The sequence below is a fragment of the Lathamus discolor genome, chromosome Z (genome assembly GCF_037157495.1).
Source record: "Lathamus discolor isolate bLatDis1 chromosome Z, bLatDis1.hap1, whole genome shotgun sequence".
In the NCBI taxonomy this organism is placed as follows: domain Eukaryota; kingdom Metazoa; phylum Chordata; class Aves; order Psittaciformes; family Psittacidae; genus Lathamus; species Lathamus discolor.
Window position 1 is genome coordinate 57,984,196 of NC_088909.1, and position 72,089 is coordinate 58,056,284.

Consider the following 72,089-nt stretch of genomic DNA (forward strand, 5'->3'; position numbering starts at 1 on the left):
CTGCATCCAGCCCAAAGTACCGCAGGCTGGATGTGACGAGGCTCTGCACCGCTGCCACTTCTTGGGCATTCCCCAAGAGCTGCCCCAGCTCCTGCTGCAGCCAGGGCAGAAGGGCATGGAGGACAGTGGAGCAGACATGGAAGAGGGATACCCAGACATAGGTATGGAAGCTGCCCACTGGAGCCCAGGGCAGCGGCCCTTCCCCTACTGATCAGGGTGATGCAGGGTGCTGGAGGTGTTGGCTGGCTGGGTGCTCTTCAGCTCCTCCTGCCAGCTGGACCATGACTGGTAGTACCGCAGGTGGTGGGATGATGTGCTTCTCAAAGTCATCATCCCCCCTCACTGAGTGCACAATGGAGCTCACCCTCCACTTGCAGAGGGGGCACTCGGGCTTGCTCTCAGCCCACCGCAGGATGCAGGTGTAGCAGAACTGGTGGAGGCATGGCATCACACAGCTGGCGTCCTCCAAGCTGTCCAAGCAGATTGGGCAGGGGTCTCCAGTCCATGGCCATGCTTTCCATGGGCTGCGGTGAACTGGAGAGAGCAGGGGATGACAAAGCCGCTCCCTCTCGTGGCCTCTGCATCAGTGAGTGTTGCACTAGAAAAGGAAGAGAGAGCGCAGCTGTTGTCTGGCCTGACAAGAGGTGGAAGACATGCCCAGTTCCCTCAAGAAGGAAGCCCTCCCAGCTGCCCAGGGAGAGGTTTCCCCATGCAGCTCACCTCTGCTGCTGCAAGCGTGCCTCCTGGCTGCCCCAGCTGCCTGAACCTGGCAGGGCTGGGTGGGGAAAATCCTCCAACAGCTCTGGGGTCGGGCACTGAGAGCTGCACTCGAGAACTCCCCAGGCACAGCACCAGCACCAACAGCCTTGCACAACACTCCAGACCACGCGGACTCGCTCAGCTGGACAGTGGGCACAAGCCACTGCGTGAGATTTGGCACCTGGATTGAAGCAGTGAGGAACGAGATTCCATCACTTGGAGATGTCGCGTTCCATCCCTCGAGGACCTCTGAACCCGTTGTGCAGTGACGTAACCGTCCATCAGGCGGGCACATCCCGATGGCTTCTCCCAGTGTGTGTTGCTCTGCCAGCAGCACTCTGGCCCCAGCGCATGCATCTGGCCTTACTGCAATGCCGCTGCACCTTCAATCCCCCATAGCTTGCCTTGTGCTGGGCGCTGGTGTTGCATGCCTGCCACTGAAGTCTCAGCCACATCTTCCTCAGGCACAGTCAGGTTGCACTGGCCGTGGCAGAGATCTCCTTGCATGTGCTGATGGGAAGTATCAAATGGCTTTCCTGTTGTGCTGTGCTTGCATGCGTGGCTTTTGCCTTACCTATGAAACTGTCTTCATCTCAACCCCAAGTTTTCTCACGTTTACTCTTCTGATTCTCTCCCCATCCCACCATGGCGGGAGTGAGTGAGTGGCTGCATGGTGCTCAGTTGCCTGAGGGCCCCCAAGGGCCGTGTGGCCTTGCAGCTGAGCCCTCATTCCAGTGCCGGGGGGGGGGGCCCTGGAGCACCCCTTGGAATGCCATGGGGCCTGGCTCACTGCTCATGCAGAGCCTCTGTGCCCCAACTCAGACACAATGGCTGCACAGGGCTCCTGTGCCATGTGCAGGCTGCCATGGGGTCTGGCCCAGTGCTCCTGCTGGCTGCCTTTGCCATGGAGATGAGCCCTCTGGCCCTGCTGGCCTCTTCCATGGGACCTAGCCCTCTACTCAGGCAGCTCCTGTTTGCCCTGCTCTGGCTGCCGCGGGGCCTGGCAAGGCATTCAGACAGACAAAGAGGCCCTGAGCAAGCCAGGCCAGACCCATGGCGCTCAGGTCAGAGCAAAGGGGCCCTGCACGAGCCCAGCAGGATGACTGTGCTGTTGCTCACACACACAGGTTTGCTTTCTGCTCCTCCAGTTCCAGCCTTGCAACTGCCATTGCTTCTCCCCTGCTTTTTTAGCATGTCTCCTGTGTGGGACTGCAGTCAGGACAGAGGACCAAGATGAAGCCTGATGGATGCTGAGCAGAGGGGATCACCTCTGTCTCCCTTGCTTAGGGGAGAATGATGGGAGAAATTCCTGAGAATGAGTCAGACTCTGCCTTTGACCTTCCATGGGAGGTCATAGCAATGGACAGATCAGAACAGAATAGAATCAAACAGGACAGAGCAGAACAAACCAGATCAGAATAGAATAGTTCTGTTTGAAGGGACCTACAACAATTGTCTAACAACTAACCTCAGAAAGGTTACTGGTTGCAGAAGGGTTGCATCAAAAAGGACATCAGAATATCTAGTTTCACCTTTTCCAGTTTCTGCATTATTGAATCTCCTCAGCTGTCTCTGCTCGTAGAAATGGTAGGAGCATGGCAGAGGGACTGTGCCACAGGTGTTGAAGTTGCACAGGCAGCTGAGAGAGAACAGAGAGGGACACATACTCATTTTGCTGGGAAGCAGCTCTAGAGGCACTCGAGTGCAAGCAGTGGAAGCACTGCAGACGTGCTCTCTCGAGTTAGGTAGAATCTGAGGGGATGTGGAAAGCATCTGCCAGGCAGCACGCTCCCCCTTCTTGCAGTACGCACACAGCTGTGTGTGTGGATCACTAGCTTTTGCTTCTGTCCAAGAAAAGACTCAGAGTGCCTGGAATGTGAGTCCCAAGTAAAGTAACAAGCCCCTTTGTGTTTGAATTTAATGACCGAGGACTGAGCTGATTTGGCTCCTAGGGACTGTAGAAGCACACAAGCAAATGTACTTCTCTCTCCTGGTGGGAAGCTGGTTTGATGCCTTATTACTGTAATTGCCAAATACATCAGTCATTGCAGGCTGTCTCCAAGACTTCATCCTCTCTTCATCTTCTGCTCAGGAAGGATAGCCAGCCTATTTTGACAATGCTCACAGAAAAGTGCTTGGGATTTGTTTATTCTGGACTATGTCTCTGGGCATCCTTGTTCCTGTCTTTCTTTAAAGGTAAGCTCATCTGTGATTGTCCAAATTTAGTTTTGTTTTGTAATTTTTGTTTGGTTTGTTTATTTAATATTTTTTCTTTTTTTTTTTTTCATTTATTATTATTAAACTTCACATCCCACTACTTTCAGGAAGACTTGTATCTGCTTCTAGTTTTAACCTTGTTAAAGTCCAGTGCTGGTTCCAGTGAGTTTTATTACCAGTGCTGGGCACCTTCTTTTAAGAAAGGATAAGGTGTGGGCATTTTTTGAAATTAAAAGTAACTAGTTTTCACTTTCAAGAATGAATTAAAATGATTGTGTTTCAAAAGGAGTATGTTCTTGCTCTCCTTTAAAATTGAACCTGTCAGTTTTTTGGGGGAAATGGGAAACTATATTTCCAGGCTTTACAGGATGGCTGTGAGAATCCTGTAAGTCTGAGCATGAAATAGTGTTGTTCTACAGAGGAAAATAATCTGATGAAAATTTTTACCTGTTTACTTTCTGTGTATCATTTGGAAAGACTTATACATAAATAAATAAATTTGTGCATAAATTCATAAATTTACTATTTCTGGTTTGTTTTTCTCTTCCAGCTTTTAGCGTGTTTAATAACAATCTTTCCAGGCAGTGATAGGTATAAGTTGGAAACATCTAGTAAAAATAATAATGGACTTCTGTGTCACCTGTGACCAAGCTATCTTCTGAAGTCTCACCATGTTAGAAACAAATGTAGGAACTGTGTGATTCTTCTGAAACATGGAGGATTGCAAAGCTGACAATAAAGAACTTTAAAATGAGAAGGGGAGGTGAAATTGCCACAATCCTGAAAGATGTTCAGGATTCTGCACAAAATGTGCTTTTATTCCTCCCCACAGCTGAAACAGATATGTCTTCAACAACTGTAATTTCTCAGACTGAGTATTCCAGGTGTGAGGGACCATGTCCTAATACTCACAATTTATGCATAGAGAAAAAAGGATTGTCTTTTTAAAGCAGAGAAAGCAGTCCACATATGTCAGAAAGACAGGAGCATGGTAAAGTTACCTGTATGTGATGTTGCATTGGACTATTCATGCATGCAGATAATTCCTTATTAGTTTATCTGAATCTGCAAAACATCCATGTATTTCCTTATTACAGCTCTGCATTTCAGCTGCCTAATGTAGCAATGGTATTCCAGAAAATTTTTTCCCTACCTTGCAAAATTAAGGACCTTGCTATCTTTGAAAGGTGTCTCTGTGCTACTTCAGGAGCTGAACTAACAGGCAGGTGGTAGCAGCTAGTTGTGATATAATTCACTTTGTATGAGGTCCCATTTGAGCATTTGTCTATCATGTGAATAGCGCCTTTTAAATACTGGCTAATTGTTAAATCGTCAGGGGGAAAGCTTAGTTTCTCTGAGAAGCACATGAAGACATAAAGTGCTTTTACAAATAGTTCAGAGGATTTTGTTGTTGTTGTTGTTAGGTGCTTTTACCAGCAGTTTACAAGTATGCAATTTTATAGGCAACTGCTGAAGCAGAAGGAAATGAACCTCTGATTAAGGTGGTCTGTATCTGACCTCTTCTTTTTGGATAGTTTGTTGGGGTTTTTTTCTTTTTAAAGAGAAGGGAAAAAAATTAAAACAAAATAAAGTATAAAATCCTTAGGAGTTGTTCAGTTGGAGCAGAAGAGGAAAAAGTCAAGATGATCTTAGGTTGTTATTGGTAGCAGATACCAGTAAGCTTTTAACAGTAAACTCCAAATGAACTCTCCCAGGATTTCTCAGAGAACCCACATAGAAGTACAGAAAGTCCATCATAACTAACGTCACTCTCACATAGTGCTGAGTTGTTTCAACAGAATTGATAATTTCTTAACTGAAACAATTTCTCATTGAAAATTTCTTCAGGGCTGTTTGACAGAGAATTGTGACAAGGACTAGGCAAAAAACAAACTAAACCAAATCATGGTAATTTCTTTCAGTCCTTTCCACAGCTTTCTGCTTTCACTGCACTCTGCTTGCGCTACTGCTAGGAGCCCTGCTACACATTTAGTTAATGTTAGGTCATTGCAGCCCTCCTTCCTGAAGATCCTGGTGCTAGTGATGCTTTCCTGGGACATGGATCTTAGGGAAAATCAGGAAACTGTCTTTCAGCCTCCCTGGATTCCAGATGAAATCTCTCAGAGCCAGACATCCCTTCTAGGCCAGGTGCAATCCTTGAAGGAACTTCCAAAGAATTGAAGAACCCTGTGAGTCCCAGCAGCTACATAACAACCTCAGGTGGAGTGACTTGAAAAACCTGCTCCAGGGAGAGATTGGAAGGTAGGGGTTAGACCCACTCCTGCTCCTTTTTCTCAGCATAGTGCAGTCTTGGATCCAGGGAGCAGATGACCCTGTAGGGGAGTTCTCCTGAGAAACATGTCCCATTGACCACCTAAGCCTCTCTGAGGAGCTCAGTGCACAGGCATCTCCTGGGTTTGAACATCCAGGGAAGTTAAAGGTTCACTTTTCTGGTCTCAAATCAACCCATGCATTCTAGTTACTGGGCTTTTATGTCTGAGAGCTGGGCTTATTTTCTTTCAAGCAAGGCCACTAAAGTGCCACACATGTCACGCAGAGTAGAGTCAGACTTAGGTTCTTTGCTCTGTGCAGCCTGACATCAGGGTCAGACTATGGCCATGTGGCTCTGAAAAACCCAACAAAGGCAAAGGCAAATTGAGGAGAGAGCCACTCCTCTGCAGTCAGTTACTCAGCCTTACTTGGTGTACCCAGCTGGTACAAAGCAGTTTTTATTTGGCTCACTCATAAACTAGAGTTTAATTCCCGTGCTACACTCATTTCATGTTTCTCACAGCTTTGCTGATTTAGGTGAGCTCTAGTGACCATATCAGAACACAACTGGTGATCTCTAGGAGCAAATCCTCACGAAGACAGTGTTCTTGGTTCACTTCTATGCAAGCAGGTGCTGTTTCTACAGCAGCAGTAGCACTGTCAAGAAAGTCTCAAAAGGCCAGATTCTGCTGCCAAGCTACAGTTTCTCTAATGTGAGCTAATTATTCTGAGGTGACGTGAGTTTAGAGATCTGTGTAGCAGGAAGAACCAAGGTTGGTTCTTAAACACCTTTATATGGAATTTAAACTTAAGGCCTCATGTGGGTAGGACTGATGAAATTACAGTGAGCTATGTTAATCAAACTGGTTTACTCCAAAGGGATACTGCGGAACAGCTGTGAGAAGTCCTGTGCCTTAATACAGTACAATGTTGTGTCAATGGTAATTTGGGTGGTTGGTGAAGGAACTCCACCATTAGATCTCCGAAGTGTCACCAGACTAGAACCAGGCGTTTAAGTTAGGTCACTTAAAATCTTTAGTACGCTTAATTTGAGGTCTAAAGGCTGCATTCACCTTAGTTCCTCACATTTTCTATGTTAATGCTTTGAGTTGTATCACCCCGCTGATTTTCAAAGATAACAATGCAGCTGAATCAAGTTTAAAATAGAAAAGATATGGGGAAGACCTTTGCTTGTATAAGTAGGTATTTTCTTCTAGATTGGCTAAAAAGATGCCACACAAGCATCTTGCAGAGATGGAAAATTACTGCCAGATCTCTGCCATTATTATAATAACTGGGAGCAGAGACACGAGAGTCTCATCACTCTGGATGCTGAGAGTGCGCTAAGGCACCAGGTATGCAGGGGGTCAGATGGAATTTAATGTAATTGTCATAGTACGTGCCTGTTTTGAGGTGTCAGTTTGCTCTGTGATCAAGAACATAAGTGCAAATACCTGTGTCAACACATTTGAGACAGGCAGGTAGAGTCCTAGGCTAATCTCTTATTTACTGTGAACTACTGTCTGCTAAGGTAACTTGCTGTACATGGTAGCCTCCTGAGACTGACTTTTCAGTTCAATGTACCAGACTTCATGTTCAGTCACTAATAGTCCATGTGCATGCACTGGCACAGCTCTAAGGCTGATCTGTATTATCATAGGCACAGCTGCAAATGTGGAGCTGGCCCAAGCTTGTGAGAAGGTGCCAGGCTCCAGGATAGTTGGAGGTATTTCCATGCACATTTGCTGATAGTAATCCAGCTAAATCTTCTTGTGTTAACTCTCCTCAGATCTCACTAGAAAAAGTGGGAAGGTCCAGAAAAAGTACTTGGGCCCTGACATCACCAGCACCTATTGTTATATGCATCTGTTGGTACAGCATGATGCAAGCAGGGAGGGATGCAGAAGCAGATACAGTGCATGTAAAAGTAGTATCCATCTGGTCCTCGGGATAATGCCAGTTGGTATGTTGGAACATTGAAATGGTAAGTTGGAATGTTGGAACGCTCCAGTGTATGATGTTATGTTGGAACCCCCTGCCTTACTCCAGTCCAGGGTGCCTTCTGATGGTCTCAGAGCAGAAGTTCCCATTCCAGGCACAGGATTCGTGTTGTAAAGACAACTCAGACTTTTTTTCTCCCTCTGGTTTATTCTCCTAAGACATGTGGAGGAGCAAATGAGTTAGTGGTGGTTTGATATCATATTGGAGTATTTTGTCAGCAATTGTGAATTTTTCCAAGCAGTGAAAGAAGTATTTTATGTCTGTGTTGTATAGTGAGAACAGTGGGCAGTAGCATCCCTTTCACACCTGTATGATGAAATAACTCTTTTCAGAATGGGTTACTTCAGTCACAAAACACAAAATACTGCCATCTGAACACGATTTTCAAGGGAATGTGTGTACTTAAATACCAATCAGTTTCTTTTTACATCCTAAACAAATGGTTAGTGCAGAATTTCATTTGTATATGACAAGCAAAGAGCGAGATAAAAAATCTCTCTAGCTCTAGGGTAGATTAAAGTAGATCAAACTCCTCATCACTCCTGGCTTGGTCATTCAAGGATGCCTACTATCTAGAGATTCTGCATAATCTAATTAAGGAAGAGAGCACATCTGCCTGAGACAGGTAGGGCTAGCACTGGCAATCAGCAGGATCCATGGGAATGAAAAAGGTATACAGGAGTTTGTTGCTGGTTTGGGACACACTTCTGAACAAATACGGCTTGTAGAAAGAGGTTTGCTTATCAAGTCCTTTCTGCATTGAGCAAAGCAGCCGATAACAAGGCTAAGACCAGAACCAGATGATGTGTTTGGAAATAACAGTCTTCCCACCTGGGGCTTGCAATTAAGTCAGTAAATTGCAAATAAGAGAATTTGTAGTCAGCATAAGTACTTACGCATGTCAACAGTGATGTGCAGGTGGCCTGTCCTGCCTTGCTATCAATTAGCTTTGCTCAGTTAGAGAAGCTGTGGTTACTAGAGCGCTGAAGCAGATGTCTGCAATCCTTGCCACCTTCCAGAAATGGATGTCTTCAGTACTTACTGAATCCCAGAGTGTTGCAGAGAAATCCGCAGTCCTCATTTCTGTACTTAATGCAACACAGATTTGGACAGACAAAGGATTTAAAGAGAAGGGGCACGCTTGAGGAGATAATAATTTCACATTGAGGGCTCAAACAGCCTAAAGTCAGTTTGCAGATTGGGCTGAGAAGACTGTACACTGTGTTCCTTGAAGTTCAGCTGTGACTACATGGAAAAGAATCTCTGGTCACTTACATCTCCACCATGCCAAGTGTGAATATTAAGTTGTAAATTGGAAAAGATATGTCTGTGGCACCTGAGGTGGAAGAGAATCTTGTCTATACAGATTCATATACTAGTAGCATGGTTTGGCTGGAAAGGACCTCTAGAAGTTGCATAGTCCAACCCCTGTTCTCAGAGCAGGGACAGCTTTATTAGGCTGCTTGCTAAGAAGTCAAGCTGGGAAGGACTCCAGGGGAAGCAGTCTCCCCTCTCTTCAGAGAAATAAAAGATCCCCTGATACCCTGGCAATGCCCCATGATGCAACTTGTATCTGATTAATGCTGTAGTGCAGATACACTAATCTGATTAGTGCAGGTCCCAGAAGAGTCTGGCTCCTTCATCACAGAGCCCTTCCTCCTGGCAGCGGAAGGCAGCCAGAACACCCCCTTGCTTTCTCACCCCAAGCTGATTTAAGGCCTGTCTCCATTTCTCATCGGACATGCTGAGTTCTAGCAGCTGATTGTTGGTGGCCTCCACTTGACTCACTGTTAACAGCATGGTTACTGTATGTCCTGTGCTGTCCTGGGGAGGCTTTATTTGGCATGAAGCTAACTGTGTGTCATGCATTGTGTCTCACTGATGACACTGCATGAATATAGGCTGGCTGTACAGGATGCTGCTGCTTAGTGTTTTCATCACCTCTGAGTCAGTAGGTCTGGGAAAAAGAAAAAAACAACCCAAAAGTAGGAGGTTGTATAATGATGCAGAAAATACATTCTGAAATTCTTAGCCATCTTGTGCTCTTTTTCAAGAATTTCCTTATCTTGAGTCTGCAAAGTGGCAGAGCAGGTCATAACAAATGACGGAGTAAATTTCTTTGACTATTGTGTCATTTTAGAAAAGTCATAAGCAAACTGAAATCTAGTTTAGGCAGCTGTAACAATAAGAAGATGAGATAAAAAATTTAATTACATAGTTGTTAGATGGTTTACAGTTGTCAATGTTTAAAGTTGCAAGTAGGCAGCAACTTTGAATTGGAACTGTTCTTGTTCAGGCTTCAGGCACAGTTTGTAAAAGGCAGCTGGACAGCTTCAAAAGCTCTAAGCAAAAAACTTGCCTTTCTAATGTAGACAAACAGCTATTCTGCAGGATGCTGTCTGCAGCAGTGTTTCATTCAGTCTAAGCCTTCTAATGTAGTCTCCAAAGATATTTATGGTCCCCAGTTTCCATTCACTTTGTAACTGAAATTTGTTGGATTGGTGTCTCAGCCCAAGCATTTCAGCACCCCTGCCATGGTCAGATCTTATGTGTTGCCTGACAATGACAAGGAGAGGGCAGGATGACAGAGAAAGGATAAACCAAATGGGAACAGATTTGTGGGTGAGGAGAGGAGACATCTTTCTCCATAGAAGACCTTTTCCCAAGTGGGAAAATAGTTTCCCCTTTTTGGGTCAAAATGCTCTATCAGACTCAGGAAGTCTGGATGCTGAGGAGCACCAGAGGGCAGACCAGACAGCACTGGATCACTTCCTGCTTTTAAGGCTACTTTTGGTCTCTGAGAGACCGAGCACCCTGCATCTGCAGGCATTGTTCTGTATCACAAGATGACAATCACACTCCACCTGGACTCCAGTTTTGTTTTAATTTAGTTTTGTTTGCATTGACATAATTCAGGAGCATTAGATAGAAGTTTCCAAAGCTTCAAATCAACAGAGTATAGTTAAGACAAAATCAGGCTCCCCAGGTCATCATTATCTAGAAGTACATCGTGTAGTTCATCTCTGCTCTTAGTCAGGATCAGTGATTCAGCCAGTGCAGGTTTGGCTGGCAGGGAGCAGCAAGGAGAGCCATGTATTTCGTATCCCCACTGATCCCAACAAACCCAGGGTTCAAGCGCTGTACCTGAGAAAAAGATTAGCATTCAGAATGCTTTTAGCAGGCTAAAACCAGACAGATTAAGGCTAACCAACGCTCAGTTGTTACTGAGACCTTGTGACATTCAAAGTCTGGGAAAAAAAAAAACGAACAACCAAATAGCTGTAAACTTCATGAATCAGAACATGCTTATACATTTGTGCCTTGCCTGAGCCTTGCTGCCAGTGCAGCTCTCATTTTGCTCACAGGCAACAGATGAGGCTTGAGCAATATGTGAAAAAGACAGGAGGAGCCATCACTAGCCTAGCCTATTTCATCGTTGACACTTTTGTTGCTTAGTATTGCTATGCAATTACAGCTGGTAGGCTGGCAAGGCAGAAGTTTGTTGTTTGGGAAGTTAGCCATTTCTGGGATCATAACCATTGCCACTGACCAGCAGTGCAGAAGGAGAAGGAGAAAGAAGCACTACAGTATCTTTGAGCATACTGGATGGTTCATTTGCACAGTTCCACTGTGTAACAGTTCCACTTCAACCTGTGCTCTGCATGGCCCAGAGAAGTTAAACGGTATCCCCACTGCTTTGGTAACAGCACACTGAAGCAACGCTTTTGAGGCTTCCCTCACCTCTGAACTATGAAAAAAGGAACAAACTTTCCATGTCTAGTAATATCACATCTGTGAATAGTGCTTAGGAGAACTGATTTTGTGGGTTTTTTAGTCTTTGCTCTCTTCATGTGTTGGGGACAGAACTACTTACCTAGGCAACTACTTACCTTTCTCTTCCTGGGAGGTTAACATGTTTACCTCTTCCTTCAGGGTCCTGCTGACCCTGATGTGGGCTTCTTTGTAATTATATATCTGATATTTTCAGTAGGGGAAGTGGAGCCTGAAGAGCTGTGTTGCACAGTAAACTGAAAAATTCATGGCAGACTTTATTATTATTTGCACAGAGTTTAGGGAGAAAAACCTCTTCCTATCTATTGTCTTCTCAGCCCGAACAAGACTTGCTTATCTGTTTTCACTGAAATCATTATTACACCTTTCTCTTCACATATGGCTTTCCCAAATCTGAGCTCCCCACATGTGCTTGGCATGGTGCTGAATGGGCTTTTGATGGGAAGGTGCAAGTTCGCTGTGACTCTTTTCAGAGCCATCTGTGAATGCTGTGCATGCTGTACAGATTGCATCATTGACAGCACTTGGTTAGTGGAGTCCATAGTGCTTTCCCAAGAAGGGCTTTCCGAAGAAGGGTTTTCCCTTGGTTTACTGGTTTAGGTGCTGAAACATGTGAAGAGATGTGACAAGCTACTCTGCAAGCTAGTGGGAGTGGAAAGTCCAAAAGCCTCCTCCGATACACCGATGACCACATCACTGGTATCTCACTTTTGTCATATGATTTTGTTTCTTTCCATTGGCTTCCATTACTGCTTCTCCTCACAAATCTGAGGACTGACAAGAGTCACCTTCAGGCAAACACAGCTTTTTTTAACATGTCTAGCAAGGGGGCATCCTTCTTTTCACCACTGTTCCAACTCCTTTCTCCTGTGCTCACTCCACATCTGGTATTATAGTAATTCAGTTATATTGCATGGAGCTAATGTAAACTACCATTACACTAAAAATACAGGTGTTTTTTTTTCCCTTTCTGCCTCTGGCCACTTATGTTTCTGACTTGGAGCAATAACACAGTTCAGATAACTATCACACATTTGAGAGGTATCCCACTGTTAATATCTTAACATGTGTTTCTTCACCTTGCACACATACCACAGCCTTTAAAACATCTGCACCATGCCAGCAGGACCAAAAATATAATCCCAGCCTTTCATTATGTGATGGCCTATATTCTCTTTTTAGCATATCGTCATATGCCTAAAGTCTTTGAGATGAAACCTTTCCTAGCATACCCTTTAATACCAGTCTCTGCTGGGAGCTCTTTATCTTCTGTGAAAGAACAGAAATGGCCAATATCAGGAAGATTAGGTCCTTTTTGCCTAGGAAAACATGGCATTTCACACATTCCTCTGGCTGTCTGAGTTTTGTGTGTAAGTTGCAGAAACAATCTGCATAGCAAGAGCCAAAGATTAGAGTCAAAGATTACCCAGAAGGGAAGTAGATTAAAAAGAGGTTTTAGATGAGGGAGGTATTCATATACACAACACACAAACACACACAGGACTGAGGTAGCTGATGTGATTCTATTATTTCTTATGTGGGTACTCTTCCCAGAAGGTGTGATGGCATGAATTTTAAATTAAAGGACATTGAAAGACATAATGCTTTTGCAGCCACAGATAAAAGCAGCAAAGCAGCACATAAGAACAAAAGCAGATGGGACACATCTGTGTCTCTGCAGATTAAGTGACATATGGCAGTGACATGCTTTACATTCTCAGAAATCTGCAAAATATACAAAATAAGGTGGGTGTTTTTATAGCTACCAAAGCACTGGAACATGCCACATTTTTGAAGGTGCTGTTCCAATTCTTTATGCTGATGAAGTTGCCTTTGAAGCAAGCTGCTTTTTTTTCTGATACTACTTCTGTTACTTCCCCCATAATTCATAATTGCATATAGTGTCTGTGCGTTTTCCTGTGATGATTCTATTTGCATTACCAAAGAAATTGCTAAAAATCTCTGTAAAAGGACAGTGATAAACTAAAAAGAAAACAAATAATCAAAGAGGAGCTATGACAGAAGAGCTGTTAGGTTGGGTTGTTAGGAAAATGCTAAAAAGTTCAAAGTTTTAGCTCTAATAACTATCGGTTGTTGTAACGGCTTTTTGCTCTCTGAATGTTCCAGTTATAACAAGATTGTACACACCAAAATATAACAATACTTCGCAGTATAGTGACACTGTTTTTTAAAAAATGCCCGAACTCCACTTAATTTATTTTAGGAAACAGTAAGACAAGCAAATAAACCAGCTCCTGGGAATGTGGCAAAATAATAATACAGAGAGAAAAAATAGTTACATACATGTTCTGAAATACCTGCAGAAAGCGTGAGTAAATACCACAACCACAGTATTGCTGCAGTTTAGGACCTTCCATGAAGTATCAGGGAAAACACATATTTAAAAGCAATAATGTGATGGACCAGGAATATGCTGTTGATTACTGTTGATTTTAACTTAATCTGCAAAAAGTTTGTAATATGCAAACAGTTCTAGGAACTGTTTTTGAGAAGGGAAATTTGAAAAAAGGGCATGTTTTGTAATTCGGAGACGTGTTATCATGTGTATGTGTGAATATACAGTAATATGGGAAGAATGGTCTGAAACCATTCCTTATTCGATCCCTTGGTCCTAGTAACTTCCATAACCTTGTATGAATAAAGCAACAGCTAGAAAATATTCAGCTAGCAGCTGGCCAAACAAAATGTTCAAAGATTATGGAAATAAAACTAGGGAACTCTATGAACCAGTGGTGGAATCATAGAATCATATAATCATAGAATGGTTAGGGTTGGAAAGTACCATAATATCATCTAGTTCCGACCCCCCTGCCATGAGCAGGGATGCCTCACACTAGACCACATTGCCCAAGGCTCTGTCCAGCCTGGCCTTGAACACTGCCAGTGATGGGGCATTCACCACCTCTCTGGGCAACCTGTCCCAGAATGATACATAAATACAGGTATTGGCTGAAAACCTCATGGAAATCCATATTTTTCTACCTACTCTCTTGTTAATATTTCAATATTATTCTTTACTGTGCACAGCAGGCCAGAATGTGGCCCACACATTCAGTCCAGGATGCTGACAACTTTTGGAGGAAACCTGGGGAACTGGCAAGAACTGGAATCTTGCCTTGTAGCTTAGGGAACTCTGCATGCAAAACAGAGCACAAGCATCAACCAGCCAAGACCAGACATGACAGCACAACTCCTAGGAAAGGCAGGAGCACCTGGCCTTCCTTGGGGTAGCATATAATTAGTCTGGCCAGAGCTAGCTGCAATTCTGATAGCCATTCATTCCTACCAGACAATGCTGAATAGCCTCCAGCCCCAGCAAACACTTCCCCAGTTCTGAACCTAAATCCACAGAAGAAATAAGAAGTATTATGATGGCACCAGTATTACTGGTGAGGACGATAGGATGACACTCAAACATGGAACAGGCAATCCATGCCCAGAGGATCCCACCTGGACAGAGAACATGGAAGAGGTTCGTTGTCAACCCACAGCAATATGCCTAGGGCTCTATGTCTCCTCAACACGCAAAGTAAAATTGTAAAGGAATAAACCAGTGCAACCACTGAAACCATATCCAGTACACAAGGAGTGAGGAAGGGCCTTGATAGCTCTAGTCAGTGTCCTTTTTTCCCTTCCTTTTCCCCTTTCTCTTGTTATCCTTCTTCCTTTCCTTCTCCTATTTATTTCTATTTTTATACTATTTATTTATTTTTCTCTCTTTTTTTTTGATTTCTTTTTCCTACTTATAGATTTGCGGTATTCAAAGATAATTCAGAAACAAGGGGGACACTGCCTGATGCAGTGGGATGGGGGGTATCTATAGTTTAAAGATACTTAATCCAGAAGTCATCCTGCCCTTTGCCAGTTGCTTGTACTTTGCCAGTTACTTCCTGTAACATACATAGGCAAGTAAGTCTGGCATTCCTTTTGGGAGACTGACCTGGCAACCTTAAATATTGATGTCCAGCTTATAGCCTAGTTTAAAAGATGAAATAGTGCCATAGCTTTTAGTTAGATTTCTGTGACTGAGGGGTAAGCAGTGGTGAAGCTTATTCTATCACTACTCCTGAGAGATCCAGGCTTCCCCATCACTGGCAAGCACTCCATTTAACACACAAAGATGTAATGTCACAATGCATTAGCACAAGGGTTAGAGGGGAAAAAAACAGAAAACTCTCTGGAGTATGAAGCCTTAAGTATTTGAAGACTGCAATTTAAAGAAAAAGTTGATGAAAACACAAGTCTGACTTGTGACCCACCTCAGTTCCTTCTCCAGCACAGCTATAACAGAGAGATGGCAGTGTGATAACACTGGCCAGGTCTATGTGGCACCAACAGCTGCCATAGCTATTTTCCAGGACACCCGAAAGCTCTACTGCTTTGGAATCTATGTAATTTTTAAAGCAAAATGATGCAGCACACAAACATGTGGTCACTAATGTCAAGTCAGACGTCTAAGAATAGGTCAGCTAAGGTTGTGTTAACAATTTGGGATATAAGAGGTCACAAAGGAATAGGATCACATTGCAGAGGGGAGAGCTGAAGTGTAGAAAACCAGGTGCAAAATTGCTTTACTGGGCTATTTCAACTCATGAAGTTTAACAGGGAAAGAAGCCTGGCTTCAGCACAGTTGGAGCACACAGTACTAAGCTTTCTGAACCACACAGCAAAGGGTTATGGTCAGATCTTTCCAAGTCAGAACTCCCTTGGCAGGACTGCTTTAATGCACCATGACAGCAATGATACCAGGGCACTCTAGCAGCCCAGCTGACTTCCAGAGACTGGTGAAGGGCACTTTTCCCTTCTAAAAGCTGAAGCAGCCAGTTTAAAAGGAAGGTTAAAGGCAAATATTATGTAAGTACTTGAGCGCAATAGTGCAGATGGTAATTTCTTCCCTAAAGCAGAGCAACATGAGGGTGGTGTTGGGAGCGTGGTGAGATCGGCAGGTGGGTGAAAGGACAGCAAATTTGACCAAAGCTCAGAACCTCTTTCCACAGAACAAGGTGTTGTGATTTTCGCTGATGTAATTTCCACAGGAAGGTCTTGCAAGGGAGTTAGGATGTACTGAGACACTAGAAAGCAAGTACTAATGCCAACACAGAGCACTTAAATCGCTGCAGGGAAGCTTACTTAAGCTGGTGAGGGAGAGATACTGTGGCCAGAGCTTGTCTTTGCCAGTGGTGAAAACATAGCATACAATACTGACATGTCAGCAAGGGCTATTGAAGCAGTGCTTACACCATCTGCTCCTCTGGATCCCCATGATCATGTATTACACAAGAGCAGAAAGGGCCAGTGAAGATGATGTGTTGGTGTAACTCACCAAAATAGTCAAAAATACTTTTTCTCCTTGTTCACCAGGTACTGACATACTGGAAAGCTACAAAGCTCCCTTTAATATCAGGAAAACCGAGGAGAACACAAATTAAGCAGACTTACAAACTGCTTATAAACTAAATTTATCATTAGCTTTGAAAGGCATGTATGCAGTGCTGGAAAACACCTTGTTTCAGGCTTGCAAGGGTCGCTGAGCAGAGAGTCAGAGGAAGACTGGAGGAAGAGTCTGGGGAAGGCCAAACTGATAGTTACGGTTTGTTTGCATTGTCAAAAAGGTATTCATCATAACCACTGCGAGTGAGGTCCCGGTCTCAATGTGCAGAGCTCTGCTTAAGAGTTAAAAATAGTCACACAGAGAGACCAGGAGCTGTGGTGGATAAAAAATTCTTCAGTCCAAAGTAATAATAATTTAGAGTGCAGATTCCCTGCCAGGGATTGGATTTCTACAGTTCAGGGAATACGCATTCATGCTGACAGGACTGGTTTGGCCTCAGGGAACCTGCAGCCCATGAGCCCTCACTCTGTTAGATGCAGCTCTTTGGTAGGGCTCAGGCTGCCGCTGGCCACAGCACCAGCACCTACACTGTTCTGGGGGACCCAAGTTCTTGGGTAGTGTCTCCCAGCAAAGTGCTCACCTTTCTGTGGAAAGAGACCCAAGCTCTCCCTTCTGTCGTGCCCCATCCATGGTTGTTGTGGCAAGAAAACCTGGCCATGCAGGTTAGATGGATGCTCTCCATACCCACCCCAAAGCTGGGGAACAGGAGCATCTTGCAATTTAAGCATAGACTGAAATTCTGCTAGTCTTTATCATGCTCATGTTTTTGCATGACAGCTTCTGTGTTGAGGCTGTTCCCAATGAAAACTGAGTTAAGCATGTAACACCAGAAATTCGGTATCATTATACATACCTGTCAAATACTGTAACCTTCAACAAAGGGTGTGATGTATCAGCTCCAAGAAATAAGAATACATGTTACTCATGCTGCATAAATGCACAACATGTCCAAGTAATACCAGCTCTAGGAAATAAGGACAAGCCAGTAAAAGAGCTCTGACTGCCTTCTGGGAAGCTGGCTGGTGGTTTTGGAGCCACATCACTGATCATCAGCAGGAGGGGCACCAAAGAAGAGGGACATTTACTCAGAGCCCCAGAGGCTGATCAGTATTTTCTGAGTTTTAATAATTTATTTTTTATAAGAGGTCCTCAGTCACGTATTCAGAAAAGCTGTGTCTGTCAAACCCATGTGCAGAATTCTGGGGATTTTGGGGGGAACTTCTTTCAAATTACAGACTTACAAAGACGGGTTTTTCAACAAAACAGACAAGCAGTATGGACAGTGTGACAAGCCCATATGATAGATGCCTTCTTTCTTTTCCCCTAGTCTCTCAGCAGGGTGAAAGCCAGAGGCGCTTGTACAGAGAACTGCTGAGAAACTACAATCGTCTTGAAAGACCAGTGGTGAATGACTCGCAACCTCTTGTAGTGGAGCTCCAGCTTTCTTTGCTGCAGATAATTGACGTGGTAAGTTACTTGCTGTTCTATTCTCTAAGGCACCCATACAGCATAACAAATCTGATCTCTTGTGTAGGGACTGTACTTTTCATCTTAATCAGGCTATCAGATTTGAGTGCAGACTGTCTTCAACTAAGCAGCCTCCCTAAATGCTAGAGTACATGCTTTGACACTTTGGAGGAGTAAATATCCTCCTAAAAGCACAGCCATCTCTGATACAACATGAGCTGCAAGAAGATTAATTATGTAGTTTTTTCCTTTTTTTTTTTTTAAAGAGAAAGAAGAATTCAATAAATTAGAAGCCATGTGTTACTACAAATTATTAATGATGAATCCGCCTCAGAGTGATGTGAAATGCAGTAACTGTAGACCATGTGCAGTATTCAAAGCTAGCCTCATTGCACTTATGCTTTTTCATTAGACATTATAATGGCATTGGCCTCTTCTCATATCTTTACCATGTGCTGTAGTTGAAGGAGCCTTCCCTGAGATGAGGATAGAAATATATAAAAGCAAAACCTGGAGGCACAGCCACCTAATTGTCTTGACTGCAACATGCTCTCTCAGAATTGGCAATCTGACCCATGGAAAATTTTAACATAATAATCCAAATCCCCTTTATCATTATGAAGAGGATTCTGTATGATAAACTATGATACAAAGAATTGCTGTCATCTACATGGAAAAACTAAGCCAGGAGAATAATTTTTACCACCTCCATCCTGTCAATACAGCAAACAACTGAACACATTTGTGCTTCTTTCCTCTTACCCTTTCCATAATCAGTATTGTGGGCTGCTTTCCAATGCACCATTACTGTCATGGAAGGCGCAAGAAAGAGAGAGAGTTATATGTGCAAACTTTTGTGCATTTGCCAACCAATTTGACTGAAGCCTTATATATTTAAATAGTTTAAAGCTCTCTCAATCTTTCAGGAAATGTGTGGTGCAGCAGGTACTCTCCCTGGATGGGTAAGCAGGACCATGGAAGTCTAGCCCCTAGCATTGTGCTGTCCAAGCGGCAGGTTGAGGCAGTTGTAGTGCTCCTGGAGGCAGGCAGCAGCCACTCAGGCAGGGCAAACAGCTTTCTGTTTTGAAATGTTAGCAACTGCATTGATCTGGAAGAGAGAGGAGATCAGTACTCTGAACCGAAGTCATTCATTCACAGCAGCAGCTCCCAGAAAAGAGCAGAAAAATCCTCCAGCTAATTTCAAGTAAATTTCAGCAGCCAGTTGCAGGTTTAGCAGAAACATCTTAGCTCCAAAGATCTTGCTCCAGTCCTTTTTCTGATGGTATTTTCTTGCAGTAATTTGAAGGTTAGGGATGGTAAAGGGGAGATTTTAGCTTTAGGGCTGTGACTGTACATTTTCAAAGTCAGTCAGTCAGGAGAAGTTACATAAAACCTTTTTTCAGTTGTTTTTCACATTCACGTGTGTAACCCCTCCATTCAGGAAATCAGCACTTCTTTAAGCACTTTATCTGCATTATGACAATGTCTATTGCAACAAATTTAATTCCAGACTTCCCTTTTGATTGCTGTAGGAAAGAAGTAATCTAAATGGTCATTCATAGCACAAAAAATGCTTTGCTTCCCTCAATCTCTGCACACACTGCAGATGATAGAATTTAATCAGCTCAGAGTATTATGACTTGTCTCAGGCTCATGGTTATTGCAAACTAAACTCATGTTGTTTTAAAAAACATCCAGAGTCACCTGAAGTGTTTACCCTGCATGATGTGAAAAGGTACTTCTCTTCTCTGGGGAGGGACAGAAAATCCTTTGCAGGGGAGTCCCTGTAGTAGAAAGGTCACTGTGGCATCAATAAATGACTAAATCAAGCAGCCTGAAAATCCACAAAATACTAATCTTATGGGTCCCTACCCTACCCTACCCTGCCTTCCTGTGGGTCCCAGGAAGCAGGCTGTGAGCATGGACACAGCCCCTCAGTCTCCATGTCTGGCTGGACAGACTGAAGCATCTGAATGCTCCAGCTGCTGAAGAAAATGTCTGTTTAAAAGGAGGGTTGTTATAACCACAGTGAAGTAAAGAGTAGCAGACAAGGTACAAAGGAGAGGTAACCTCTATTAGCTGACACACCATGAAGCAAACCAAGAGGCTGTCATTCTGTGCACTCAGGTGGGAGGCTGGGGGTGAGTAGACTATGCCTCCTCAGCTGCCCTGCTTGGCACAGTACAAAGCAACTTGTGCAGAGTTGCTTCTTACTTGAAGAATGGGGTAGACAACACAACAGTCTTGGCAGTGGTGTATGCACGAACAAAGTGCAAAGCTCCTCTTTTGGGGAACTTGTGTGTCCAGCATGCTACATTACCATAATAGCGCAGGGTACTAGGAAAGGTCTCAAGCTGAGTGGACTTCAGGCACCATGCTCCCTGGGAAGGAAATGGCTCATAAACTCTTGAGTGCATATAGTTTTTCATCAGTCTTCTGGTCAAAAGGAAGGGGTTTGAAAGGACTGTTCAGATTTGGCAGACCAATGAATGGTTATGGGACTGGTGCCACAGCCAGGGTGGGGTTTGGCTACTTGGACCATAGGAGTTGCTTTGAGAAATAGTCTACTGATGGGGTGATGGGGTTCATTTGTCAGAGAAGGCGAAGAGCATCTTCAGTCATAAGATTGCCAAGCTGGTGAAGAGGGCTTTAAAGTTGCCAGGGGAGAGGAACATCAATCCACACCGTTCCTGCCAAATAGATGCCAGTGCCAGCAAGAGATGCCCAGGGCCTGGAGGGGGGATTACAGGTCAGCAGGAGAACACCTGAAGAACATCACAAAGGAATTCCTGCAACTCCAGCCAGTAAGCCAGCTTCATTGGGGCGCAGCTTAAATGTTTCTATGCAAATGCACATAGCATGGGGAATAAACAACAGGAGAAACTGCTCCATTTGAGAGACAATCAACAAAGCTCGAAGCTGCCTGTCAGTAGACTCTATGCCAGAAGGTGAAGGTGAGAAGGCAGAAGGAAGGCAACACTCAGCGGTGTGGTACTTACTGTCTGACACAGCCTTCATAGTGTAAGTTTCTTCATATAATCTCTGTCCAGTCTGAATTCCTTTAAGAAGCTGCCTTCCTTGCATCGAAGTGGGTTTGCTTCATGAACTGCAAAATAGAGAAGAGCCTTGCTAAACTCCACCAACCTGTGAAACCACTCTGGTTGGAACCAGATGATCTTAAGGTCTTTTCCAACCCTAACTATTCTGTGATTCTATGATTCTGTAAAAGCTGAAAATCAGTAATTAATGATCATGAATAGGAGTCGTTAAAATCCCAGGCAGAAAAATTACAGAAAGGTTGCTAGAGCAACAGATTCATTAAAGTTAAACCCAAGCTGTCTCTCCTGGTCATAAAACTCACACAGTGTGTTAAATTTTGAACTCTGGGAAGAAAAATTAAATAAATTGGCTTCTTCTTTAGCATGGGAGGAGCTTGAAGAAGGGAAAACCAGGTTTAATGGAGCCATGAACTATTATTTCGCCTGCCTTCTAAGTGCCAGGCATTATGAAAATGTCAGTCTCACTAAACCAATTAAACATGACAAGTGAGTTTGATAGCACAATGAAGTTAATTATGGGTATTATGGCTTCCCGTCTAATACTACTTTATGGACACATCAGCATGAAGCATTATGATGAAGTCTTAATTACTTGAATTAAAACTGCAGCTTTTTTTCATTGGCTTCTGCCTGACTTAGGTCAAAGAGCAGAGAGACCTCACTGAGGGAGCAGCAAAATAGTTTTCTCTGAGCATGGTTCCTCAAGCTGTACTCGGTGGCTCTGGCTCTAACAAAAGAATGGCTGGTTTGCTTCTGAGGTGTTCAGTGGTGGTCATCCAGTTGGGTATTTCATAATAACTAACCAATTTACTGACTGCCTGGTGAAAAGTCTGTACTATGCTCTTTGAAGATGTGTGAATTTAGATCATGTATATTCCATAATCTTGGGCAACTAATTTGATCCATCCAGGATTTTTAAGAATCTTTAGTACTTTTACATCAGTTCCCCAAGGTGCACAGGAGCAAAATTTATTTAAGGTGAGATTTTCATGATGAACTTAGGAAAACTCAGGAATGTAATAGCAGTGGCAGGTAAAGAAAGTCATCCTTTGAAGAAAAGTTCAGCTGCTTGAAATGGAAAACATTTTCCACAACTCCATCCAGGAAAGGCAGCAGGGTCCTCAAAATCAGACACTTCTGGCCATGCCTTGCTGTTGTCAGGGGACTGTGGAAGCTAGCATATGGCAGGGGCACTGCAAATGGTGATATTTCTAACTCCACCAATTGCAATAAAGCAGTTAAACCAAAGCTGTTGGGGTGGTGCTGGACCTAGTACTTTTTATTTTCCCAGTGTTTGGAAGCTTACTATCTTAACACTTTTCTTTACAGTTCTTTACTGTGAGGGTGGTGAGGCACTGGAACAGGTTGCTCAAAAAAGTGGATAGTCCATCCCTGGCAGTGTTCAAGGCCAGGCTGTTCAGAGCCCTGGGTGATATGGTCCAGTGTGAAGCATCCCTGTCCATGGCAGGGGGGTTAGAACTAGATCATCTTAAGGTCATTTCTAACCCAAACCATTCTATGATTCTATGATTGAACACTGTTCTCTGAGTGTAAGTCCTGAGAGCCAGTGAGTTCAGATCCTCAGTAAAAACCTTTCCATCCCTGATCACAGGCTTTAAGCACTCATGTGAGTTTTTGAACAGGCCTGCATCCATTTACTTTCCTGTGGGGTCACAGCAGTGTGTAAATACAGGAACAAAAAGCAAAGGCAGCCTTGCAATTAGACTGAATGTGAGTCTTTAATAAGTTCTCAGGGTTGGCCTATTTGGGACTTTTCTCAGCCCTCCTTCTACTGCTTTCCCTGTGACTTCAAATGCTGAAAAAGTCAATGAATAATTAATAGCTTGGAATAACAATTCATGTCTAGTTTTGCTTATTGAAACACCTGCTGACTGCACACAAAACACATAGAATGCTATTTCAGGATGAGGTATCCACCCTGGAGAATATACAAACTACCTACATGCTATGTGTGGATGACCTGGGATTTTAATGGAGGACTGACTGCTTTTGGATGGTGACATAACATCCTTTCCCCCAGGAACCAAGTATGTATCTCAGTTCATCCAAGCAGAGAGCAATGCTATGCCAGGAAGCCATACAGGGGACTCTGACCCAGCTTCTAGGTTTCCATTTTAAGCATCTGTGAAACAGTAAGACATGGCTGGTGTCTTCATTCTCCCCAGAATCTGTGGGAAAAGAGTGTTCCTGGAACTTTTGGGTCCTTGTTGAAGGACTTGAGGTCCAACAGTCTTAAAACCAGTGCTGGAGTCTGTAACATGACACACTTCACAGCAGTACTGATCTTAAGGGATGGCTGAGAAGCTGCACCTAGGGAAGAAAACCCCTAGTTTCCTAAGACAGGTACCCAAAGCCCTGGTTGAAGGTTGTGTGACATATGCAGTGTAAGAACAAGTCTTCCTTTTTTCACCATAGTGGCAGTGTAAATTGGAAAATGTGGGCAAGAAGGCAGGTAAGGCAAAAATCTGTAGGCTTGGCAGACCCTCAGTCACCCGTTGTGTTAGGGAGTGGGAGAGCTGCTTCCTCAGATGCCCTGGCTGGCAGCAGGAAACTCCCATTTCTTCCCATGTTCCTTCTTCCTGCTCTTGCCTTTGGGGAATGTGCAGATTCAGTACTTCGTGCTGCCGCAGGTTTTACATCCAGGCCTTCTCATTTAACATTCATAACAAAGCAAATTATGGTTTCTGACATATAGGGAGCCAAGGCCCTCACAAAGAACACCCTTCAAAGCCTTTGTTGGCCATGCATTATGTTTCCTGAGGAACAGAGCTCACATTCCTGTGTTTGCAGGCTGTTCTCACACAGCCCCTGTTTGAATGCTATGCCCTTTGCAGTTTTCTGAAAGTGGCTGACTCCAGGCATTTGCAAGGGCAACAGTGTGAATGGTCAGTGGCCAGACCCTCCAACATGTAAAGCTCCTGCGATGAAAGCAAGCGTGCACAGGGCTGCTATAAACAGCAGGTAGGGAGCCATGCTATTCCACTCAGAGTGCTCTTTTGGGAAGAACATGGTGGGCTGTTTGAGGCAGTGGGACCAAGCAGTGTCACGCTGCTACCCAGTGCAAAGACCAAAGGCAGATTGCGCTGCTTGCCCACAGTGAAAAAGAAGCCAGTGTCAACAGATGGGAATGTGGCTCAACATTAGGTGGAAAACACGAGATGTCACCTCCAACCATTCATAAGAGAAAAGGCCAAAGCAAAAAGGTGACAAAAGGAGAATGGTGTGGCTGTTCTGCTATGAGCTCTTAACCGTATCTTTCTTAACTTGACAACACTGGCCTTGCTGCATCTCAGTCCTGATGGACAAAGAAATGCTTAGTAGGTGTCAGTGGATGTTTGTTCATCCTTTGTTATTCCAGTGTATTTTTGTATCTCTCCCCCTGTATCTCTCCTCTTTGTTACAGGTATTGAGATGACATACCTAATCTTCAGGTATCTCTTCAAAGTTGATGTTACTACGACAACATTTGTTCCAACTTTTTAATGAGACCCCTTAGATATAAAGGCTGTCCAGCGATGCTTACTGAGTGTTGCCAAAGCAACCTGGGTTTTCATTAAGCTATCTGATGTTGTGGGACTTCAACCATACACTGCATTTAAGCTGAGTTAGTTAAGCTCCTGAAGACTGTGGGCAGATGGCTGTTTCAAGCAAAAGGAAGGACTGCCTGCTGCAGTTGCAGATTGAGTGCACAAATATTTGAAAGCCTCATCAATTCCTTATGATACTCTTATTCAAAATCCTGTGCAGAGACAATGCCTCTGCTAAAAAAACTTTCCAAGGACATCCATTCTTATATTAAAAAGACAAAAACAATGTTAAAAAAAAAAGAAGAAGACATTAACCAAAGTAGCCACGTATGGCCTTTGGTGATTTCTGAGAGCAACCTTTCAACTGGGGACTTTTCTGGCCAGTATCTTCCAATAAATCAGTGGCTGATTCAACTCCCAGTTCTGTAGCTCTGAGAGGACAAGGATTAATAATGCCTGCTAATCACCTGTTAACAAGTGCCTTGCTACACAGCTGACATGTTACCATATGATGTGACTACTGAACTGGAAAGGGCTCTGAGGTTTTTTGTCCGTGTGCTATGACCCCGGTAATTATGTGGCTGGGAATAATACATTTTATTTAGGTGTTGGCCTGACAAGGGAAAACCTACTAACAGGCATCAGTACAAAAGGCAGGCAGACCTACATACCTTCTAAGCTTTGGATGAAAGCAGGGAAAGAAAACAGAACTAACACACTCACGTGCCGCAGCATGTGCACCACAACAAACCAAACTGTCACTATTCATGGGTCAAAGGTGGCTGTAGGAATAAGCAGATATCCAAGACAGAATTAACAGGGGTCAAGCAGAAGATAGAAAGGGGAGGAAGTGACCCAGATAGATACAGGAAAGATTTAGAGGACAACTGTGCACTAGCTAGTGATAACAGCATTAACTTTTCCCAGCATTTGTGAATACCAGAAGCAAACTCACATGTCTAAGCTGAACATCTGCAGCCCACTGAGCTGAACTCCCAGGGGAGTGCCAGAGAAGCACCTCTGGGGACCAGTCATCTCCAGCCTCACATGGGATCTTAGCAGAGCTGTTTTATTCCTTTGCTGAGGGGTAAAAGCCAGGAGCTGAAAGCTTGCCAAACATGGAGGGAAGGTCATCCCCAAGGCTAACACTGCCAAATGAGACAGAAACCTCTCACATGAAAAGCAGTGTGACGAATCATTCATGTTTTCTCCTGGGAAGAAAGGCATCCTTACAGCTAACCTTAAATTGTTCTGCACTAACCAGTGACACACAGTAAGGGAACCACCTCCATCACTTCCCAAGCTTTTGTTTAGAATTAGCTTTTACTTAAACAAAGCGGTACTGGCCAGTGACCTCTTGGGACAGAGTACACACACACACTGTCATGGTTTACGGTAAGTATCTTCGTAACAGGCAAATACACCTGGACAAAGGCCAACCCAGTATGAAGTGAGCTTTGCTGCTCTTGCAAACCAGGCACTTCTGTCAAATGCACATCCTTGTTTGTAAAACTTGCTGTACCACTAAGAAGTACCCATCAAGCTGCATTTTTTGATGAGTGCTGAATATGGAAGTAACACTGTGTTTTGCTGTCCATAAAGCCAAAACCCCTTGGAAAGCTCAGCAGCCTGAAAGCAAGGATGAGAATAGACTCTGTACTGCCATGAAAACATCCTGAAGAGACATTTCTTCCCTCCCAACCCCCAAGCTGACAGAGACATAAGCAGCCCAATGCCCTGGTTAGACTTGGTGTTCTTGCTGACTGCTGTTATCAAAAGGCAAGACAAGAAGACCACGCAGGGCTGTATTTAAGCCTGTGAGAACTCCAATAGACAAGCTTTCCTTTGACTGCAAAACAAATTTGAAAAGCAGGACAAACATGATGAGCACAGTAGCACTGTGAAAAGGATACCCCGAATAATAAATTTAATGCTACCTGAAATAGATGGCTGATGAATTACTTGGAGTCAAAGCTTATTACCACGGTCATTAGCATCTGACTTTGAGCAAAGAGCTCACAGAGGTGTGACAGGGGAGTAGGTAAGGGCAACAAAGTTTTGCAAAATACAGAAATTAGCCCTAGATGTCTTCTTTTGCAGTCCATCAGGTATAAAATCCCTATGCCAGGTAAAAGGGAGTTTACTTGTAAAACCAGAGCCACACCTGGAAGGGGTCCTGACAGGAGGCATCTCCACATGCAGGAAACCCATAGACCTCTTACATCTAAGCTGCACTTTAATGCATCCCCCTGTGGCTGCTAGGTAGCCAACAAAAAGAGGAAGGTCACCTCCTCATGTTCCCTATAGGGTGCAATGTAGGTGTGTACAATCCTTTATTTTGCACAGGAAAGTAATTGCCTAACTCGCGCAGTCCACCTTTGGTCATGGTTTTCAGGCTTCTTTAGCAGTATGCAGAAAGACTTTGTAAGAGTACATGTGCAACTTACAAGTATAAAGCAATTACTGATTGGCTAGCAATACAAAATATGGCTAGGATTTAATAAGTGACTCAGAGAAGCATCATGCTCACCATCTCTAGAAGACACCTGAGAAGTCATTGGTGGTCAGGAAAGCATCAGTCAGAGGGAGAGGGACTAGCCTGTGTCAGTCACTTGGACACAGCCTCTATTGTTGCTGGGTTGCTTTCATTTCCCATGTCGCTTGACACAGATACCTCTGGTAACCCCATCAATTACCAGGTCTGGTTTGTTGGTTTGGGTTTTTTTTCCACTTTAGGGTTTTATACCATTCCAAATTGGTGTTTATCCCTTTGAATCCTTTAGCATCTAAAAAAACGTGTCTTAGCAAGTTTAGTCCTGTGTGTGATTTATTTTTTCTTATTTTTCTTCAGGCTTTATAATTGCTTCAGCAAATGCCACCAAGGGGACTAAGGGAGTTTCAGATGGACAGGGCCTCTGGAGGCAGACTGTGATATGCCCAAAGAAAGGCACATATATGCTGCCAAAATCTGGGGAGCAGCAGAGAAGTGAAAAGGAAATGTATGAACAGTATAATGACATAAAATCCCAGCTGATTTTTGTGTGGCATCTTCCAGCAGCAGAAGCAGTTTAGGAAGATTTCAAGGGAACTCAAGAGAAGCAGAAGAGGACATAGTGTGATAGACAGTTTTATGTGGAGGAATACACAGTCCTGTTTCATGCCTGAAGTCTTTTTTTTCTGGGCACATGATCCTGGTTGCAGAGGGTAACTGTCCATAGTGCCAAAAGAGCCAGGAATTCTTGAGATCAATTATGTCTGCCTTTCCAGGTTGTGAGGTTTCTGCAACTCCAACAACCCAAGTGAGAACATAGAGGAAATCATGACACAGACAAGGTTCCTGCTAAAGTCTCAACAGTACCAGCAGTCGAATACCCTCTGAGCTGGGGAATCAATAATTAGGAAGCTTCCACAGGCAGTTCTGCTTCATGCATTAGCCTGGTCCCCGGTGTGGGGGACACAGGAGCTAAAACCTAGAGGCCTCATACAAGAAAGCGCATGCCAAGTGATGCAGCTCAGTGAGATGGTGCAGTTTACTTTTGAGCAGCTCACATCTTCCATGGCACTTCTGGGGTAGTTTCTTTACATATGTACCATGGGGGTAGCTCTGTAGAAGAAGAGCTATAGGAGAGCTCTTCTGCAGAGAGCTCTGTAGGAGAAGAAAGAGCATGAATGTTGCTTAAGGTGAGCAGACTGGCATTTTTCTGAAGTGAATAAGGTAGTTTTGATATTGCTACCTTGTTAGCCAATAAGTACTGCAAAAAGTATAGTGTAATTTAGGTTCAGAGTGAACCAAAAAGCCACGCCTATTTCAGGACTGTGGTTTACCTTGCAGTTTTGGAAAGCAAGCTTTGTGGATGTTGAGTGCCAATGAAGAGTAGAAATGGCATGGACTCAAGCGCAGCAGGAAAGGTGGTAATGAGATAGATGTTTGGTATGGAGGACAGCGGCAAGCACACACTAATTCATCTTCTACATTGAGGACATGACCAGAGAGGTCATGCATGCCCAGGATACTCTATAGCATTTAAATGCCTGCCAGAGCAGTCTGCAATTGCAGCATTTCCACCCCGAACACTGAAAACGACCTTACACACTTCACAAGGCATGAACACGCAGAGGGACGTGTGAATAGGTAGCTCAGCCATCTGGAGCAGCTGGGGATTTACATCATGAACCCGGGAAGTTAACTTGGTCAGGAGAGAGCCTCAGCCTGGGCCCACGGGTAGGCAGTGGAGATTGTCCTTAGAAATTTGCTAGGTCAACACATCATCTTGCATCTTGGTGAAGCTTCCTGCTGGCCATTCCTACAGCATACTTGCCATGAGTGTTTGTATCCTGTTGGTGCATCCACATTCCCACACTTCTGTGTTGTACCCTGAGGTTTGACCACTGCAGTCCAGCAATGATAGGCTGCAGCTCAATGAGTTTGCTACAGTTTCACAGCAGCTTTGTCTGATGCTAAAACATATCTCTGTCCTTCAGAGATCTTCTTTTCTTCCTTGTAATGTAGCTGATCTCCAGTCTCTGCATGAGTTATGTGTTTCTCAGTGGCTATGGAAGACAGGGAAAAAACCAAAAGTTTTGCCTGTAGTTAGAGTAGTGTTTCAGAGGCCCAAATCGCAGTTTATTTCAACTTACCTATAGGAAGTCTAGTCAGTGCACCACAGTGTGGGAATCTGCGAGAAAACAGGTTGAAGGTGATTTCACTTTGCTGTGGACAAGTCCCCTGGGCCAGGCCATAGCTGTGCCTTCCAACATGTGCCCAAGAGAGCTGAGCTGAATCAAAGGGGGAAACTGTTGCTGTGCCTCTTGGCCAAGAATGTGGTTTTCTCAGAGAGTGGCTGTCTTGGTCAGGCCTGCCCCCAGCTACAGCATCAAAACCAAGCTTGAGGATGCACCTCAGTCAAAGCTGCAGTACCTCTGGAGAGGTAAGGGTTAAATACAGGTGATGCAGTTCTAGGGTAATGGTTGTACTTGATAATCTTTTCCAACTTAGTTGATTCTGTGATTCTATGCTCTGAGGGGAAAGAAACACCTTCCTGTAGTGTGGAGACCCTGGGCACACTGTGAGCCAGCCCCACTGAGTACCCCAGCCTCAGCTCTTGGGAAGCCCAGGGCATGTGGTGATAATGGGAGCTGTGTGGGGCAGGGATGTAGATCTGGAATGTAACCTTGAAGTAACACCGCAGCCTTGCTTCTCCATCCCTGCAGTTGGAAGTGGCACTGCAGGGTGCTGCACCTGCAGGCCAGCTGCAGCAAGCTGAGCACCCTGTGACTCCCCATAACACTTGGAGACCAGCTGGGCGACAACTTCTCTCTTTTGTGAGTTAGAGCTGCTTCCCCATGGCCTCTCCATGCTGGTATATGAACCTATAGACTCCTGCTTTGTGCAGGCACCATGTGAGCTCCTCTAAAGCAGCATTTGTACCCTTGCCCAAGGCTAGTGCTTCCTTTCCTTTTGGCCTCAGCTAAGCTTCATAACGTGATCACTCCAAAATAGCAGCAGTTCCTGCACCATTTCACTGTTGTTTTGCAGTGCAGCAAATAAAGCATACAATCTCTCCAACTACTGCATGCTGTGTGGTGCTGGAAATTGTCCTGTTTTGACCAACTATCTAGGAGGAAAAGTCTGTGCTTTTGGTAAGCAGTCTGATTGTCCCCAGCAAAATAAAAGCAAGTATCTAGTATTTTCACTGTTATTGTTGATCAGTTATGGTAAATGCAGGAGGTCTGTAGGTTTAGAGGTAGAAAAGAGCTGTTATTTTCTGCGCCATACAATTTAGTGGTTTTGCACTGAGCTCAGGCTACTCCATAAAGTTTGTGCCTGTTTACCCTGACAGTCTGGGTTTTCTAAAGGAAACGGAAACTCTTGACCTGTAATCAAGCTGTACTTTGAGTCTCATCTTTTTCTCTTTTCCTCCTTTTCCTTCCCCATTTCATTCAAAGGACGAGAAGAATCAGGTGTTGATCACAAATGCTTGGCTGCAGATGGTGAGTAACCTGTGTCAATAAGGAAAAACCTCTTTTCTAATAGCAAATGACCGAATATGATCTCTTAGCCAAAAAGCAAGATTGCTGTATTTTTAGCTTGTTTATAATGTGAAACAAGCAGGCATCTTGAAATTCCTCTAGTGCTCCTTTTAGCACTAAGACATCATAAATCCTTTGGGCAGACCTGTTGACCTTTGCAGCATGAAACCAACTGCATTGTTAGGCCAGCAGATGTATTGGTTTAGTAACAAAGAGCCCCAAGATCGGGTCCCACCATAGTTGAAGAAGAGTTTCTTCAAGGGGCTCAAGGCCTTCTCCAAGGCCGGTGACAGGGACTTCTTGTGAAGGAGCCAAACGCCAGCAAGAGCCAGGCATCCTGCACTCATGGCTTCTGGGAGAATCCCCACCTCTGTCTGAAACAGGGAACCAGGGCTGTCCCCGGGGAGGGCAGGGCACAAATATCCCCTGCACTTGCCACCAAACACAGCAGTGATGCAGCCATGCTGGACTACATGGAGCCTTCTTGGGCTGGGCAGTGGGGTGGCCAGGTATGGCAAGCAGCTCCTGCCAGCAGTGCTCAGGCACGTCAGTGGGAAAACTGCTTTTCCTCCTGGTTTACAAACCTCATCCATAAATGTTCCACCTTCCTTTTCTAAAATCTGCTGCAGTTGAGGCGTGACCTGCACCAGTCATGCAGTATAAGCAAAACTGGTCTTCAGTGAGGGGCTTTGGATGAGAGAGTTTTCTGTCAGGTCTGCTGCTGGCCCTGTACAGTAGGCGATATGATCTCTTCTCATGGTGTGTAAACCAGTCTCCTTAATGGCTTGTGCTCAGTAAGGATGCAGTTATGGAGGGAATAACCTGTGGGAGACTTGAATGATTGAGCTAATTCTGCTTTGACTTAAGCAGCCAAACACTATCTCATGTTAATGGGTGCAGCTGAACAGACTATTTCTTCCTCAGCTACCTGTTGGGATTTGCAGTAGAAATGAGTTATTTCCTATTGCAAAAACTAACCCAGGCCAACCTATAGGACTATAGACAAGAGCCTGTGGATGTTTTGTCCCTTACAGAGGTGTTATTCAGTTATAGCACTGATAACTATTTCCCTTGCAGCCCTCCCACAGAGCTTTGCTGAAAGTCACAAAGTTCAGCACAAAAGCTGTACCAGCACCTTTCTTGAATTAACTGTGTTGAGTTGTAGGATAGGCCATTAGAAACAGCTCCTTAGGATATAAAGTTCACTTGCCTACCTGTCCTAGCAAGGTGGTTATTCAAAGAGTCACCCAGCCTTTGTAACAGATTAAATTATTTCCACCAAATAGGGACTTTCAGACTGTAGTACCTGTACCACTGATGATACCAGAGTCATTCAAACCACCTCAGCTCAGAATCACCATGCCTCATGGTGATGCCTACTGCCAGTGTTTTTCCAGCACATCAGAAAAGGTTTGGGATACCTGGCTTCAGGCCACAAGGTGGAGAGGTTAGACACTAAATTAAAATAAAGCTCACAGCATTCAATCGTCACACTGTGGATTTCTCAGTATATGCTAATATTTCATAATAATTAAAACCTAGAATAAAACTATTATAATATTGCTATTACTACTAGAAAATCCATTCTGTTCCCATAATATTCCAGACAGCTTTGAAGACTTTTACCAGCTCACATAATCTGATGTATGTATTTACCAACAGTACTGGGTTGATGTTTACTTGTCTTGGGATCAGTATGAATACCCCGGGGTGCAGAACTTGCGATTTCCAGCTGACCAGATTTGGGTACCAGACATTCTTCTGTATAACAGGTAAGCAAGATGTGCAGCAGCTGGTTAGAGCCTAGAACTAGACCATTTGATGCTGAATATTGACCATGCTTCACTGATACTTTGGAGCTTTTGCAGTCTGGGGATTTGGCTCTTACTCTAGAAACAGTAGCAATAAAAGCAAACAAGAACCCACTAATAGATTTTTCTAATAGCCAATAGAAGTCTTCCTTGATGTATCTCTGCAGATGTCTTCTTTACTTTTTTCCCAGTGAACACAGAAAACAATCCATATTCTTCTTATAATTACCATGGCTCTCATGGAAAATTATTATCACGTATCTGCCATAGTGTGCCTGCCTGAACTAAACAAACTGATTTTCTTCCCTCTTTCCTCATCACTCATATTTTATAAAACTTGCCATCATACCTGTTCTCCTCTGAACACTGTAATCTGTTTTTCCTCCTCCAGAGCTGAATCCAGGTCTTTAGCCAGCACTTCTGCAGTGTTGAATAGAGTAGAAGCTCTCTAGACAGATGTTTCCTTAATGCTTTCCAGGAAGAGGGCATTTTGGTTTTGCTTTGACTAACAGCTTAGTTTTGGACTTACTTATTGATCTATCACAAAGTCCAGACGTTGTACTTCAGCCTTGCAGTCTTACTAGATTTTCACTGATCTGCCCTTCTCTAGCAGTTTCAAGGGCAAAGCTTTCTAACTATCCAGACTGAATTTCATTTTGTTTGTTTCACCAGTTCACCAAGATCCATTTTACATTCTAAGGCTCATGAGAAGATATCCAAAGGAGGCTTAGAGTGACCTGGAATGCTTAAGTGTTCTTCTTCAGCTTTACTCTTCACAGTCTCTTTATTCCTTTTCAGTCTCCAAAAAAAGGAAGCATATAGCTTGGTCCATATTACTGTAGTTTTTTTAGAAGGACATGATGTAGCAAAAGCTCTCTGAAGTCCAGATAGATCACCTGCTTCCTCTTGCGCAGTCAGTTAGAAAAGTGGATTGATTTGATGCAGTTGACCCTTGGCAAATCTGTGCCAGCTGTTTTCACCTCATTATCTTTGAAGTTAGGTTGATATGTCTATAATTTCACCTTTAAAAAAAAATAAATCAGAATTCTCTTTGATCTTCCTTCATTCACTGAGCCGTTCCATGCTCTCCATGAGCTCCCACAGGTAATTGTTAATGCTTCAGAGGGTATTTCAGCCAGTCCCTTTGGTTCTCAAGAGTAAATTTCATCACCCCTGTCAACGGAATCTGTCTTATCTGCATTTCTTTAGCCTGTTCCTCCTCTATTCTGCCCTGGGCTCCTGCCACTGTATGAGAATTGTGAGCCACATCTTGTGAAGAGTTAAGCACAGAGAGTGAAGGAGACTGCAGCTGTCTGCACACTCTTGTTTCCTTTCCTCCCACAGCAAGGAAAGGATCTGTGTGGTACTTTGTGTTTTCCTAATTTCCCTGCATTTATAAATAATTTTTTGCTGCTTTTCATGTCTTTTCATAGTTATTACTCATTCTGTGCTTAGCCTTTTCGATTTTATCCCCTTTGCTTTGTGATGGGGACAATACTGAGGATCGAGGACTCAGTATTAAAGGAATAAAAAGGAGGTCATGGGAGGAACAGAGGGTCTGAATTTTTCACAGCTAGTTGTGAGACAGGGTGTGTAAGTTGCAGGCTGTGTCATGCAACAGCTGTGACAGGCAAGGCTCTACACCATCAGCCTGTAGGGGAACCCACTTTAAACTCTTCTCAAGAGACCCTCTGGAGCAAGTCTCCAGACCTGCTCCCTTGAAGAATTCTTGTGTTTGCCTGGCTCATTACTCCCCTGTTTTACTCAGAATTGCTGGAACTGTAAAGAAATTATCTTTTCTTGGTCCCTTTCACCTAGTTTCTCCTCTTAGAGTCTCAATTAATCTCTTCCTACAAGCCCCAGTGCCTGCCTTCGTTGCTTGAAGCAAACCCATGGCCTCTCTGCATCCTGAAAGACTGCAGAATTTTTGTCTTAGGCCACTATTACTCTTGCAAAAGGTATCTGGATAACAGATAACTTGATTTGCACTGTAGCTGCCTGATTCTGACAGAAGCCTCAGAAAAGCCATATCACCCTGGCTGTCTAGTCTTAGGATACAGCTACTGTGATACTTTTGCTCCTTTCATTTCTGCCTTTCCTCTGAGACATCAAACAGCTTTGCTTCTCACTTCTTTGAGGACATTGCGGCATGGAGCCATCACGCCTGAGAGCAGGCCAACAGCATCTATGAGAAGCTGAGATACTGATCGAGGGTGGACACATCACCAGGTGTAAGACCTTAACTCAGACAGTCTGTGCATAAAATTCAGCCAAAACATTGTTTTTATGTTGACAGTTACTACATCTTAACTGAAACATCAGCTTGATTTTTGTTTGTTTTGTTTATACTCTGTTATAGTGCAGATGAAAGATTTGATGCGACATTTCACACAAATGTGCTGGTGAATTACTCTGGATCCTGCCAATATATACCCCCAGGTAGGTAGGACACAGAAAGCATTTGTTTGCTTTAAGTCAAATAAATACGTTTTTCTTCATTAATGAAACCAAGGTGTTTAGAAGCAGCCTGTGGAAATTTTGCAAGCTATGTAATTATGCAACATAGTCACTGATATAATTTACATCCATTATTAGTGGTGTATTTCCACTTCACAAATCAATAGATTACTCTCCTAAGCAGTTTGCTTAGAACATTAAGAGGCCCAGCTGAGATGTTGTCTAAAGCAAGGTAGTGTGCACTATCACATCATGTTTCATGTGTAATTCACTTAGCTCCTTCTTGAGAGTGGAAAGGTATGTGACCACAGGAATGAAACTGACATGTACCAGAGAAGAGACTTTTCCATCCCTCTAGGTATGGAGGCGATGCAGAGGTTGCCTATGTAGGCTGATCTAGTATCCTGCTCATATCTTGGTGAGCTACAAACTCCATGGTGAAGAATTGGTTACTTAAGAACCAAAGGAAAGAGTAAACAGAAAAAGTAATAAAGGAAATCTGTTGTATAAAATACAGGAAATCCTTTGTTACAGTGATTTAACTGCTGCCAAAAATCGGCAACATTTTGGAAGGAAAAAGTTTATAATCAGCCTGCTAACTGAAAACAAGGGCTCACAGAAGCAGCTGGATTAATCAAGACACCGGAAAACATGGAAGAGTGGAAAAAATGGTGTTTTCAAAGCTTCATGAAAGTTTTATTTCCCATGACTCTAAGAGCAGGCTGTACTCGTTGTTCTCAATTAGAGAAAAAAGATAGTTGGAGGGAGAGAAAGGACAAGAAGGGAACAACTGTCTGCTGTTAAGGACAATCACAGCCAAGATTCAGGAGAAGCTGTGATCAGAGCCTCCAGGTAGCCCCATCCAAAAATGGCCATGATGGTGGGAGTCAGACCTCCCAGAATGTGAAGAGACAAATCAAAGGAAACCCATCCATCCCGGAGCAGGAACATAGTCTTTCACACGTGGTTATGCCACAGTGCCCTGTGCCTTTGCAGCAGAAGGCAAAGTCAGTATTCAGGGATCTCTGTTTTGGGGATTTTATCTTCAGAAGGCACAGCTCAAGAACTTACTGTAAAACACCAAACTCTGATCAGTTAGATGACTTGGAGCTGGGATTCGCATTAGTTGGTGTTTTAGGGAGCATACAAACACAATAACTGCAAATATGAAGGCTAGGTGCAGTACTGGTGATAGTTTTCCAAAAAAGCAGAAGCTGCCTTTCCTTCCCGGAGTGCCTCTGAACTAGCTAGCATGCAGTGAGCTGATGAAGTAAGGTGAAGGCCTACAAGGGTGAGGGTTTGCAGGCATGACCTCTGTACTTTGCCGCCAGCTGCCAGTGGTGCAGACTGCGCAGATCATCTTCCCACTCTCCAAGCCCTCCATGCTCCTGGATGACTGAGGAAGTCCCACAGCCACAGCTGTGGCCCCACGAATAAAGTTTGGAGCGTCAATTAGGCTTTTTTTTAGCTCTCTCAACTGAATTAAAACAAAACAAAACAAAACAACAAGAAAAAATAGATAAACAATATCTAACAATAAACAAGTATTCATCTCCTAAGCTGCTTAAAATGTCACATAAAATAATGACAGTGGACTAGGCACATCCAGAGTAAAATTCAAGGTTAACATACAGAAGACAATGCCAGCACTGAGTGAGGTTTAGCATAACATGTTTTTTCAAGGGACTGTGGGTCTAATGCAGGGTCTAATACAGAGCTCCTTTCAAAGACCTTGTCATAGAACTTGCAGCCAGAGTGTGTAGTGGACATCCATGTAACCTTGGCTCCTGTCAGGCCCTGCAGCACTGCCTGTGACCTGCTGGGTACAGCCAGTATTAGAAAACAGGCTGGGCTGCTCCTGAGTGGCAAGAGTGTCCTGGGCAACCTACCTGAAGGACGCAGTGAAAGAGAGAGGGATCTTCTTGGATACAGTAGGAAAGGTTATTCCACCCATGAGAACATCTTCTGCCTGGAGAGCAAAGTTGCTCACAATCAATCAGACAGATAAGGGTAGAAATTAATTACACCCTGCACACGCTTGCTTCTGCCTGATTTCTATTCACAGGGATTTTGAAGAGCACATGTTACATTGACGTCCGCTGGTTCCCCTTTGATGTGCAGAAGTGTGATCTGAAGTTCGGCTCCTGGACTCACAGTGGCTGGTTGATTGACCTGCAGATGCTTGAGGCAGATATTTCCAACTACATCTCAAATGGAGAATGGGATTTAGTAGGTAAATCGTCTGGCCTAAAAATTTTTAGTAGTCTCATTTTCAAAGGCAGCCCCCAAATATATAGAAATGATCAATCCCACTGGGACATGAAATACAGATATTTAAAAAAAAGAGAAAAAACATCATAAATTAGAGACGTCTTTTCAGCTGCATTTATTGAACTGTGTCTGAAAAGGCTGTGCTCTGAAGCAATTGCATGCAGCTGAGTACATAATGAAATCTATTGGTTCTGATGCATCTGAACAGTATGTCTAAACTTGGATGTCTCATGTAGGTGCATGGAACACTACTGTCACATCTATTCTAACATGTCAGCCAAAAATTGATTTGTGTTAATCCCACTATTTCAGCAAAACTGGAATAAGCATTTAGAGAGGTGGATCTCTGTCACCCAAAAAACCATCAAAGTGTCTACCAGTTTATAATAACTGCAAATAACTGCAGTTCTGTATGTTTCTATTCCTTTCCGTGCTTTAGAGAATACCTGTTTTTTTTTAAAGATAAATCTATACCCAGAACTTGTTATTCAAGTTCTGGGCATAGAACTTGTGAGCTCATATTCAGTGTGAGCCCCTAGTGAGTTATTTTGAACTCATTTATGTAGCTGCAAGTCAGAAGCAGTATCAATGGACAGAGCTTAGGCCACCCTAAGAAAAGCGTGCAGAAGATTCATGTCATCTTCTGGTCTGGATATGCAGAAAAGGATATAACTGACTAACTGCACGCAGTAGTTTTTCCTTTTAGGGCATCTGAGAAATAGTACAATAAGAAACATAACTGGTATTTGGTTTCATGAGAAGATGAAGGACTCTATAGGGAAGTTCCACTAAAGTCCATCCACACTCCTGACTTCACAGTGCTCCTTTACAGTGAATGAGGCACATTGCCTTTTGTTCTCTTTAATCTATTAATCCATGCATGCACCATTGGCTGCAAGTGTTAGAAAAATTACTTCTGCCTGGTAACTGATTTGGGGATGTCTTTTCTCTCTTATCAATTGCTACAGGACACTTAAAAGCACACTTCAATGCACAGTGTGTGGTGGAGATGCTGCACATTGGCTCTTAAACCATCAGTTCTTGGCCCATTTTAAGGAGATACCTGGTAGTCATGCTTCTCTTCCTACTCTGATCTCCTTCCCTGTAGGTGTCCCAGGCAAGAGGAATGAGATGTACTATGAATGTTGTAAAGAACCATACCCAGACGTGACGTATACCATCACCATGCGTCGACGAACGCTCTACTATGGCTTGAACCTACTCATTCCCTGTGTTCTCATATCTGGCTTGGCATTGCTTGTTTTCCTTTTGCCAGCTGATTCCGGGGAGAAGATTTCTTTAGGTAAGTGCTACAGGGTTAATTTCTTTCATAAGTGCTTCCTGTGAAATGGAAAACAAATACCTCATGGTGCTTGATGAATAAAGGTTTCCCTGGAGGAGCAATAAAAGCACTTGTATGGTTGAAGAAACCAGGGGAACAGCTTTCTGTTAATGGCGATCATACAAGCTGTGCTAAACACTTGTAAAATCTTTTAGATTTTACCATGGAATGAGGCAGAATTTGTCCCTAGCACAGGCAACAGTGATAGTACTCTTTCAATTCCTGTTGTTCTGTCTTTAGCATGTTTCAATGCATATCACAGCTGGTTAAATCTTTTTGAGACAAGACATACTATGACACAGAGAGTGAAGGGGTGTGAGCAGCAGCAGTTGAACATTGGGTTTTCACCTCCAAATTCAGCTCCCAAACCACCAAGCCATGAGCCTCCATGAATGCAAAGCAGTGACAGCCAAGGAAGGGCTAAATGAGATTTTCTGTTCTGTGTGTTGATAAGGACAGGGGGGGTGCTTCCAAGAGAAGATGAGGAGATGTGTAAATACACAAGACTGGCCCAGGTGAGACCTTAAAAGTCAATTGTGCACCTTTCAGGACAGAGACCTTTAAATCATACGAAGTGCCCTCAGTGTTAGTAGAACAATGAGGGATCTGAGCAGCCTGTCTTACAAGAAGTAAAACACAGGCTATGGAGGATACAATTGCTGTCTATGAAACTTAAGATGGAGACAAGGGAAAGTGTTATTTGAGCTGATGTACAATGCTGACAAAAAAATAGGAGATAACATTCTTGCATTGACCTTGTGATTTCTTATTACCATGACAGTTACGTTTAGCAACCATCTTTCTAGATAGAGCAAACAAAGAGCTTCTTTTAAAATAGGCTACAGCTCTTTGGAGAGTGTTATATAATATACAATATCCAAAACCTGGACTCATGTTTGTGTAAATCTCTCCTAGCCTTTAATAACCATCTGGGCTTTGTTTGCACTATGCTTTGGAAGGGCAATGTAGTTTGCCAGTTCTGCAGGCTTCATTTCACTTGGTAGGAAAGATTTCTCCTTTACTTAAAGAGGAGCAAAGGTTTGGGTGTAATTAAGAAAAGTGAAAAGACAGCAGATAAAGTTGCATCCAGAAATGCTCTCGTTTTGTGGAAGTTCTTATCTTCACTGACAGATGTGAAGTCATGGGTTTGGCTTAGCTGGAGATCAGGACAAGGTTATATTTAACAGCAAAGACATCAGAGGAGCAGCTGCAGAGTTCACATTTCTCATCCTTTCCCTCTATCTTCACTCCCGGAAGGTATCACTGTTCTGCTTTCCCTGACTGTATTCATGCTGCTTGTGGCTGAGATCATGCCTGCAACTTCTGACTCAGTCCCACTGATAGGTAAGTTGATTTCCTCTGTTCTGTGCACAATGTATGATGCTTCTCAAGAGTTGTTCAAAGCCCACTTGAGGACTGACTCTTTTTGTTACTATAGTTTTGTATTTCAGCAATGTCAGGAGTAAATCGCTGCCTGGGCTTTACTGTTTGCGTGTATGAAAAGAGGCTACATGAGGGATACAGAAAGCCTCTGGAAATAATCAGATAATATGGTAATTGCTGGGATCGAGGGGACACAGAATCAACATGCAATGTGGAGGTTTGGGTAGATAAAGCACAAAGCCAACACCTCCAGTGGACAGGCATGAGTGGGATACTGGAATAGCACTCGGCCCTAGCATAGTACTCAGCCCTAGCTCTGGATTCACTGAGTCTGTCCGTAAAGTCCCTTCAACAGCACTTTGGATGAAGCTGTGCTCACAGTGAGCTTTTGCTGATCCCAGTGCTGCTGGCTGGAGAAAATTTACCTGTCTTCTTCAGCATCAAACCTTCCCTGCTGTTGTGTATCACTTCCCTGCCTGCCCCCCTCTCCTTCTCTTCTCTTTACAGGAAAAGCAACTCAGGATACTACAGTCAAAATTGAGATATATCACTGGAGAATTTTTAACATGTACTGAAAACTATTGGATAGATTATCATCTTGGGAACATGTGCCAAACAGGCATTATAACATCCTCTGTTTTCATAGGAACATCCCTTTACCTTAATCTCATGGAGCCTCAGTTTCTCAGCTGTGAACAGGAGAAAACATTTTTCCCTAACCTCATAACAGAGTAGAGAGAATAAACTTGTTCACAAAATAAAGAAGTATGAATACCATAGGAAAGCTCTGAACCTATTTAAGTATCATCTCCTGAGCTAAAGGTCTATCTTTGTGTACAAATCATGGCTAAAGTACACATTCTGGACAGTAGAAATGAACAAAATATTCAACAATATATCTGGCTGCTGATGCAAGGTACACCTCACCATTGTGTAATTAAAGCCCCTCACAAGTTACATATAAGACAAAAGGGCATTTAACTCAAATAACCTCAGGGATTAAAATCCCAGACCCAATTCTTGGGGAGGAGGTTGGCTATGCAACAGTACGGGCAGCAATGCCTATAGGCAAAAGTTTCTGAAAGCCTCTTACTGACAGCAGGACTATAGCCTCTGAATCATTCAGGAGCTTCCAAAAAACTAACAAAACTTCTCTCTGAACATGCACCGAGGACTCCACAGAGGCAGGTACAATTTTAAGAGAAACTTTGTGTGTAGGGAGGAGATATAAATCATTTGGCCCAGCCTTCACATAATTTTGATTTGTGTAATATGTAACAAAAATAATTTGGAATGAGTAAAGAAATGCACTTGCCCTGTGCCCAGTCCACTAGCCTTAACCATACCAGTTTATACTGATACAATCCCCTTACACAGAAGGTAAGATTTGTACCAAGAAAATCTATGAATATTTATGTCACATTGAGACTTTGGTTCTGTAATAAGAGATTAATTTCTACTTATCACAGCATAGCCATGTGAACACCTATAAGGAAAAAATGAGGGGCAGTAGTGTTGGGGAACTCTGTTGCATCAAGTCCCCCTTCTCCAGGTGAATATTGGCTCAGCTATTAAGACCTCTCACATCTTTTCTCTCTTTCTGGATCTTAATCAAGGATGGTGATAACCTACTCAGAAGTATGCCTTGTTGACTGCTTGTATTGTTGAAAGTTTTTTCCTTATGCCCAAATAATTAGAGCGTATAAAATGTATTAGAAATGCACCTCTCAAAGTTGTCATGTAGTTCAAACACAGTCTGTTTCTTTCATCTGTTCATTAGACAAATTTTGCTTTGTGAAATGCTGCAAAAGAATAATCCTTGCACATGGATGCTTCATAACACCCTGGAGATTGACTTCAGGTATTCAGATGAGGGATGTCTAAAACAGTCTTGTGGCTACTGTCATCTGATGCTTCCCTGTTACAGCCCAGAAGAAAACTGAACCCTCACACACTGGGGTGTGCTCAGGCTCCATGCTCTGAAACTCAACAATCCCTTTGCAATGGAATCTTTTGTTTCATAGGATCACAATATAGTTCAGGGTATAAAGGACCTCAGAAGTAGAAGACTGTGTCAAAAGCCTTTCTGAATTTGATATAAATGAGATCTACTGCTCTCATTTTGTCTGCAAATATTGCCATTTTATTGTAGGAGGCAATCATGTTGGTCAGACATGATTTAATCTTGACAAATGGAGGCTGACTTCTCCCAGGCACCACCTTCTCCCCCAAGTGTCCAGAAATGTTCCTCAAGGATTTGCTTCCTGATTTATCCAGTGACCACAGTCAGAAAGACAGAGCTGTAGTTCTCTGGATTGTCATTTTGGACTTTCTTGAAGATGGATACAACATCTGTCTTTCTCCAGTTATCAGGGATCTTACCCCGCCTTCATGGACTTGCAAGGACACCCTTGGGACTCTGTGACACTTATATGATCCCATGGACTTCTTCAGGTTCAGATCTCACAGTCAGTCTTTGACTCCATCCTCATCATGGTTGTTTTCCCACTCCTTTAACAATGTCACTAAGTACAGAGACATAGGAGACCTTGGTGGTGAAAACTGTACCCACTGTCTTCACTGTATCTCTGTACACTGCCACTCGATCATCCTCTCCACTCAGCAGCAAGCCCATGTTTTGCTTGTTCAGCTTTTTACTGTTTGTGTAGTGGTAGAATCTCTTCCTCTTCCCCTTGACTCCCTTGGCAGTCTCAGCTCCTGAGCTATATAACATTCCTAACACCAACACTAATGCACAGGCATTTCATTTTGCAGCCCGTCCCTGCTTCCTGCATACCACTTTTTCTGCACTGGAGGTTCACCATGAGCTCCCAGCTGAGCCATGCTTGTGTCCTGATATGTTTGATTATTTCTCTGAGTAATAGAAGGGACTTTTCTTGCACTTTGAGGCTGCTGTACTTTAAGCCCTTGAAGTTTTCTTGTGCCACTTTATCTTTCAGGGCTTCCTTCAGTGGGATCCCAACTACTAGTTCCTCAAAAAAATTGAAGTCTGTTCACATGAAATCCAAGGTCTATACTCTGCCATTTGAATTCCTCACTCCCTTCATGATCTTGAAATCCCACTTTTCATAATAACTACACTGAGGCTGCCATTGATTATCATGTTGCCAAACAGTTCTTCCTTGCTAGTGAAGAACAGAGCCAGTTGTGCACCACATCTGATTGGCCTGTCCTGTACTTTTATCGAGAAGTTATTGCTGACATCTTTCACAAATCTTTGACTGCTTGTATTACACTGTGTTGCCTTTCCAGCAGATATCAAGGAGATCCAAGTCTCCTGTGGCAACCAGGGTCTGTGATACGGAGGCTTCCCTGAGTTGTTTTAAGAAAGTCCCATCCCCGTATCTACTGCATTTGGAGAATGCACTACCACCACAGCCTCACTCTCGCTGAAGGGCTCTTCACTGAACCTGACCTACAAGCTGCATTCATCCATTCCATAGAGGAGCCCTTCACATCAAAGTGGCTCCTTCACATAGAGGGCAGCCCATACAGTCTTTGTTGTCTACTCCCCCTTGTAGCTATGCATCAGAGCATTCTAGTAGTGAGAGATGTCCCTCCACATCTCAAATGTCCCAGCAGTATTACTGTTTCATGACCATACACAGAGTTCCAGTTGTTCCTGCATATTTACCAGACTCTGGAGGTGAGCCCATCCATGTTGTTGTCACCATCCTGAGGCCATTCTTCCTCTGGCTGCCCAGCACCATTTTTTTTCCATCCTTGTCCACTGTTTCTCCATTTAAATTTGGGTTGTAGTCTCCCTTCCACAGTATTCCTAGTTTAAAGCCTTGCTCCTAAGTCATTGCTCCACTCCAAATAGCAAAGGAAAGCTGGTCAAATATGACACCAAGAAAAGAACTAGCTTCTGAGATTTGGTATATTTGCAAAGAAATGTTGAAATCATATCCCGATTCATCTCAGTTGAGGCCACTCTCCCTTGACCTCAACTTACATTTACAGTAAATGAAGCACTCCTCAGCTTAAATAATCACAAGGGGGTAGGTGGGGCAAGACACTTGCTCTTTTTTAACGCTCTGCAAAGTGGTTCCCCTCTTCCTTGGTACGTCCTCTGCATTGTCTGTCTGTTTGTAATACTGCCCAGAGCAGAGAATCTTTCATTCCACGTGTCTGACTTGCCCACACAAGGGACTCCAATTTCTATATATAGAAATGTCTAGTGACTGTTATGTTAATACATATTAAAAACAACCAAATTACTTTCTGTAAAGAACAGATGAAAAAGTTTGGCCTAGAAATCAGCAGCAGGCTAATCAACATCTTTGGACACCAGAACTTTGCTTCTCCTCTGCACTGCAGTGTGATGGGTAAAGCCTTTCCACAGTGAGCCGGCCGTTTTCTGTGTCAAGAAAATGGAAAGGCTGTATCATTACATTCGCTCTTGCTCTCACTCAGCTTTCTTGGGGCTTGCATTTACAACAGTAACCAGCTACTCCTTGCCCAGTAACATGTCTGCACTAGGAGCACCTCCCTTTTGGGGGAAACAAGATATTTCTGAAGCCCATGCATGTGTACAAAGCACTGTAATCTTTCAAAAGTTGAATCCTGCCTTTCTGCAAACTCATATGTGATGCTGAAGAAAGGAGAAGCCAGAGCAAAGACACCTATTTCTGTTTAAAACATCAACAACCCATAGCAACAGAAATCAGCTCAGTGATTTTGATCAGAAGCATTAAAGTCCCATGATAGCTACAAACACAAGAGTTTGGACAGAATCCAGCGGAAGTTGACTGTATGAACAAGGCTTGTTTCACTACAGGGTCCTGGAGGTCCCTCCTGGCGCTTAAAATCTCTGGAATGCAGCTCCAAAAAGACTTCCAGACCATGACTATAGAGCAGCAGATGTGTCCTAAACTCACCCTTCCTAGTATAGTTTAATCATGCCTCACGGGAAGTGTGTCTGGCTGCACTCGTGATTTGAGTTACTTTTGATTTCTCTCCTTAAAAATACTTTTATCAAGAGTGTATAAGTACGAAGCTGGAGTTCATTACTTGAAGAAAGGATATACAGTAATGCAGAGAACTCCAGATGTGTTCCACACTTGAAGCTACTGGTCTCAGCGTACTAATCCCTAGGTAAAATCATAAACCCCACGCGATACAGCTCAAGTACACAACAACAAGTGCTCTTTCTGGTTCTAAAAACCTGTGCAATTATGCATTTATTTGTTTAACACTACAAAAGCATGTAATTTTATGGGAATTTGATGAGCCTTCCTGGCCATACCATGTAACACTGTTGCACTCAGTCTAGCGCATTAAGTAAGAGGGCGTATCCATGTCCCACCTCGTTGATTTCCTGGTTCCATGACCAAATCAAAATTAAAGGAATACTGTTATTTTAATTAGAGCTTCTGTATAAGCTGAGGTCCTGCACATTGAAACTAAAGGCTTAGGTAATTCACTTGAGAACTCCATTTGAGGTATTTTGATCTCAACTGGAAGGGCTTTTTTTTTATTTCTATAAAGACAATATGATCCATGTAAACAGCACTGGATAATCAGATCTGGTTTTGATAATGGTTTTATGACCATCTCTGAAGAAAGAATGAGTTCCTTCCTTAGGCAAGACACATGCCTGAATTCATTATTTTAAAGAGTGTTCTGCCTTCCTGTTTACAGTTTCTATATCCCTGACCCATTTCATTAAACTATGTTTTACATTTGAAAGCAACCTTGTAATTAAAGCTAGGAAATCATGCATTAAGAACAAGTTCATGATAAGGAATCATGTTAAGGAACATGACTTAACGTTTCTCTCGTCTCTCCTTTCTGAGAAGCCCCACCTCCATCCACCTATGCCCACCTTACTCTCACCTCTTTTTTACTCTGCTGCAGTCCCACCAGTGTGGGAGCAAGGTGACACAGTACACAGAAAGACCCTAAAATGCTTACTTTGAAAATCCCACCCAGCTCTGCACTCCTGTATTGGTCCAAAGATAACTGGAGTCTGTGATTTCAAGCCCCATGTGGCACAGAAAGTACAGTCATGCACAGAAACAGCTAGGAACACACAACATAGGACACTTTCAGCTTGAGACCAAAGCTGCTAGAAGCTCCAGTCCCTCACTTCACCCCAGCCAGGGCTCTGATAAAGTGTCGCTTTCAAAGTACTTTGTCAACACAGATAAGGTTTGCCTCTGCCCCAAAGCCAAATCTTTACATGAAACTTTCAGACCTCTTAGGCCAGTCAGATGATTTGTTTCTACCCTAAACACTTTCTATACCTTGAAATTCAAAGTGTCCGCTCGCACAGAAGTGCTTAGTAATTCTGAGTTTTTTCCATGCCCAAATAACTCCTAAGTACAGCAAATTATTATTGCCTTCCATCTCTCTCCAAAACATCACCCTTGGTTTTGGATCAAGACTCTGTGTTTTGCTCTGAAAAGAGTTTTGTAGCACAAAGCATGGAACACCTGAAAACTGGTGTGTGTCCAAAAGAGTGTTTGAAAGGGGAACATGGGATTTATGAATATGAGGAACTTGCCTCCTATGATTAACATCCATGTGATGCTTGACATCTTGGCAAGATGTATAAAATAGTGCACATTAAAATTGTCTTCACCTCCAGATAACAAACCTGCATTTCTTTCTTCTGCTGCTCAGCTCCTTTGCTTCTTTAAAAACCACACTTGCTGCTTAGGGCTCTACTATCATCACTTACTTGCAGCTTGCCCCTCCTTGCCATTCGTTATCATGCCTGCATTATTTCAGTAAGAATGAAAGTTTTAGGCTGTGAATAAGTATGTTGGCAGCAGTTGCTTCAAGTGATTTCTTGCAGATAGTCATACAGCAAGCAAAGCTGCAAATTGTTAAGACAAGGAAGCAATGTGGTGTTTGCCACCTCCAGGAGTTACAGATTGCTTAAATTAGGAGCATAAGGCATTAGTGGTTCTGACTAGAGAGAGAAAATGAGATTAATCTCCTGTTACATCTTCTGTCATCTGCTTGTATGTTCTCGGCTGCTGCCACTTCACTTCACTGTCTCTTTTTGATTTTGTGGAATGCTTTCCCCCTCTCTGTTTCATGTTCATGTCTGGTATCTTGCTGGTGCCAGGACCCTGCTCAGGTGCTTAAGTGAAACAGAAGTTCTCATTTGCAGCAGCTGTCATTTTCATGCCTATGATCAAAGGGGCTTTTCCCCAAGCCATGAGTCCTGGATGCTTTTTAAGTATTAAAAAAAAAAAAAAGAAAAAAAGAAAAGAAAACAGTTTTACTTTTCAAACACCCACTTCTGTTCTTCAAAAGCATGTGAGAGGAGAAGAGTTTGAAAACAGAACAAAAACACTTTCCCTATGTCCTCTACAAGTACCATAACTAAAAGAAAGACACAGCATTTAATCCTGAAGTCTTTCACTCTTTTAAGACAGAAGGTCCAAAAATGGTACTGGAGGCCCCTCAAGTTATGAATTGCAAGTCATTGCCATCCTTTTGATATAGGCAATGTCTGAAGATGCCTGCAAGAACAAATAGCTGTTGTCAGTGATCCAACCAAGCATCCCAAACAGCTTTTCCATTCACATACACAAAGCAGCATGCAGGTTTAAAAACACATGAAGAGGTTCTAGCAGTGTATGGTGCAGACCTCAGTATCCTTGGGGAATGTCTCTGTGTAAAGTTAGGGATATTGAGGGACTCCAAACAAAGGTCTTCTGGTTCCTTTTGCTGGCCTGTGGCAGCTGTCCAGGGCAGAGAGTATGAGCCAGGGCAGACAGCAATGAGGCAATTCCCCTCCAAGAGAGGTCTGTCCCTTCCCAGCTGTGCCTCCGAGTAGCTGACATACAGCAACAAGGTCCCTGCTCTTTCAAATACACTGGAGTCTGGAATTGCTGTTCTGACATTGCTTACCCATGGTGAAGAAATTTGTAAAGCATCCAAGCTGACCCATTCATACCAGGGACGATCTACCAGGAGCTCTTAAGTAGGATACAGAGAGATGCTTAGTGAAAGTTGTTGAGCATTTCCCTTCTGCAGTTTAAATGAAAGCTTCTTTGTAAAATCAGATTTGCATTTACCCCTGCAAACAAACGCATGGGGTAGGACTTCGTGGGAGCAGCGGCTTCAGAGCCTTAACTGCATTAACTGCTGTAGGCTTTTAAGATGGACCAAAAATATTGGCAAAAAAATAAGTCTGGTGGCTGGTCCACAGCTGCCACTTGGGACACCAAAGCTCAGTTCTTACTCCACTGCTTGTCTTCCATGACACATCTCACAGGAAAGCATCCTATTTCTGTGCTCAGCACATCAGTGGAGGCACAGGAACAGAGTGTGCTAATTCAGGGCCTTGTGGGGCTAGGGCAAGGTGAATGAAGACTGCAATCCCATGGCTTTGAGGAATATGTTATCTATGCACGTTGTAGCTTGATCCTTTCAGCACATAGGCTCCTCTGCTCACATGCTGACTGGAGAAGGTTGAGTCATGGTCATATCAGAGGTGGTGGTAGAGGTGAAAAGGGACAGCAGCCCTTGTAGCTTTCACCAAGTGATGGGCTTGTTTTGGCTGATTTGAGGATTAAAGACTGCCAGGAACAGGTATGCTGAGCCAGTGGACTGGAGGAGGTTTAAGCAATGCTTTTAGGGGAGGTGCATGAGAGGTGATGCAGGAGTCTTCCCCACCAGTTCTTGTGACTGCTGCAGTAGAACCGTGTTTTTCTGCTGCCAGGAAAGAGAGGATAGAGGATTAAGCCCTAGAGGGAAGGATCAGAGAATGCTGAGTATGGATAAAGTTTCAGAGACAAGACAATTTTGCCTCATGGATGTACCCACTCATTTGCAGGTGAATCGTCACTGAACCCAGGCCCAGTTAGGTCTTGGCCACCCCTGGCTGTGGCTCTGCCCCAGTGCAGCATCTGGATTGTAAGCACAGGGTCATGCTTTCAGTCTAAGACACCCATAGGTGGAAGGTCTAGCAATTACTTTGTGAACAATGACAATTAGCTCTACCTTTTCTGGCCACAGGAAAGGAGGCACAGCCTTCATCAAATCCCCAGTTAGAGATGTGGAAGGCTGATGTGAAGGGTGTGCCAGCCATTGCTACTTCCTTCCTCCCCTTTCACTGCTGGCTCTTCAGGGCTGGTGAAATCCAGCCCTAAAGTAGGTTTGGTCTGCTCCAAGGCTTTGGGATGCAAATGAATGTGAAATTCATTTCCCCCAAAATGTATACAGCATCTGCAACTACCTGGCCTGCATAGGTCTACCTGCTTATTTCACAGATGTCTTGTGACATTTGATTGCCTGATATTGGTAATACAGCTGAAGTACCATATTCCATCCTTACTTTGCGATTGAAAACTTCACTGTACCTTGAACAGAAATGCTCCCACCCCCACACGCAGATGATGGACACCCAGCTATCTTCCTTGCCTATCACCAGGCAAATTATAAAACATCTTTCTTTATTAGTTCACAGGTCCTCTACCGCTCCATTCTGTTCCTGAGAAAACTGTTTACTAGCAAGTCTCCATAGGGCATGCCCTCTGTTCCTGGGTTTATGGTGTGAAAAACTGAGAGTGTGAATTCTTTTGGTAATCGTTGTCTGGGATCTTGAGTCAGATAATACCAAGTTGTTTCTAAGTTAAATCAGGTTACTAATTTTCCAAGGATCTGTGAAAAATCCTAGCCAGCACCATTTTAAATAGACCATTTCAGGCCTTTGAATTCTGATGGCATCAAAATGTGTAGAAATTATGGAAGTAATTTAATGACTTACAGCAGTACTTAAACCAGCAATAGCAGTACTGATGTGTTTCTGTTACAAGGGGCATATGGGAATCAGATCAGCTAGCTTCCCTGAAACCTGAGTTCCTGTTTTGGTCTGCTTCTGCCTGACTGTTCTTTCATGAGCAAGGGCAACAGAGATCCTTCAATTCACCTCACCTTCAGGACTATTCTATCCAGCTGCATATTTCATTTTGCCATGGAAAGCCATGCCCACCTCTTGAAACAATTGCAGCATTGTTTTCAGGAAGGCTGAGAACCTCATTATTATGAACAAGCTTTTTGCTGCTGAGGCAGTAGGAATCTGGATCAAGAAACAGAGCTGGAACAAAACTTGTCCTGGAGCTTGTACCAAATTTCTGACTTTTTCTGCAAGCTGCAGGAGGAAGGACTGAGGAAGGGAGGATATTGCAGTCTGGGGCAGTGCCACATGCTGTCCCACATTGCCCCATCGTATCAGCCAGTGGTAATGCTCTCTGATACTTTGCCACAGCAGCCTTCAAATGCCATTAGCCCTGTGGGAAATTCTGCTTCACACTTCACTGCATCAGCCTCAGTCATGGCTTGAGGAAGCTGCACTGCCACTTAGGAGATACAGCTTCAAGTCTCAGTTCTTGCTTTCAAGGTACTGATTTCTTTCCTGTATGGCAGGCTTAAATTTAGCGGTCAGCAAGGGTGTAGGGTGCTTCCATAGGAACAAAAAGAACTGGTCTCGAAGGGCTAAGGAGGGTGCTAAAAAGTATGCCTAACACCTTGCGAGGAGTGGTGGAGTGAGGGAGGGAGTGGGGTCTGGTGACACTTTCTGAGGGGTTCCAGTGACACTGTGACGACACTGTGCAGCATCTCTGCTGGTATTGTGGCTTGGACCAGCACTGGGGATGCTGATGCTCAGCTGGTCTGGTCAGGTCAGCTTCTTGCTGTCCTGGCAGCAGGCAGGGAGATGGTCCTTTGCAGGGATCTTTACATTCCTCTCTAGGAACAAAACCAAGCAGTTTATGCCTTTCACTGGTTCTAACCCTTCCCTTGCTGGAGAGGAGATAGGTGAGCAGATACACTGAAAACCTCAAAGGCCTCAAATGCTCCAGTAGGGAATACCAGAGAAGAGGATGTATGGATGTTACACAGCGCTTCTCAAATGTAGATCTTAAAGCACAACCAGTGAATATTATTTGCCTTTTATTTGTGTTCTCCCTTCCTAACCGAGTCTTCTTTTACTTGCAGCTCAGTATTTTGCTAGCATCATGGTCATCGTTGGGCTGTCTGTGGTGGTAACAGTACTGGTTCTGCAGTTTCACCATCATGACCCACAAGCAGGAAAGATGCCCAAATGGGTAAGCAGCTTTGGCAGTAAATATTTAACAGCCTACTGAAGGAAAAAATAATCTAAAAGCTAAAATAAACTAGTTATAGATGAGAGACAGTTGTTCTCCACTGATCTGAACAGTCAGCTACAGACAATATGTTTGACACTTAAGTTTGCTACTGGAGGGAAAGAACAAACATACCAAATTTGGTTTTGCAGTATCTGTTATTAAGGTTTTGTTTAAATTTACAGTGGGGTGGTTGAGTCATGGCAGAGTAATCTTTCTCAGCACCTTTACAAGTGTTAATCCTGTGGGCAAACTTGATTTCTGATCCAGCTGACACCAGTACTAATAGAATGTGACATTTCAAAGTACTAAACAAACACATACTAGTCTCTGCTGGCCAATTGCCTACTTTGTGCCTTTACAGAGTTTCTCACTGTAGTTCATGATGGAGCTGTAATCTCCTGAAACAAAGACAGGAGGTGAAGCCAATTGACTTCTGTCTGCAAGTCTTTCAGTTATGAGCCGGCTGTCTGAGTTGCTGGTAGATCAGACACCCCAATACCACAGAGTGGTAAGGGTGTCGAATACTGAACTCAGCTGTGCTTCTCACATCTTTGAGCTCAGTTACTTCACCACCAGCAGAAACAGAGAAGCAACACTGCAGTGTTAGTCCGGCTGTACTAAGGAGACCCCTGGACTTCCCTGGCTTGGAAATATGCCTTTTGCTGAACCATATCCATTTGTCTGTGTGGAAAAACAATTTTATCTGCTGTCATCTGATCGGCTCTCTGTGCATTAACATGTGGACCCTCTTTCCTCTGCAGCAGCAGACTAGGTTAGCCCATTGAAGTCTGGTACCAATGCCAGCTGGCCCTTAGGAAGAATGGGTTACCTTTAGATTCTAAAGTTAAAAGATAATGGTGTTTTTTTTCTCTCTTTTCCTAACAATAGATTTTAGAGTAAGCAAGGTATACTTTGCATTTACAAAAAGCAAAGGAATGAAAGCAGAAACAGATACAAATGGTCACAGTCAACTACCTACCGACCTTGGTTTCACAGAAGTCTGGTTGTACAACATCCTCTGGTATATCACTCACCACATCTGTCATGCTCGACAGTTATCCTGACATGATGTTGAATGTCACATGGTTACCAATGTAAGCCTGAGCACAGAACAGCTTTCTAATTTAGCCTTTCTAAAAATAAACAGCAGCAGCAATGCAAATTAAAAAAAAAAAAAAAAAGTCCAGTAGCAATTAACCATACTAACAATTTCTTAACATGCTGCATTGTTTAAAGTCATCTTACTTTCAAAACAGAGGCACATGTGTGTTCTGAGTGAATCTGTGTGTAAGCAAGACCTGAGGGCACAAATCTCAGTAAACATGCTTCAGAGGTAGGTCTACATGGACAGGGTATGTGGCAGCACAACAGCCCTCATTGACAATTTTATTGTTTTGTCTGCTTTTTGAGGAGCCTAGACACAATGGCTCATGTTAAATATGCTCACAGGTCCTGCAGGTCAGCTCTTGCTCTCTACCAGTCGCTTGCTCTATTGATTGGAAACTCAGCATGCAACAGAGTCTCACTTTTGAGGAGCCTTGTTCAGTTTCCTAACAGCTGAACTGGCATATATTAAAAGCAAAACGCCATTGGGAAGCAGAACTGTGGAAGCCATTACTGGGAAGCACAGATGATAGGCTGTGAATGCTGTAGATCAGGCAAGCTGGCAGGGCTGTGAGATCTCAAGAGAAAAGGGATGAATGCCAAGCATGTAGGGATGAGGCTGACCCCACAAAAACAGGGCAAAACCAGGCATCACTTTATTGCAGAGCTCTAACCCTGGTTCACTGGATATTGTTACAGGCTTGTTCTCACCTCCTGTTTAAATTGAATTAGCTACTGGAGGAAGCTGTAGAGGGAGGCATTGGTCTTGTGTGGGAGCAATTCCACATCTATAAAATTTAACTGACTGCATTGCCTAAGCTCCCACTTTCTAAACTATTTACAGTGGAGCAGCTTTTTTCCCCTGCTTGTCTCTCAAGGGCTCTGTGCTTGGCCTTTGAACCAGAAGGAAGAGGATATGTGCCTGTTAGTATATAGCCTCTCTGTAGATGCCCACTTCTTCCCTAACTCCACTGCTGAGAATTCTGCTTTCCTTTCTATTAATCTTTGATGACTTAATAAATCCAACATTTTCCATGAGAGGCATTAAATCCAAGGTGTGCAGTCAGGGCATTTGTTGGCTACTTGGTTACGAAGTGAGAGCTGCTGGCTACTTGGCACTTCTGACAATGTCAGCTGAGCTAGCATGAAAAAAAGCATTAAAGAAGGTCCATCTAAGAAGCATTTTGGGATCAGACAAAATCAGGAGTGGGTTACAGCGCCACACTATCATGCCTGGACTGTTTTCCAACAACCCTTATGCTGCAGCTGTCTTCTCAATTAACTGATATGATAAGAACAGATTGATGTCTGAGTGTCTGTTTTCAAGGAAACAGGCTTTTCGAAGTCGAGGCAAATTCTAGAGTTAAGGCAGAAATTAACATTTTCTTATAACAAAGTTTGTCTGGTTTAGGATTTTGGAATTTCACTGTACTGGATAACTAATTTCTCTCTCCCCTTTGCCACAGATACTGTTGATACATAGTTGCAATTAAGACCATTTTGTTCCATGATGTTCTATTTTATGTCCGTAAGCAGAGGACATTGTAATCAAGTTCAATTAAATGCAGGATCAATTTTTTATGCTGCTACATTATAGTTTTCTACTTGTCTCTGTTGACCATGGAGGATTTAATAAAATATTTAAAGACCACAATGAGACCAGAATAATATGAATTACAGGAAAATAGTCTTTCAGGATGTAGTATAAAAGATCCGTTAGTGGGAGAGAAGCAGAAAGGCTTACAGAAAATGGCAACAGACCTGTGATTCAGAAGATCTCACACTCCAGAATTCAGAAACTGTGTAACCATCTTACACTGGTCATTGTTTTGGGCTTTTGCTATTATTATTCCCACCTGTAGTATTTAATGCCTCCTCCTTTCTGAAATTATGTTTATCATTACGGCAGCAACTCAAAGTGTTAGCTACAGTTTTCCCATCCCTGCATCTGTTCTTTGTAAACACAGGTGACAACTCATACTGCACCTAAAACAACTTTGGAGGTAAGTGTGGTGCCGAGTCAAACACGACCAAAGTGACTGGAGCGGGATCACAAACGGAGTCCTGGGCTGAGACTGGGTCATGTCTGTTCGCTCCTGGACATCAGATTATTTGACTTGTAACCAGAATAATAAACTCATTAAGGAGCCCACCTACCTTCCCAAAGGAACTCTCACAAGCACACTGCAAATGTCCATTTTGTATACATAATATCTGAGGGACTTCGTAATTACAAGATTTTACTGATTTAGTTAGCTGTCCTAACTAAATTACTGAGTTCCTCAGTTCATGTTTTTACTGCCTTTCTCAAAAAACAGTAGAAAGCATAGCAGGCTCAGATTTCAGACAAGACTTCTGAAGATCAGTTCACTGGAAAAAATGCTGGACTTATTCTCTGGTGTTAGCTTATTTGATGACCTTGACAAGAAAAAAAGAAATCTGTCATGTGCAGGTTAGAGAGCTTTTGTGATGCACCAGAGCACTTGTACACCAGAGAACAGGGAAATGACAGCAGTTAATAGCAGCATTCAGATTTTGAACTGCCCAAGTTAATTGGTTTACTATTATGCGTTTTAAAAGGGTTTTCTGTATTATGTGGCTGAACTCTTCAAAAGAGTGTTAAAATTACTTTCAAATTAAGAAAAAAACCCAAAACAACCCAAAACCAAAACAAAACCAAAACATAACAACATGGAACAGCAACCAAGGTTGTTTATTTAGAGTTAAAGAATAGAGATGGGAGTGGAGAATGTGCTAAAACCAGCTGTTAGCCTGTTGCATAGGGTTTGTTTTTTTCAGCAGAACCTAATCATTGAACACATTAATATTTAGGTGTATCTATCTCTTTCCATACTAACTGAGAAATGGTTGGAACACGTGCAGCCAATTTTGTGCCGAGATCTGGGATTGTTTACTAAAGACAGGACTTCAAGAATCATTTTGTAAAGTAAGATTTTACCTCTCTTTGCTTTATAAGCTAAGTGGGCATTCAGCACCTCTATGTTTAAGACATACCTAAGAAAAGGTCATCCTTGGAAAGAAGCCAGATCCCTCCCACAAAACATAAGTTCAAAACAGCCTGGAGAACACAGAAATCAGTCAGTCTTTCTAAAGGACCATACAGGCTAACTATAATAGTCACAAATTTTCTCAAAAAATTTTAAAATGCAGGGAGTTGCCTTTATTTCTATTATGTTCACTCTCTTTCAGGTCCGTGTCATCCTGCTGAATTGGTGTGCTTGGTTTTTACGCATGAAAAAACCTGGGGAAAGTATAAAGCCCCTCTCTTGCAAATATAGCTATCCCAAGCACCATCTGAGCGTAAGCAGCATGGAGATGAATGTCCTGCCTGGCCACCAGTCCAGCAATGGCAACACTATCTATAGCTACCACACGATGGATAATCCATGCTGCCTCCAAAACAATGATCTGGGTAGCAAGAGTGGGAAGATTACTTGCTCCTTACCAGAAGATACTGACCTTGTTCAAAAGAAAGCTTTAACAGATACTATTCCAGTGATTGTGAAGATTCTGGAGGAAGTTCAGTTCATAGCAATGCGCTTTAGGAAACAAGATGAGGGTGAAGAGATCTGCAGCGAGTGGAAATTTGCAGCTGCTGTCATAGACAGATTATGCCTGGTTGCATTCACCCTTTTCGCCATCATTTGCACATTTACAATACTCATGTCTGCTCCAAATTTTATAGAAGCTGTTTCAAAGGATTTTGCATAAGGATTTAAGATGAGCATGACCACTTAGAAGTTGATATTGCCAGTAATTTTGCTAGATGATGTAACTCAAATAGAGAAGTGTACTTATATGTGCTAACATACAGAGAAGGGGATGAAAATAATTTCAGGAGGTAATTATTCCTGATGTTAGTGATTGTAGTTACTGAAAAGTAAACATATTGAGCTCTGTTACTTATTTCATAGACTAGTGCCACCTATAATTATGTCATGATCTGTGAGAAGTGATAGACAATTTAAATCTACAATATAGTTATTACAAGTTAACACTGGTTTTAATGTACTACTATGAATTTGTGAACTTTTAGATGTTGTTAATAATTTAAATTATCATTGATAACTGTAAACTTTACAGTGTTTTGTTGTTTCCAGTGTGTTTGTGATTTACCAATTTTGTTTAATGTGGCTGTGACATTTATTTCTTGGATTTGATAGACATATCTCCACAATCTTAGGATGCTTTATATTGAATTCATGAAAAGAAACTATCATCATGTTAGCTCTTAATAGTACAGTGACTGGAATGTTTTCTCAATAAATATGTTAACAGAGTGTATTTTTTTTTTTTTATTAGGAAATGCTGATTGCGAGGATGGAAAAAAATAATTTTCCATGATGACAGTCATATATATCATTAATGGTGCATTTTTAGCTCTCTTGCTTCTTAACAGTTGCTGTCATCTAGAAACTTTACTTGATTTGAAATATCTCTGATCTCTTGGGATATGGTTGCCAACCCAATACTGGCTAATTCTGAGTAATTAGGCAAAAATGTTGGCTTTGCATAATCTGTAGGAAAATTGCCACTGATTTCACTAGGTCAGATTTCATATTTAGTCAACGCCACTGAAGTAGTGTTTTTTGAAAATCCTACTAGTACAATCCTCTTTCCAGCTTGGACAGTAGGGCTTGTCAAAATGCATGTGTAAAAGATTGATTGTATTTTGCTAAATTTTAATGTAACAATGTTTATTATAAATTTATTTCCAGAAGTACTCTAATAATAATGCCTATATATTAATAAAAAAGAATCCAATTATGCCACTTCTCTGGAAGATAAGGGCAAAATGCACTATTTTAGATAGCAGCTTCTTTCCACTCACTACTGTTGGTGGGAATGACACCTCTGTTGGTATAATTTTATTTTGCCTACTGATCACAGCAGAGCTACAAAAAGATGTGGGCCAACGTAGACATCTTTCATCTTTGGGCTAACACAGCAGTTCTCTGAATGTTCACTAAAGGAAAGTGACAAACTCTTATCTTCTATGGCTGACTTTCAACTTCCCATTTTCCCAGTATTAGTGTACCAAAATTAACATTTCCCATATACGTGTGATGGGATTCTTCCCATCGTAACTGGTTGGAAAGAAAGAAGCAGATCATGTCACTATTACTCAGTGGAAAATATTTCCATCTAAAAAGTGATGGTGAAGCTAGTTGTCCTATAGACTGAAGAAATATCCCTTTAGGGTGAGCTGCTTTTCCACTACTGCTCTTCATTAGGTGGAGATGGCTCCCTTTAAGTAGAGACTTCAGTGTAATAAACATCGCATGAATGGATTTATCACATTGGTTGGAGTTTACGTTCGAAAAGGCATCTAAAAGCTATTGGCAGTCTGACTATAGTGCCCTGTTTTATCCTTCATTTGGCTTTTGTACTTCTCACAGTTCAGTTCTGGGTGCAGCTCAAAGGGGTAACAATGGCTTATAGGAAAAGCCTGTACTGGAAATTCAATCTGTATTTCAGAGAGATCTTAATTTTCCTTCACAGGAGCATTAGGGCTCTAGCTGTTTCTGAGCCTGCAGGAGGAAACTCCTATGCTTCTACTTCTTCTTTCTTCTACTGCTTCTTTCTCCTGCCCATTTTACTGCTTCTACTTACAAAATTTGTCTCACTGAGGTACAGAATGCAATTCAAGAGGGGTTTAACTAATGAAAACTTCTAACTGAAGAGCAGAACTGGTCTGAGGGTTTGGGTTAGTGATATCAGGCTCTGCTCTTGGAGAGCAGCTTAATTAAATGTTTTTATTATGAGGACAACTGGTGGATAAAAGGTGTAAATATCCAATGTCTTCTGCAGCTTGTGAAGCAGGATGCTGAATGAACTGTAGAACTCTTGTTCAAGGACCACTAATATTTTTGCTTGATAATATCTATTTTTGAAAGTAATCTCCAGTGACAGGATAAAAAGATAAAAGCTAATGTTAAAGCACACAGTCACATTAACTTAGCATCCTAATGCAAAACATGTTTCCTTACATGAAACACAGAGTTACTTTATAAGAGTATTATTAACTGGATGCATACATCTTTCTTAGGATCAGGAGGAGGATGGAAACTACCCGGAAACAATAGTGAAAACTAATTTCAATCACTTCTTTTACTTTATAGAAGCCAGTGCAAATAAAATATTCCGTTTGTAGATTACTACCTTACATATTTAGATTGCCAAGGCTAAGTTGTCTTTTATAGAAATGTCATGAAACACAAATTCTGCTAGTGGTATGTGGTTTAAAAATCCTTACACTAGGCTGAAACTGCTTGCTGCTCACTTTTTCAAACGACAAAGAGAGGCAGATCCTCCTGACGTCCAGTTGTCACTTGGCGTTTAGGAAAGTAATAACATTTAGCACAAAATAGTATAAAATGGCACAGAAAAAGGGTTACTGTACATACAGAGCACTGTAGATTATACATTGCAAAGCACCTGAGACTTTTCTGAGAACTGCAGTACACTTTGAAAGACTGATGCATCATCTGTATGTACTGATTCACAGCTCTTCATGGCATCTCTAGTTGGTGTCACAAAGTATCTGTCAAGGCATTACATGATTCTGAAAGAATGAAAAAAATGCAAAACTGATTACAAAAGGTAAATGGCAACAAGAAACTAATCCATAATATCCTTTACAGCATTCAGGCACTTAAACAAAAGCTACATAAAGAATGATGATCTCTGTGGTAAGCCAGTACCAGTCCCTGGTAACACAGCAACATGATAGTTAAGGTCTTTGTGCACTTTCTCTTACTGAAAAGTACACTATTTCCCAGAAGGCATGGTAGATTTCTCTAATGGAGGTATTCAAGTGCAGGAAGATGAGAAACTGCCCTGATTTATTCATTGAACATAAAGAACTGTAGTCACCATCAAACATAATTTTGACTTGATTCACGGGTTACCTGTTTTTTTGGAGCCTCTTAACTATCTTGACTCAAATACCTAGGTATACCTAAAACTGCATGTTTTCCATTTTTGTTAAAACCTTTTCATCACTCTTGAAAGTTTCCTATTTTATCTGCCACCATGAGAAATATGGCTGTGTAACCCCTGACAGTGAGTATAAAGTATTTACTACAGTAAAGCTACATAGTTCTTTCATTCAACATTAACTTTTTGGTAGTGACTAAAATAAAAAAGCAGAGGATCATAACCTAAACCCATTTTCTTGTTCTAAATTACTATGTGCCTGGAATAAGAAATTGTATAAATCAGAATAATGTTAATGAAGAACAGGACCAGTATGGGAATTTTAGACAATGTGAGTGTCAAACACTGAAATCTCCACAGAAATAAACAGAGTTGAAACTGGGTCAAATACTTTACTTTTTGTGAGTCTCCTCTTCATAGAATTTTGAAGAAAAATCTGAAACTCAGTGAGCTTACATTTGGTTTAAGAGGTTGGGCTGTGCAGTGGTCCTTTGGCTAGAGGACTTCCCTTTCCCAGAATTAGATATCCAGCTTGGAATTATAAACAAATCAAAGGTTTCTTAGTCTTTTTTTCTCTTGATGACATGCAGACTAAGGGAAAAAGAACTCAAAACATGCAAAACTCTAAATTTTGAATTATGTGCTCAGAAAGTTAGCCTGCTTGCTTTCCTTTGAATGAACTGGAGGCTACCAAGGGTCTACTTAATACAGGTTTTGGGCAGAAAAGAGTAGAAGCGTCTCTGAGGTTTATATTTGACACAGCAGCTGTTAAAGTTGGATTCCACCGCAGTTGCTTTCTGTCACCATTTAAGATGGTCTTCAGATCCCTGACTCCACCTCCTTATCAAGTTTGTTGAATTGTACAAAAAATTCACATGGTCTTTCTTCTGTCCCAGTACGTAGCAGGAGCAACTGTGCCTCAAGTGCTTTCAACAAATGATCTTAAACCTCCAATAACATTTTATTTATTCAATTTACCTAACATATCATTGCATATTTCATCACTGCTTGTTTCTCTCTAGCATATAAAGGAATCTACTAGACTCAAACACTGAAAAAAACACCTTTCATATGAGAAGGCGCAATGTCAGGATTGTTGGCTGACCCAGCATCTTTAAAAAATATATTTATATTGATAATCATGAATGTTGTTAGCAATCAAAGTACCCAGGATCATCCACCCTGACACAGTTGTAATACTGGGAAGATCATGTCACAGTTACGATTTTGGAAGAAAAAGTTTCTTACTGCTTCAGCACATAGTCAATTTCCTCCGTGAACAGAGACCCCTGAGTTGTTATGAAGACTGTCAGTGCCTTGCCCATATAGCTTTTCATTTAGCGCAATAAATTGGTAAAGACCTTCCCAAGTAAAACATAGCTTTGACACAGACCAGATAGACTCCTCTAACTAAAGGAAAAAAAAAAAAAATGGCAGGACTAGTGTCTGGACAAAAACAAATGCAAATACAATTAAAATCTAACACAGAACAGAATAGTGGTAAAAAACCATGCAGGCATTCTGACGGTAAACTCTAAAAAGAGCTATTATTGCAGAAAAGAGAACTTTGAAAGATTGGCAATTTCAGGATGCATACTTTTCTCTTACAGGCATTGTATCTTCTTGGGTTTTTAAATCAATTTGTTACAGAAAGTGGGTTCTAAATTTCAGACGAAGGACAGGAATAGGGCAGTGTGGCTTTTGGTGTATCTATTTCCTTATATAGAAAATTATTTTAGTAGGAATTTTTTTTTTGGTTATACAACATCCAAAAAGTGTATGTGTACGCAACATAGTACAGAGGGATGTCCATTGAGTTCCAATAAAAACAAATTTAAAACATTTATCTAGAACATTCTTGGCTTTTAGACACGATGTTGCATTCTAAAATTTTCAGGGCACAGCCATTGTTTGCATTCAGTGTTAGAACATATTTAATAAGGGGAAATTATACTTTGGAACACAAACAAACTTTGTCTGCATCTCTCAAGGTTACAGCTGTATATTTAAGTATTTTTGGAAGAACAATATTTTCAAAAAGCCGTCAAATAACACTTTGTTTTTTTCAGAAATTTCACATTAAAAAAAAAAAAAAAGCATGAAAAGGTTTTTTTTTCATTGAAAAAAAGCATGGGGGAAAATGTTACAATGTGAAATCTCCGGGAAACAAGAAAAAGTAGGATTGAGGATACTTCAGGTTCAGATTTCTGCAATCTATGAAGTAGAGTTATACCACACACTTATGTAACCTTCACTCTGCCTCCATGCAGCAAGTTCTGAAAGTAACTTTAAAGCATCTCCTACCCTATCTCCTAATGTCCAAAACTGAATACTATACTAAAAGTACACTATATTTCTATGCATTCATACTTATAAATGCATTCTGTCTAACACGAATTTCATTTATGTTTCACCTTGTGTCTGACAAGATCCATGTGCAGCTCCCAGTACATCACACATAGGAGGGGTTTTTAATGGAGAAGATGCGGGTCTCACGTGTGCTTTTGCCTTTTATCATATGCTTGGTAGTTGAAGAGATTCATGCCCTTACAGAAACCCTAAAAATAGATTTACCAAAATTATTCTAAATTTCATTTTCGTTAGAAACACCTTTTTCACTAGTTTCTGTGAGCTCTAACAGAGATATAAGAGCTGGAGTTAAGAATTTATTCTTAATTGATTAGCACTGTCAGTTTAATTTTATTAAGAAAATATACTTCCTGACAACTCTGGTAACAAATTTCAAAAGTACATCCAAAACTTGCAGACACCTGTTTTTCACTAGAAAAAAAAACCTTAATATCTTCTTAATATCTGTGCAAAAGGCAAGAATTTTCATTTTAAAATCAATAGGAGTGGTGCAAAATGGCCTTTACATCTCTGCAGAGTCTCTTAGGCCATAAAAACTATCTCAACTGGCAGCTGCTCTCTCCCTTTTTCCTCTTAGCTAGGGACAATTAAAAGGAGACATCCTGTCAGAAGAATAATATAGACAACTAGTACCTACAACTCAGAACTCTGTGGCAAGCAAATGTATTTACATATAGTGTGTTGGGTTGTTTGGGTTTTTTTTTTTTCTCTTCTTTTTAAATTTTTTAAATGTTAAAAATCTTTGCAGAAAAGAAGACTCAGAGAACCAGAAAGATTTTTGTATAAGCTTTTTTTTATGCAAGACTATAAAAACTGAGTATTTTAGTTAATACTAGTTGTGAGGTTTCTGTGTACTTAAATCATACTTGTTAAACTTTGAAGTTTATGGCTAAATTCAGCCCATCTGAAGTACTTTAAAAGTAGCTGTAGTGGGACTGATGACAGACCCTTCTAGCCCTGTATCCAACTTTTAAGAGGACCAATAACGTCTGTGATCTGAATATGCCTTCCTAAATTGAAATTTGTTTCTACAGCTTTGGAACTAAGAGGCCTTAATGAATTACCAGGCCACTCGCTATATGTTGAGAAGTAATGAGAATATAAAAGATGTTTATGCTTAGTGTGAACAGTTCTGCAAATGACAGGAGTATTTTAATGCCACATATTCTCAGCACTCCAAATTGTAATATTTGACTTCAAAATGAATTCAGAGACAAGGCACAGAGTTTTTTGCCAGTTCTGAAAGCTTCCAGTTTTATAATTATGTGCAACCAAATGTCAAACTCTAATTAAGAAAGGGTGCTAAGTTTTACGTAGCACAGGCACACAGTAATAAGCAGAAGGAAGTGGAACTGACAAAAGGAAAGTTTCTATGTTGGTTATAGAGTGGACAAGATCCCAAACAGGAGAAGTTCAGATTTTAGGAATCTGTAGCATACATAATCTCAATCACTTGACTGTCTTCAAACCCAACATTTGAAATGCTTCATCAAAGTCCATTAGGTATTCCTTGAAGATGTCTCCACTGCATACTATCACCCTAGCAAATCTCTGCCAAATTCCTGCTGATGCTGAATTTAAAATTAATGTTCTCTGAGACGCAGTGGTCCAGCATACTCCAGCAAAACCAGGAGTAACATCAGCAGAAAAGACTGCTGGAGTTTCAGGGGGTGCTCGGAGGAGAAATAGTGTTTGTGGTAGTGAGGAGGACAGCTAGAGACTTAGGTACCTCTCATTATCTTGAAGTGCTGTCATTGTAAAGCTGCTGCTGGAAACCTGCTGAATACATGCCCGGGAATGCACTGTTAATAGCACATGCTATTCAAAGAGGAAAGGAAAACAGTAGCCCCAGACAGATCGGGCAGACGAAGGAGAAGACCTGATCTCAGAGACTGGTACGGCACAATGACCTGGAAGGCTAGAGCTGTGGAGGTGCAGAGTACCATACGTGACACAACAAGGACCATGTTTCACCAGATTCTTCTCACTTCCCAGAAGTCTTTGTCTTGAATAGTAGCAGATTGAAACCAATGCTCAGAAACAGTCTTGACTAACTTAATGGTAATAACAAATAACAGACTTTTTAGTGGGTGCTGTCTGTGAATTTGAGAATTTAATTCCAAATTACCTTTGGAGAAAGAGCTACACAGCAAATTTGGGCCAGCGTCTTCCTTCATATCTCTGAGCAGCTTCCCTAGTGAAAGCTGAGAGAGATCAAGTTCACCACGAAATTCCCATATACCATCTACAACAGCTATCCTGAGGACAAAATCTTGTACTCAGCTTCCTAAAGGCTCCAGAGGATATGCTGGATTTGTGCAGGAACCAGACTGTTTAGAAGCATACTACAGAATGTTCTCTGTCTCTTCTGACGTAACTACAAACCCAGCAACAGCTTTTTGGGGGGTTTACAAAAAGCACTAAACCCAAGATTTCAAACAGAATCAGAAGTGGGCCACTTGTCTCTTATTCAGAGCTGTTTTTTTCTCACAGTTGCCTCTATAGTATATGAATAACATGCTTTTTATCCATCTCAACTTTTGGTATTTGTGAGAGCATGTCAATAGCAGAGAGCAGCCAGATTTACACCACGGGCATCCAAGACTGCCAAGTGAAAATCTGGGCTTTTGGAAAACTAAAGGTAGATAATCAACATCTGCAAAGCACTGACAATTCTTGAGAGCTTGGCAGAGTTCAGTAGTGAGAGAGAGGTAGACCTGTTTGTAAGGAGAAATGTCTTTTCCACAGTTCCTGGGGATGCATGTCAGGGCCTGTAGTTCATCTGCACGTAAAGAAAGACTAACCGGCCTTCTAAAAGTGGATGAGACAAAAAATCTGATCATGCTCTTTGCCATGGCTGTGAAAAGATGGGAGCAGTAGGCACTGTGGATGACTAGAAAGCAACAACTTTGTTGATCATTTTAGATAGGTTTTGATGTAAAAAGACTATATAGTAACTTTTGTCATTACTTTTATTATTAATTTTGGACTTCCTCCCCATAGACACATCAAAAGAGCCTGGCTTTCATCTCATTGACCAACCAACACAAAATAGTTTTAGCTTTTTGTAGCTCTGTGACCGTACATTCTGTAACACGTATTATTAAAATCTTCTTGGTAAGGTGAGAAAGGGTTCTGCTCTCAGACAGTGTAGTTTCTCTTAGCTGAGACATGTTTTTCCAGATGGCACAACTGAGGTCTGTCTGATGAGATTCCCAAACAGAAAAATGTGACAAGTGAAACGGGGGACTTCGCCCTTGGCATAACCAGCTGTTGAGGGTTCAGTGTTCATCACAGGCAGCATCTTGCCATCCTATTTACCACTTCTAAAGGGCAGAAGGCAAATAAGTTATGACACTTCTGTGAAAGTGCAATATATTAACTCCCTGATACTAAGAACTCCATGGTGTGCTCCTAACATTCTCCTCTTCATCAGGAGGAGATCTAGTTCAGAGCTCTGTACTACCTTAAGCTCAGAGCTAGGATTATGGCAGGTGCCTGCCACAGGAGTACTAATCTGTTTTACAGTGAACATCTTAAAAAACAGGGTGCATCAACTGAATATTTAGCAGTCGTTTGCTGTGCTCACAAAACACTGCACTGATCAAGGCAGTGACAAACTCCCTTGGCTGACATCGGATTTCATTCATAACCATGCTCAACGCAAATATCACTGAGTATCTGCAAACCTTCTAAAGAGCAAAGGTGAAAGTTTCCTGACGGGAAAATCCATTAATAAAATACATCTCTAAAAATGATAAGCTGTGTTTAAAACTGTTTTGTCATTCAGCCACCCTTCCTAAACCTTTCCTCAGTTTATGAAAGTCTCACAAGTAAAGCGAAATAATACAAGTGGTGGCTGCATTTTTTTAATTCTTTTTTTTTTTTTATCTTGGCAGGGAATACTTCTCCCCACAACATACACAGAATTAGAATACATTCCTTCTCTGACTGCAGTGTAGGATTTGGTGCTGGCTTGTGTGCTGCTGTTTGTACTTAGCATGGAGAAGGTAACTCAGAAAGGCTGTACTGTGGTGACCTGTGGTGAAGTCATAATGGGAATGGACCCCTCCTGATGGATGGACCCAGAGCTGCCTGGTACAGACTGACTGATAGAAGCATTCTGCACTGTGATAGGCATTACCAGAGAACTGCAGCACAGAAATGTGTACAGAGAGGTGCTGTGCTCTTGGTTGATCCCATACTTGTGGTGAGTGCGATTTCCAGATAGACAGACATGACAGACTGTGCTGTCTACACTCAAGGGAGAATTAGACCTTACTTCAGCATTTTACTGAAGGAAGGTCTAATTGCTAAAAACAATTCATTAATAATATTATTATTTTTTAATTTATTAATTAATTAATTTATTTTCGTTATTATTTGTCGATACAAGTGTGAACTTACTTTTGGTTACTAACTTGAGGAATGATAAAGGAGTGTGTGATTTGCAAAGTGAGACACACTTCAACTCACAATACAGATCAGTTTATTCCTCTACTCTTCTATTCTAAGAAACATTAATGGCACATCTTTTCTATGATTCTTACCAATTGCGTGGCTGTAATCAAATCCTGCTGGTTTTGTTGCTTACAAGCAGCATTGCAAAAATAGCTTTAAGATCAAAGACAACTAGCTACTAAAACACAAACACATCTTGAGTGAAATGTCAGTCCTTACTTTTCCTTCTCAAGGGCATCAGAAGGATGATTTCAAATAGTGAGCTCCCAGTCAGGTACCTACATTCACACCTCAGTATCTAAATACAGATTGTCTTTGTTTTGAATGATCTTCAGAGCCTTTGTTTTCCACAGATCTAAATTAATGGTTTAAGTAGTTGGACGTTCAAAAATTGTTCTCTAAATAAGATATAAATGCTAGGGAAGTTCCTGAAAGGTGTTCTAAAATCAGAACTTTTCCTTGTGTTCTAAGCATTAAACATTGAAATGTTAAGATCTCACTCTTTCAAATGTACTACAACACAGAAGCAAACTGAACACCTTAAAAATTTTGGTAAAAATTATGGTATAGTATTCTTATAGGCAAACAGAGGAAGTGTTCATAAGAAAAACATGGCATACAAGTGACTGTATCTATCTGACTTGCTTCTATATTGACGGCACAATATTGACTGCAGTGCGTCCCTATGAAAAGAAAGCAGTATTTCTAAAATGATTTGGAAGTCTTAAGTGATTAGAAAAATCATTTCTACTGCTCAAATAAATTGACATGATGAGGTATCATAGCAACAATATACATCTTTTGTTCCATTAGGGAAATTACCATTCTTTTCTGGTGGACAGCTTTTATTACACATTCCCTTAGCTCTTATTTTAATTTATTTTCTTAAAGAAAATTTTAACACCCACATCACCTAAAATGTATGTATGGATGGCTATGTCCTTTTTAGGAAAGATAGGTCAGCGAAGCGAGGTGGTGGAGTTGCTCTTTACGTGAGAGAGCAACTAGAATGTATTGAGTTCTGTCCGGGGTCGGATGAGGAGCAAGTGGAATGTCTGTGGGTACGAATCAAGGGGCTGACTGGCACGGGTGATACAGTTGTGGGGGTCTATTACAGACCTCCTGATCAGCACGAAGGAGTTGATGAGGCTTTCTACAGGCAACTGGAAGTAGCCTCGCGACTACATGCCTTAGTCGTCGTGGGGGACTTTAATTACCCCGATATTTGCTGGAAGACTCACACAGCCAGTCATTCACAGTCTAGGAGGTTCCTCGAGTGCATTGATGATAATTTCTTAATGCAAATGGTGGACGTACCAACTAGGGGAGCAGCGCTGCTAGATTTAGTACTCGCCAACAAGGAGGGTTTGGTCGAAGTGGTGACGGTCAATGGCAGCCTTGGCTGCAGTGACCATGAGATGGTGGAGTTTAGGATCCTGTGTGGGAGGAATAGAATACCTAGCAAAGCCACAGTTCTGGATTTTCGAAGGGCCAACTTTGGCCTCTTCAGTCAACTGCTAAGGGAAGTCTCATGGGAAAGTGTACTAGGCGGTAAAGGGGCTCAAGATAGTTGGTTAGCATTCAAGGACCGCTTCTTCCAAGCTCAGGATCGGAGCGTCCCAATGAGTAGGAAGTCAAGTAAGGGATCTAGGAGACCGGCGTGGTTAAACAAGGAGCTGCTGGGCAAACTCAAGTGGAAAAGGAGAATCTATGGATTATGGAAGGAGGGGCTGGCCGCTTGGGAGGAATATAGGACAGTTGTTAGAGGATGTAGGGAGGCAATTAGGACAGCTAAGGCCTCCTTGGAACTCAATCTTGCTAGTCGGGTTAAAGACAATAGAAAGGGCTTCTTCAAATACATAGCAAATAAAACTAAAACAAGAGGCAATATAGGCCCACTGCTGAACGAAGTGGGTACCCTGGAGACAGAGGATATAAAGAAGGCAGAGGTGCTGAATGCCTTCTTTGCCTCTGTCTTTACTCCTGCAGACTCTCCCCGAGGGCCCCGGATTTCTATAGCCCCAGAAGGAGTCAGGACAAAGGAGGAGTTTGCTTTGGTAGATGAGGATTGGGTTAGGGATCAGCTATGCAAACTGGACATCTGTAAATCGATGGGTCCGGATGGAATGCACCCACGGGTGCTGAGGGAGCTGGCGGAGGTCATTGCTAGGCCACTTTCCATCATCTTTGGTAAGTCGTGGGAAACGGGCGAGGTGCCTGAGGATTGGCGGATGGCAAAGGTCACACCAATCTATAAGAAGGGCAAGAAGGAGGACCCGGGTAATTATAGACCGGTCAGCCTTACCTCCATCCCTGGAAAGATGATGGAACAACTTATTCTTGACTCCATCACTAGGCATATCAAGGATGAGGGGGTCATTAAGAACAGCCAACATGGTTTTATGAGGGGGAAGTCATGTATGACCAACCTTATAGCCTTCTATGAGGAAGTGACTAGGTGGAGGGATGATGGTAGAGCGGTAGATGTAGTTTTTCTTGATTTCAGTAAGGCATTTGATACTGTCTCCCACAGCATCCTCATAGATAAGCTAAGGAAGTGTGGGCTTGACGATCAAGTAGTGAGGTGGATCGAGAACTGGTTGAAAGGAAGAAGGCAGAGAGTTGTGGTCAATGGCGCAGAATCTAGCTGGAGGTCTGTGACTAGTGGAGTTCCTCAGGGGTCGGTGCTGGGACCGGTGCTGTTTAATATTTTCATCAATGACCTGGATGAGGGAACTGAGTGCACCCTCAGCAAGTTTGCTGATGACACAAAACTGGGAGGAGTGGCTGACACACCAGAGGACTGTGCTGCCATTCAGCGAGACCTGGACAGGCTGGAGAGTTGGGCGGGGAGAAACTGGATGAAATTTAACAAGGGCAAGTGTAGAGTCTTGCATCTGGGGAAGAACAACCCCATGTACCAGTACAGGTTGGGGGGTGACCTGCTGGAAAGTAGTGAAGGGGAAAGGGACCTGGGGGTCCTGGTGGATAGGAGGATGACCATGAGCCAGCAATGTGCTCTTGTGGCCAAGAAGGCAAATGGCATCTTAGGGTGCATTAGAAAGGGAGTGGTTAGTAGGTCAAGAGAGGTTCTCCTCCCCCTCTACTCAGCCTTGGTGAGGCCGCATCTGGAATATTGCATCCAGTTCTGGGCCCCTCTGTTCAAGAAGGACAGGGAATTGCTTGAAGGAGTCCAGCGCAGAGCCACAAAGATGATTAAGGGAGTGGAACATCTCCCTTATGAGGAGAGGCTGAGGGAGCTGGGTCTCTTTAGCTTGCAAAAGAGGAGACTGAGGGGTGACCTCATCAATGTTTACAAATATGTGAAGGGTAGGTGTCAGGATGATGGAGCTAGGCTTTTTTCAGTGATATCCAGTGATAGGACAAGGGGCAATGGGTGTAAACTGGAGCATAGGAAGTTCCACGTTAACATCAGGAAGAACTTCTTTACTGTAAGAGTGACAGAGCACTGGAACAGGCTGCCCAGGGGGGTTGTGGAGTCTCCTACACTGGAGATATTCAAGGCCCGCCTGGACAAGTTCCTGTGTGATGTACTGTAGGTTACCCTGCTCTTGCAGGGGGGTTGGACTAGATGATCTTTTTAGGTCCCTTCCAACCCTTGGGATTCTGTGATTCTGTGATTCTGTGATTGAAGAGCCTCCTGCTTGTCAGCATCCAGTCTCACTGAATTCAGTGGGACTTGCTCCACCCCATCATTGAGACTTTTCTACTGCACAACAAAATGTCCAGTGCTCGCTCTGGACCCACGAGCCCGTTCCCTCTTCTCTATTCCCATACAATCGGTGGGCTTATCAAAGAGTAGCTTCTGGAAAACAGAACAGATGGGAAAAGGTCAGTTAGAAAAGGGGTTCAGCCTAAATTAATCACATTTTTCATGCACTTGACTTTTCTAAGAATCATTTTCTCAAACGAAAGGAGGCTTTTTTGATTAAGGAAACTGAGGAAATTGGAAACTAGGTGCCTAACAAAAAGAATTTACCACGCATTAACATTCCCTTCTGATGCTTTTCTAAGTGGTGATATGTTGCTGACTTATGTATTCCCTGTTGTGCCTCTGAGAGCAGCAGGTTGGCAGGAACCAATGTACCGATTTCTCCCACCCACCTATTTTGATGGTTCCGTCTAGGCAGATACACTGATCAGTGCGGGGCATTTTGTAAGAGGCTGTCAACACTATGATTTGTCCCAGGAATATGCTTCTAATAATCATTCTTAACACCAATTATTTCTTACAGGTCTTAACTTCTTGAACTATTTGTGTTGTTACTCCCAAATATTTATGCTGTGTAATGGTTGTTTATACTTAGTAAAAGAGCACTTTTCTTTAAGAAAAATCCTTTTTGATTAACCTTGCATGTTTTGTATTAATTCAGACATACAATTTATTTTTTAATTCTGCACAACATCCATTCCATTGACCTGCAGGCTATGAATACAATTTAAATTCAAGATTGATGCTCAAAATTAAAGTGTTTATTCATACCTTATGCTGATCATTCTAGAGACAATTTTCACTGCTTCCCATTTAAAGAAGATTATTCTTCTCTGCATGTTTCTAATTTTGTCAATAAACTCCTTATGTCTATTCCTGATGAAATTGTAAAGAAATTAGCTAAAATATTAATGCTTTTACTTAATTATCTTACTACTAGATGTTTTTAAATCCTATTTTCATGCCCAGAGGAAGAATGTTCATTAAATACTGTGTTCTTTATCTTCCTTATTTTCTAGGGGGAGTGATCTCCTTTAATTTGCTAGCACCTTGGTTTATTGCTATAGAAATCTAGGTTTTATAGTTAATATTGCACTATGGACACAAATAGAAGCTTTTTTCCTGAACAGAGAACTGTGACACAATTAAAGTGATTTCATTCAAAAGCTGCTTCTAAAAGTTGAAGCTGATACGTTCTACACAAAAGGATGGATATGCATTTTGTTACCAGGTAGACTTAAAGTATAAACTTAAGGAATTAGAGATCTTGTAGAAACTGGAAGATAAATAGTGAAAGTATGAATCACAGATCAGGTTATTCAGAATGATACAGGAAGCATTAGCATACATTTATTTCCAAACTCATGGGTTGTCATTATTGAAGACACAGAAGCTCTCAGAGAAAACAATCAAAATTAGTTGCTTATGTGCTTGGCTGTCTACAATCAATCTTAGGAGATTTCAAATTAAATACAACAAATATAGGAAGAATGTATATCTCATCAACCCTTGTTACGAGCGGAAGCAAAGATAAAGAGATCAAATGACTTAACCAGGGAATCTGTGCCACAATCAAGACTTGTACAAAATCATTGCAGTTCTACCCCAAAACTTTAAGCATAAATTAACTTTTTTTTCTTCATGTTTATGCACCATAAATTTGCATTGAGCATCTCAAACTTCCTTTTCCTAAGTATTTCTAAGCATATAATATTATTTTGTTTCAGCTGCTATAAATGTCCTGTTTAAGCAGATTTTAGAGGATTACTGGGGTACCCCTAGGAAAAACAAATAAGATTTAAGAAATGTAATATTGAAAACTCGGATCTGAAGGGCTTCTTAGTATTCCTTTAAAGTGTTCCTATGTGGAATCAGAAAGTGGAAAACCACTAGCCCATGAAAAATAATTTGTACAAAAGCATGAGTAACATACTAACATATATGTTAGTAAACATGAGTTGATACGAAATGGGCTGAAGACAACATCTAAGGATCCTGTGTTACACACCTATGCCATAAAAGCCAGATCTGATGAGTAGTACAACCACTCCTCCTTATTATTTCTGCTTAACAAACTGTGATTGTTAAAGCAAATTTGCCCTTTGAGCTAAGTATAATTAATTTAACATAATTAGTTTAGAAATGCATTTAAGAAAAACCTACAAACCTGAAACACAAAATTGGCATTCCCATACATTCTGAGGATTTCTGGACCAACAGTCAGAGGAAGGTTTCAATATATTCTTTAAAATTTGGAAAATGCCATCCACATCAGCAAACCAAACACCTGTCTTGAAAATACATATATATATATATACATATTAAAACATCCATATTAAAATATCTTCTTGTGACTTAAACATAATATTAATATAAACCAAGGATTTTCTTTAAAGTAGCTGAAGATATATACAGTTCACCATAAGAAAACATCTATAGGAAGACACTTGCAACTGCGCATTGATCCAGGTTTTTTCATGGGCAGTGACAGATTCATAGCAGCTTGTG

The 72,089-nt window shown here is 42.2% G+C and overlaps 1 protein-coding gene across 1 annotated transcript; it reads left to right on the forward strand.

The window, feature by feature from the left end:
- Positions 1-2,876: 2,876 nt before the first annotated feature.
- On the forward strand, positions 2,877-55,789 carry LOC136005124 (neuronal acetylcholine receptor subunit alpha-7-like). Its single transcript, XM_065662313.1, has 10 exons — positions 2,877-2,955; positions 17,781-17,920; positions 30,474-30,518; positions 32,220-32,329; positions 34,728-34,807; positions 36,891-37,058; positions 38,205-38,399; positions 39,696-39,782; positions 50,802-50,911; positions 55,268-55,789. Exons 1-10 carry the CDS (start codon positions 2,877-2,879, stop codon positions 55,787-55,789), a joined length of 1,536 nt encoding a protein of 511 aa, XP_065518385.1.
- The last annotated feature ends 16,300 nt before the right edge of the window (positions 55,790-72,089 follow it).

What these genes read in the sequence shown, in the direction of transcription:
- LOC136005124 (XM_065662313.1), top strand. Translation starts at nt 2,877, where the DNA reads ATGCTCACAGAAAAGTGCTTGGGATTTGTTTATTCTGGACTATGTCTC. An exon ending in CTGCCAATATATACCCCCAG is followed by an intron (nt 34,808 to 36,890) that starts GTAGGTAGGACA and finishes TTCTATTCACAG; the next exon opens with GGATTTTGAAGAGCACATGT. An exon ending in TGACTCAGTCCCACTGATAG is followed by an intron (nt 39,783 to 50,801) that starts GTAAGTTGATTT and finishes TTTTACTTGCAG; the next exon opens with CTCAGTATTTTGCTAGCATC.